Below are 72,089 nucleotides of genomic sequence, written 5' to 3' on the forward strand. Positions count from 1 at the left end.
CTTATAAATATATTGTGAGAATATCTTTTTGAGAAATAAAACATTGTCCTCATTTATATTATCCAAGAAATAGTGAAGTGCAAATCATCCATATCATTTTCTAATCATGTCATTTTATTCTTAAACTAATAATATTGCAAAACAAAAGAATAGATAAAAAAAACAATAAATATAGGATTTTTACCATATTTGATTCGTGACATAAATGTGTCTTAATAGTCTTTTACCCCCAATTTAATTTGTCTTGTAATTGGGAGTAGTACTCTTTTGTACCACAAATTTTGTCTAGTATTTTTACATCAAAACATCAAAATTTATCTTCATATTACAAGTCCACCTCAACCTAGCTATATATATATATTTTTCAGCCAACTCTCAAGTTTTATATTCCTCAATTTTCATTCTCTTCTTCCATTAATTTTTTTTTCGATTTTTGTCTTCATGGTTTAAAAAACACAAACATTGTATGCAGCATAATCGTCACTTAATTAAACGTATCATTCTTACCTATGGTGAGCTTGTAGAAGATAAGACCGATCAAAAATTTATTAAGAAGATTGTGTCTATTTGTTCTTATTCTTCATGATTAATTTTATTTCTAGCAAATCACACATATTTCACATTTTTTCTTACCGTTCACACTTGTATTATTTTATTAATAAATGCATCCCGATTTATTTACTATCACCTGGTTCAATTTAAAGAGCAGAACTAAATTATAACCCTTTAACTTAATATATTAACCCACAAATGCACTTTTCTCACATTTTCTTCAAGCTTTTATATCTCATCTCTGTTGTGGTGTGCGCGGTGCGTGTAACAAATAGAGTCAAAAATTTGCCGTTAATTTATCAATGACTTTCTACCTCCGGATCGCGACTACACATCAAACCACACATTGTTTTTAACTGCCTATGATCCATGAAATTGATTAGTAATTTCAAACAACTGTCAAAGAGAAAGAGAAATTAATTTCAAACTTAATTTTTACAACTCTTATATCTATGCAATTGATTAGTAATTGTTTTTAATATAGCCAAGATAGCGAATTTGATTGACTGTGAGAGAGTGAAAGTAAAGATGAAAGGTTTTATTTAGTAAAAAAAAAATTCAAAATTTACAATTACACTAAATCTATAAAAGTGAAATTGAAAATACCAACTAAAATTTTACAATTCAATTTCCAAATCTACATGGAAATGCTCTAACAAGTACGTAAACATTGTGTATTTCATCTCGATCCAAAGCTCATTGTTAGGTCTATCGATCTCATTCATCAGGGTCAGAGGCGTAACTAGAAATTCAAGATAGGGGGTGCTAAAATTTAAAATGAACATTATTTTGTTGGTGGTAATTAAATCAAACTTTCTACAATCACAAAGTAAGCTCTAACCGGTTATAAGTAGACATGTGGTATTTTATGAGATGGCTAGGCTATATAAAAAGTTCTAAAAAGATAAAATTCAATTAAATTATAATTAATATACATAATTAAATTTTAAAATCATAGAGTGGCTTAGCACCCGTATAGGTGAATGTATATCCGCCCCTGATCATAGTCACTCGACATCTCCACAATTATTTTATTTTTTTAACAATGCCATTTTATGCCGACTTCCAACCAACTGTCAGTTGTCGATCTTTCTAATCTATCATATATATATATCCACAAAATTTGTGAAACTACTTGAGTTGTACACCTCTATCACTTTCTAAATTTTAATTAAATGATCATTTTATCTTCCAACTATATTTAATTTGTAATATCAAGAAAACTAAAAATGCATTGTAATCTTAATTAACTCTTGAAATAAAATCGACATTTTCTTGAATAATTATTACTGGAATAATAAAATACCAATTTGCACTGGTATGTTGGATGCACATGAATTTACGTCACGTTTAATGTACTAGGTGAGTTAATTAATGTGGACGGGGTGCTGTCCCTGTAGATGCATGAGCTAATGTGCACGGGGTGGTGCAATATAATTAAGGATCTTGGTACCAAGAGCTAGTTCTAACGAAACGATAAAGAAATTAATACTAATTAATATGATGATATATATATATAGCTGATAGCCTCTATCAGTTTTTCAAAAAAAAAAAACTAATTAATATGATGAGACTATTTACTGGATGGTATAGACACGATCGAGTTCACTGGGTATATAGAGTTACGGACTTCAGGAAAATTAATTAAAATGGTCCCTTTGAAAGGAGAATTTTTTATTTACAGAAATAATTTAAAAATAATATAGAGTATTAGAGTGTTGCATGTGGATTTAGATGGTACCGTAATAGGAATCTTTTACAATTACTGGATGTGGACCGTTCTTTTTAACTTGGCACGAATCTCAAAGCCCAATAATATTGCTCCTGTGCTAGCTCAAATCCCAAAGCGACTGGAAGGTTAATCTTAAACCGTAAAATGAAGAGAATCATTTACAGTAATGGAGATGATACTTGTCCCTAGTAGTTCTTATAATAAACTGTCATATAATGTTTTGAAAAACTTGGAAGTTCGTTGTATTATTGTTGAGTTATTTGTCACATAAGATCTCAAACAATCAGATTGTGTGGACGGAGGTTTGACGTGGCACTAGTACTACCGAATTTTTTATTAATATCCAAATTTAATATTAAATTTCAAAAAATAACCGGATCAGTAACGTTTTTCGAAATCTACCCTTTCCGGAAAAAAATTTTCCGGAAACGGTAGCTACTTCAGGAAAAAAAATTTCCGGAAAAATTTTATCCGGAAATAGGATTTTTTTTTTTTTTAGGAAATTTTTTTTTCAGAAAATTTTTTTTATAGGAATTTTTTTTTTTCAGTTTTTATTTATAATTTATTTATTTTAAGTATTTAAGTATTACAAATATTTAATATAGTTTTTTAAAAAATAGATGGAATACTATATAATTTGATTTATTCGAAGGACTGCTACAAATAATCCAGATCAATATTTTTCATGCCGGATTTTTTACGGCTGTAAAAAAAAATAATATAATATAATATATGCATATGTATATGTATATATAATATAATATATTTATATGTATATATAATATAATATATTTATATGTATATATAATATAATATATGTATATATAATATAATATATGTATATATAATATAATATATGTATAGAGTACGGCTAACGCGCTTCCTCTAGCATATGGGCCGAAATGCTTCCGGTGGAAATTTGAAATTTCAAAATCCAAAAAGTCGATCTGAACCGTTCATCTTCTTCTCCATATTAATATCTGCTTGGAGACCAAATTTTACATTTTTCTGAAATTTTTTACTATTTATTAAGCCACTTTGAAAATTGTTGATCCAATGGTTTTACTGTTTTGTTAAGCCACCGTTGGATCAGCGATTTTCAAAGTGGCTTAATAAATAGTAAAAAAATTTCAGAAAAATGTAAAATTTGGTTTCCAAGCAGATATTAATATGGAGAAGGAGATGAACGGTTCAGATCGACTTTTTAGATTTTGAAATTTCAAATTTCCACCGGAAGTATTTCGGCCATATGCTAGAGGAAGCGCGTTAGCCGTACTCTATATGTATATATATGTATATATAATATAATATATGTATATATATGTACATATAATATTTTTTATACCTCATCATACCTCATATTTTATATCTTCATTTTCATATATATACATATATTATATTATATATACATATATATACATATATTATGAGTTAGGCTGGGGTGCTATGGATAGCATAGTGGCCTCTATGCTACGGCTCAATATTCGAGTTTTCAAAATTCAAACGGTCGATCCGAACCGTTCATCTTATTCTCCATATTAATATCTGCTTGGAGACCAAATTTTATAATTTTCTGAATTTTTTTACTATTTATTAAGCCACTTTGAAAATCGCTAATCCAACGGTTTTACTGTTTTGTGCAGCCACCGTTGGATCAACAATTTTGTAAAATACTTAATAAATAGTAAAAAAATTCAGAAAAATATAAAATTTGGTCTCCAAGCAGATATTAATATGGAGAATAAGATGAACGGTTCGGATCGACCGTTTGGATTTTGAAAACTCAAATATTGAGCCGTAGCATAGAGGCCACTATGCTATCCATAGCACCCTAGCCTAACTCCATATATTATATTATATATACATATATATACATATATTATATTAAATATACATATACATATATTATATTATATATACATATATTATATTATATATACATATACATATGCATATATTATATTATATTATTTTTTTTTACGGCCGTAAAAAATCCGGCATGAAAAATGTTGATCCTGATTATTTGTAGCAGTCCTTCGAATAAATCAAATTATATAGTATTCCATCTATTTTTTTAAAAACTATATTAAATATTTGTAATACTTAAATACAAAAAATAAATAAATCATAAATAAAAAATGAAAAAAAAATTCCTATAAAAAAAAATTTCGGAAAAAAAAATTTCCTAAAACAAAAAAAAAAAAATCCTATTTCCGGATAAAATTTTTCCGGATTTAGCCTATTTCCGGAAAATTTTTTTCCGGAAGTAGCTACCGTTTCCGGAAAAAAAATTTCCGGAAACAGAGGCTATTTCCGGAAAGGGTAGATTTCGAAAAACGTTACTGATCCGGTTATTTTTTGAAATTTAATATTAAATTTGGATATTAATAAAAAATTCGGCTAGTACTAGCTAGTACAGAAATGCTACTAATTACAGTCAAAAAATGAACTCATACACAGTTTTTCATACTTGTCTACGAAAATTGTATTTTTAGATTGTATACGGTTCTAAAATTGTGTATGAAAATACTAATTCTATATATTTTTTGGCAAAGGCTTCTATGGACATAAGGACCTATTTGTAAAATGAACATATTTTTATTTTCAAAGTTCAAACAGTCGATCCGAACCGTTCATCTTGTTCTCCATATTAATATGTGCTTGGAGACCAAATTTTATATTTTTCTGAATTTTTTTACTATTTATTAAGATGGGTACAAAATTCAATGGTCTGAATTTGATATTTTTTGTACCCATATTAATAAATAGTAAAAAAATTCAGAAAAATGTAAAATTTGGTCTCCAAGCACATATTAATATGGAGAACAAGATGAACGGTTCGGATCAACTATTTGAATTTTGAAAATAAAAATATGTTCATTTTACAAATAGGTCCTTATGTCCATAGAAGCATCACTCATATTTTTTTGTTAAAAATCACATAATTTATATTATTTTCACTAATTGTTTTGATCAAAACACAGTATACACGGTTTTTAAAATAAAACCGTGTATAAAAGTACACTTCCACACGGTTTTTAATAAAAAAAATGTGTATAATTCATATATTTTTGAAAATCAAATGAAACTCTAGATCGAAATTCAAATCAAGCTCTATATCTAATCAATTCAAATTAAATTCTAGATCTAAATATAAAAAACACTAAACTAAATTTCAAAAAACTATAAATTTAAACACAACACTTACCATACTAAAAACACTACAACACTATATTTACCAATATATAAACAACAATTACAAATACAATTACATTACATATTATTACTTACATAAAAATATAACAAACCCTAGATATGAGTCTTCATACATTTACATGAATAACGCATAAGAAAAAGGTATGGTAAAGGACAAGAAATCGAAAATTATAAATGAAAAACTTAATCGGAAACTTTAGCTCAAGTTTTGAGGCTTTTTTTCCTTTGTTTTTCTTTTATTTTTTGCAATTATGAAATTCCAATAAACGCTATTGGTCCAAAATCGATATCTTCTTCTTGCGAGCTTTCTAAAAAGTGGTCATATGCTGAAATGGGATGCTCGAGTTCCAAGATACGCATGTTTGTTTCTTCATCGGAGATCGCCTTTTTAGTGAAGATATCGTCTCTCTTGCCTTATCCCTCGCTCTAACTTCGCATGTTTAGATTTACATGTGTTATGATTTGGCTTAGGAAAAGCTGAGTAGCACTGGTGTGGTCGGATATTTTTGGTATTTTTTTGTATAAGTTGAAAGAAATAAAGAAAATCAAGATAGATAATAGTAAAGATAAATTTAAATAACATAAGTTTTCATTCATTCAAATCTTAGTCCCTAGATATAAGGGTCACATACTGAAATAGAAATGCAAAAAGCAAAGACACACAAACAATATGAGTAAAGACACACAAACAACATGAGTAGACACGCAAACAACATGAAAGAAAATGCAAATTACATGACCCTAACATGCCCTCGGCATGATTTGTATTTTGGGCTCCGCGGGCTAGAAGGCTTTAATGGGCCGAGCTTTGATGAGTTGTAACAACATGACTACGAAAAATACATGTACAACATACAAGGAGGAGATGCTATAGAAATGACTTAGAAAAAATAAATAGAGATGCGTTATAATAGGTTGACACGGACGAATCACGTGAAAATTTTTGTATTTCTTTCATCACACATGGATTATACAGTAAAAGCGTGTAAAATTGTCAGAGCATTTTATATACGTCCGTCCAAAAATATGCTCCAACAATCATACATAATTTTTAATAAAAAAATAAAATACAATTTGGTCAAATTGTACACGGTTTATTACTAAAACCGTGTATGAATGTTGGAGCACATTTATACACGGTTATAAACAGTAAAATCATGTATAATGTATATCAATTTTCGGAGAAATTTTCAAAACAGTATTTTCTTACTTTGAACATAGATTTAATGAAAAATTTAAGTACACGTGTATTATGCAGTGTTTAATTTCTGTTTTTGAAGTAGTGTGGTGCTATAGATGCGGAAACAAAATTCCGGATACATTGTTGAGTCTGGCTAGTATGACATCAGTGTCATTTTAGCCTATATAATACCAATTTCAAAACCTATTAAATCGACTTCAAACAGTTAATCCAAACCGTTCAAACCCATCTATTTCATTAGTTCCACGTTTACATGCAAAATTTATAACTTTTTGAATTATTTAGTATCAGGTCAAGTGGTCAAATGTGTGAGTTTTTAAGTTAATTTTAATGCATTCATTTTTCAACATTTTTGACCGCTTGATTTGATACTAAAATAACTAGAAAATATATAAAAAAAATATTTTGCATGTGAATGCATGACTCATAAAGTAAATCGGTTTGAACGGTTTGGATTAGTCGTTTGAAGTCTATCCAATTAATTTTGTAGTTGGTGTCATATGACACCAATGTCATACTAGCTGGACTCTACATTTAGGGATGTTCATCAGTTCAGTTCGGATGAAATCGAACCAAACTAGGTAAATCAAAGTTATAATTCGGTTTCAAAAATAGAATCGAACTGAACCGATTTAATATTGCAATCGAACCGAATCGAACTGAACCGAAGTTTTATTTCGGTTTGTTCAGTTCAAACCAAAATATATTATTATTTTTATTTAAAATAATTGATTTATAATAAACCGAAGTATATTAAGAAATAAACTGGGATTATAAGAAATAAACCAAAGTATTTAAAGCAATTAATTAAGAAATAAATTGGGGTATTAAGAAATAAACCGGGATGGTCCGGACCAAATTCATAATATATAAAAGTTTGGTCGGTTCGATTATTTCGGTTTTGAAAATTTACAAACCGAACCGAACCAAAGTTATAATTCGGTCTTAAAAATCAAACTAAACCGAACCATTAAACCGGAAAAACCAAACCATTTGATCCAAACTAATTTGGTTCGGTTCAAAACCGAATAAACCGGACCCAATGAACACCCCTATCTACATTGTTTGAAACCGAAAATTTTGTTTATGAGATAGGAGTAGGTCCGATGGGCATTGCACCTACTTTTAGGTTCAATTAGCTCTATCACCGTACGATTAGCATTAAGATATGTGCATACGGAAATTGATAAAAACTCATACGGATTTTAATACAGAGTACACGATTCTTGATGCAATTGGATGGCCAAATCACCTATCGAACCAAAGTAGGTCCAATGGGCATCGGAGCTACTCCGAAGTGTTTGTTTATGGTTCCGTCTTTGCATTAACGTTTCGAAACAATTATTCTATTAGCCTTTATTATTTTATATTATTTTTTATAAATAAAAAATTATCCTTTGAAAGCATATTCTGGGTTGGATACAATGGTACAGAATAAGAAAAAGGTACATATCCCAACACCATGGGTCGGCCGAAGCTAGGTCCAGCTTTCCTGTGTTATATATGTACAGACTCTAGTCCCTAGCTATTACAAAACTTTTAAGTACGTGTATCATGTATGAATGAATTTTTTTGATAAACCATAAATCCATAATTAAGAAAATAATTTTTACTAATACAGCATGATTTTTTTGTTTTTAAAACCATAAAGATCGGGAGGCTCCTCCGGTCTCAACAATTTTCTTTTCTCAAGACCGGAAGACCCCTCCGGTCTCACCTATTTTCATTCATTTTTATTCATTAGTGCGTATTTCGCCACAGAAGATCCACAATGTGCAAGACCGGAAGCATGGTCCGGTCTTAATATTTCCCTTCTTCAAGACCGGGAACACGGTCCGGTCTCTCCAAATTGAGTTAATGCAGAGGAAACGAATTCCAAAAGCTGTGCTCACTACCCAAATTTGGTCCATTAAAAGAGTGCCACGTGGAACTCTCTCATGGGAGATTGTTCAAATGGCAGTGAGCCTTTGGGAATTTTTTTTTCTTTAACATTCGTGTCTAGCATGTGTCAAGGCGCATTGTGGGGTAAATTTCGCAGTATGACACTTAACTTTGTCATTTGTCACAAATTGATTATCTAATTTTAATTTGTTTCTTATTAGTCACTTAATTTTATTATTTATTTTAATTAAGTCACTCTATTATTTTTCATTCAAAATTCTAATATAATATGTTAATTCTGTTAGTATTGTGGACGAAATATGTTTATTCCGTTAATATTTTAGAAGGAATAAGTATATTTTGTTAATATTTTGAATGGAACGTCTAATGTGTTGTGTTCTTAATTATGAGTATCGATATGTGCGTCCAATATAATTTATTATAGGTATGTTTGCAAGGGCGGATCTAGGATTTTCGTTGGGAGCAAAAAAATATCGAATTGGTTTTAAATAGCTAATTGGATTTGAATCCATTAATTAATTAAGTAATCGATAAAAAAATAATGCATTGACTTATACTTTCCAATGCTCTGACTTGTAAATTATAATGCTCTAACTTATAATTATAATTACCAATCATAATTTAAGAAAATTATTTTGATTTTAACACTAAATTTAACCTGAATTACAAATTAAACATTCAGATAAAGACAAAATAAAATTCAGTAGAAGGCAAAGTCAATCGAGGACCGGTAGATCATTACTAAAACTCAATATCCAAGAGGAATGGTTGCCCCCCCCCCCCCCCCCCCCCCCCCTTACGGGTGTAGGATTTTGGCAGAGTAACTGAACTTGGTTTTATAAATTGCTAAAATCAACCGTTGATATCATTTTTAATTTTACAACCTAAAATATGACCGTAATGAAAAAAAAAACTTACTACAATCTTTAGATGAAAGCTATCAACACAATGAAGAGGCCAATCTGTAAAAACAAAATATTTCGCTGGAGCTTGATTATCAGCTAAAAATGACGGAGAAGAAAAAATTTACAAGATTAAGTTTTCTGAGTTTATGTTAAACGTGGGGAGAGAGAAGAGGATTTATAGAAAAAAAAAAAAAAAACGTCGCTGCACAGTCGCCACCGACAAAGTATAAATATTGGTGAGACCGGAACCTCGGAGGAAAGAAAAAAAGTGAATCGCTACACACTGGACTGCACCGAAAAAAGAAAAAAAGGTGAAAAATAGGTGAGACCGGAGGGGCCTCCCGGTCTTGAGGAAAGAAAATTGTTGAGACCGGAGGAGCCTCCCGGTCCTTATGGTTTTTTAAATAAAAAAAACAATCATGCTGTATTAGTAAATATCATTTTCTTAATTATGGTTTATCAAAAAAATTCTGTATGAATCCCTAAGCCCTAGGACGTACGACCACAATTCATCAACCTCTAGTTTTATAGTTTATAAATATTCCGTATATTACCTTCAGGCTGGGGCACGATACCACTAAGCAATGCCGATACCTTAAATAAATGCTGGGAACTGGGCTTTACAATATTTGAACGGTCACCATATATAGTATCACAATTAATTGTGGTCGACAACAAGCACTACTGCTTGGCAGCTTGCATCTCTCTGTTAAAGGAATCATCGTGCCGCCTTTTAGATCGATAGATTTTAATATCATATATGCCCAATAGTCGAAGAGAATCTTCACATGCGATTCGTCGCTAGTTATGGAACTTTCATTAAATATATGAATAATTATACTAATTTCTCCATCATGGGATGTCACCTATTTATCCCCGCACTCTCTCTCTCCAAATTATCTTCCTTAACTGTCTTTTATTCTCCATTAATTCCGTTAAGAATTTTCATTTATTCCCGCATTAATTACTGTGAATTAATAACAATTCCCGCATTAATTATACTGTCTTTTTATCAACAATATCTACATTAATTATACTGTCATTTAATAACAATTCCCGCATTAATTATACTTTCCTTTAATAACAATCCCCGCTAACAATTATTTATTTGTTTATTAATATTCAAGAAAATATTTATCATTGTTCTGACAAATATTTATCCTTATGTCTGAGAAGTATTTATCATTGTCCCTGACATGTTAATACTTTGATTTGATTAAACATTACTTATTGATAAGTTTAAGAACAAAGTTCAAGAAAGTATTTATCATTGTTCTAACAAGTATTTACCATTATATCTGAGAAGTATTTATCATTGTCACAGATGTTTTACTGTAAGTTGCAATTATGTCTGAGACGTATTTATTCATATAACATAAAGTATTTATATGTCTGAGAAGTATTTTACTGTAAGTTGCAATTATGTCTGAGAAGTATTTAACCATGTAACATAAAGTATTTATCATTATGTCTGAAAAGTATTTATTATTGATGTTTTACTGAAAGTTGCAATTATGTCTGAGAAGTTTTTATCCATGTAACATAAAATATTTATTCATGTAGCATAAAGTATTTATCATTATGTCTGAGAAGAATTTATCATTGGGTGAGGGGATTGTTTATTTAATGGTCCCTAGTTGTGCGGGGACAATCCAAAAAAAAAAAAAATTGTGCGGGGATAACTGACAAGTATTTATGAGGGGATTGTTTATTTAATAGTCCCTAGTTGTGCGGGGACAATTCAAAAAAAAAATTATGCGGGGAAAATTGATGGATTGATTGGTTCAATCATAAATAGAGATCATTGCATAGGGATTAATACTTTGCAAATTCAGGATAAATACTTTGATGTTTCAAGTTAAATACTAACAGTTTCTGCGGAGTATTAATGATTGAGCGGTCCCCCCATGACTTTTTTGACAGTTTGTGCGGAGTTTTTTGCGGGATTGAGACTGCGGGAATTATTATCAGGATCCTAAATATATATGTTGTACTTGTATTATATACAATGAGTTCGGAAATTATGAAAATATTATGGCATTATGGGGTAGTCCTATTTACGGACTATTTCTATAGCGGGGATGATATATATATAACCGCTACCAGCTTTCATTAAATTCATATTGCTAGGGAAATTAACTGCAACCAATTGATGTGCATTTGTATTTCAAGTTTTCAACAACTACTATTAACCTAAAATGTTATATGTTAGAAAATATATTCTTAATTATTGTTAGGGTTTCAAAGTAGTCAGAAATTGAAATCTGGAATTTAACAATCACTAGTACCTGATTGTGCGGCTCAGAAAAAATATTCAAGACTTGGTGATGATGTATGCGTGATGCACACAAAAGTCGAAATCGCAGCTCATCAAGCAGCAACGAGATTCACGAATTGAATCCTGAAGAGTTGTTACACACCCCGTCTAGAAGCAAACTAATTAAAACCCCTCAAAAGACTACGGAATAGCCCTCAAATCACTGGACAATTGCCAACGATGAAGATAGGTCTGATATTAATTTGTTAGCTAGAATTTCTAAGAAGAGGCCAGAAACAAAAAACAGAATTTTATGACAAATATTAATTGTAATTTTACTTCATATTACATTACATAGAGTACAAATGATTTATTTATAACAACAAGAAATCTCTAAACGAGAAACTTACAAATAATTTCTCATAAAATAAAGAACTTGTATTTAGTCTAGTGACAAAGACACATGACTTCTATGTAAGAGATTATGGGTTTGAAATCCACAAAGTGAGAAAATCCTCTATATTAATACATACGAGTTTAAAATGTATCCTAAAATACCTTCCAATTATGCGCTAATTGATTATAATTTCTACATCTGATCGATTTCTTGACAACAAGACAGACCTTAATATGATTTAAACATAAATATTTATTTCCAAACCTAGCCATATATATTTTGTATTTTGTTCTCTTAACATTATGTACTATTTTATGAGATGTTATATTAAAATGCGCTAGTAATTAAACAGTGTAAAAGTAGTCTATATAACTATATATGGATATAGTTATATAGATTATTGAGTAATCTAAATGTTTGCATAGTAACTTCGAAAATATCTATCTTACAAATCCAATTGACATGATAAAGGTACAAAAATTTATGAATTTATTATTTTTGTTTAGTATCATGATGAACGGTCCAAATATTAAAATTTTCTGCTCGGGTTAAAAATTAAAAACTTGGATCCGAAGGGAAAATGATCTATTTATACTTTGCTAAAGGAGCAAAGCCATGGTCATACATGCACAAACAGAAATCATGATAGGCATGCTATTAATTTGAAATGTTTCTGTAGTTTTAATTAGTTGATTTTAAGATGCTGAGAACTATATATTTCTAGATCAGCCGACTGAAGCAATTAATGGTCTTTCGTATATGTAGAAGATACCCATGTTCAACCGATTAGATGTTTTTTGACGTAATATTAAACCAAGAAGATTAAATCCCTTTCGGTAACCCAACAAATTATAATAATGTACTTAATTTATTCCAAGAGGTCCTATACCTATATGTGGGAGACCCTAGAATAATTGAACACTTTTTCTAAGAAATCCTGTGTTTTGGCTACACAATCTCACCTAAATGATCAATTAATAAAAACAAGTCCTTTTGCTTCGTTTATATATATAATTGTAAATGGAGGTGCCACCCTGCTACCTACTTGATGCTTTAATTAATAAGTGCCAATATAATGCATGACTTCTAATTAATATATATAGGCATGTATAAAAAGTCATCATAACATTACATATATTACTATTAACATCTGAAATAATTGTCAACTTCTTACGTATCAATTAACACGGTAGTTATATATATGGCATGGCATGGCGAGCTGCTTTGTATCCTTGTAATGCCAACCTACTTAGACTGTGCTCTATAAAAGAGAAAGAGAAGGGAGGGGATTGACACCGTCCGGATCACTTCACAAGCTACGTCATCAACATATTCCTTGTTATCATGTCTAGTTCAACTTGATTGCTCCATAAAAGTTGTTAGTAATTTGGCCATAACTTCCTCCATAAAAGTTTCAATTAAAGTGATTCAAAGTTCTATGGAAAACTGACAACATGTTCTACAACTTCCAAATTTTTAGTTTTTCCAGAATCAAAACACAGCAAGGTCAAAATGACATGTTAGTAGAAAGGCAGTTTTTGGGAGATATCTGTCAAAGATACATATTTGAAGATTTTTGTTATTAATTAGTGATGGTTCAAAATTAGAGCTAATAATATTTATAACTCTACAATCAATTCACAAGCGCATGAATCTATCATAAAGTATAGATCGGGATGTCAATCTACATGGATAGTATATTAAGAGATATAAGCACTAATCAAGTCTAGGTTATTGGTTCTTAGGTTGTTTGGTTGTAATGTTCAATTACAATAGTGTAATAGATGTTTGGTTGTTTAGAAGATGGGCTTCCAAGGATTAGAATTCTATCATTCTTACTCGTTTAATCTAGTTTCTGGTCAGATGAGCAATCGCATGCGGTTTTGCTATTGCGCAAGCCTATCAATTATGGTTTCTACTACAATCGGAATCGCATGCGGTTTGTCTAGAACCGTGTGCGCCATGTACTAGTATCAAATGCAATCTGAGAGTTACTAATTATGTTCTAATGCTAATTACAAGTACGCTATAGCACCCTAATTGAAGAGGACTAGTATGAGGATGGTACCCTAGCCTCACCCTAATCAATCGCATAAAGATTAATGATAAGTCTCAATTACCAAGACTATAAGGATTCAAGTTCACAGTTACGTCCTTGTTTTATACCTTCCGTAGTTGAAATAACTGAGATTACCCCACTATCAGTTTATAGAACGCGACGTTCGTCTGTAGATCTATATTCCAATAGGTCTCTAACTGAGTTCAGGTCACAAGGGATTAACAGGTACGTCTATTTTCCTTATTGAATCTAATATAATTATACCATATTCCTATCGGTCAACCCTATACGCTTACCATGGAGTGCGCATCTCCATGATATCGAGGTTAAACGCAGCAGGTTAAGTAGTTATACAAAGAATAAAATGCATAAATAATTCAAATCAAATGCAAATGATAAATATTAATAAACCTCTAGATTAAACTCATAAGAATTCAAGGTTGCATGCCTTCGCCCTAGAAAATGGTTGCTTAGCCGCTCATGGCGGGTTCAATAACAAAAGATACAAAAGACATGAATAAAAGCGACAATAGAAAGAGATAGGAGTACACATAGATGGCCTTTTCTCTCATGCACGCCGTCTTCAATTCCTACACCTCCTTTCTCTTCTAGTGGAGACTACGTTATTCTACTTGTCTATTCTATTCTAAATTGCATTAGCCTCCCTTAGAGAATCCTAGATCTATTATATATATAATAAATGCTATATGTTGAGTTCTTTGGTTTGTTCTGATGAAGATGAGAGTTCCTATTCGTCCATATGCGTTAGTGGGCTTAGTGGAGCTTGGATGAATAAATCAGTCGAACGATCAGCTGGAAGATAAATTGATCTCTGTCTTTTGTGCGCGATTCTGTATGGTTGGCTCTCGGAGTCGCATGCGGATGGTGGCATCCACACGCCTGTGATATTCTCCTGTGTTTTCTGCCTGTTTTAGCCCGAATAACACTAAAAATTTGCAATTCTCCAAAATCAAGTAAACTAGCAAAATAAATCTGATTCTATAGAAAATAAACAATTGTGATTCAATATATGATAATATTTTAGGTTAAGTGATAGTGAAAAACGCTATATATTTCACCCCTATCAATTAGTTAGATGTAAATTTTGAAAAAAAAAAGTTAAAAATAAGATAGTATTTTGATGTATTCTATTTTATTTTGATGTATTTTGATTTCCTACTTAGAGTAGAAATTAAGCAAGGGTTTTTATATATGAGAAATCAAATTTTATTTGTAGGGAAAAAAAAAAGCTTTTAAAATATTATGAAATTTATCTATTGAGTTAAGTTTTATCTATTTTTCATCGTGAGAGTTGAGCTTGCTTCTCTTTCAGTGATTTATTAATAGTTGAACAACTTTATGTCTTTGTGAATCTCTCGTACTAGACAATATCAGTGATAAAATGAATAAGAAGAGCTACCCTTCAAATCGGGAGTAAAGATTGGAAAAAGAATAATGTTTATTTTTATGTCTTGATTCTCCTTCTCCTCCCTCTCCTCTCTTTGACGTAGGGGTGAAAACGGATCAAATACGGATCGGATAGTGATAAAATCATATTCGTATCCATTTTTATTTTTCGGATACGGATACGAATCGGATATTAGTCGGATACGAATACGGATCAGATATTAGTCAGATACGAATACGGATCGGATATTAGTCGAATACAAATACGAATACGGATATAAATCAAATTCTTGTTCGGATATTACAACAAAATTAACATATTATATAACAAATTATTTTTTTCTGTTAAAAATAGACCGAATCATACATACTGGTAGCACCTTAGCAGGTCTTGACACAAATTTAAAAGAGTACAAATTTAGCATATATCATGATATCAATTTACGGATGAATTCTAACTTTTTTATATGTGTAATGTATAATTTAAGCAACTTTGATAAAAATATTTTTTGTACTTCATTATAATTTTAGAATGTATATGCAAACAGTTATCCAATTTTCATGTTTTCGAAAAAGATATTTCCCTTGTAATGTTTTCTTATTAAAATATTTTCAAGGTTATACATGAAAATTGCCACAATAAACAAAGATGGAGAGAAAGAGGTGCATGCCATGGTCCCACTACTTGCAAGATGTATCAAGATTCAAGATATGCTCTTATTAACGGTGGGAAGAAATTGAGAGGAGCGGGAAACTAGAAATGGAGATTTGGAAAACAGAAACAAGAAACAAGAAACAATAAAATAATAAACTCAAAAAACGGATATCCGAAAAGACTAAATATCCGGATTCGGATAATTATCCGTATTCGTATCCGTATCCGATTCTGAAAGTGATACCAAATTCGTATTCGTATCCGAATAATAATATCCGTATTCGTATCTGTATCCGCAAACTATCCGTATCCGAATATCCGAATCCGTAAAAATTCGAATACGGATCCGAATACGGACGGATAATATCCGACCCGTTTTCACCCCTACTTTGACGTCACTTTAAAGTTTTACTTACATGAGCAAGTAAACTTGTTTGAACACAATCACCTCTCCCCTCCCCTCCTTTCTCCTATTTTTAGTTTGTAAAGCGAAGTCTTAGATTTAATCTACGTATTATTTAGGGGGAGATTTCATGAATCCTCCTCAAATAAATCTTTAATATTATGTATTTTTCCCTCATAAGTTGATAATATCGCATTTGTCCTTTAAAATTGTATAAATTCACGTATTTGTTCGATATAACTTTATAATATATTCAATATATCCATCAAACTCAGTAAAATAATGATATTTAATACTAAAAATTCATTCCACAATATTAATTATTTGAGTATGGACCATTATACCCTTGCCTCTCTTCTTTCTCTCTCCGTCTGATTTGTCTCTTTTCTCTCTGTTGAGTGTCCGCTCCAAAAAAACAAAAGCGTGCAAGTTTGGGTTTGGGTCCTCAAGACTGAATTATCCCTCTAAATTCTTTATGAATGCTTCGTCTTCATCTAATAGTAAGGTCACCTCTGCTGACCTCTTCACTTTTAAATTTGTTTCACCGTCTAAATTCATGATCTCTACATAGCATATATACCATCTTCATAACTAGAAGGTAACATAAGCAAATCAGCTGGAAATAAATGTTACCTTTCAACCTTGACCACATCCCCAATGAAAAGAAGTGGTAATTTCAGAAAATAAATTTATGAATTTGAGATGATCACAGTTTCCCCCAATGATTCAATAAGCGGGTATAAAAAGCAAATTAGGGGAATTATTCAGCTAAAGCAATTCAGAATTAGTTGTATTCCCAAATTTAAGCTAAATTACAAAAATACCAGCATCATTACAATCCTAGCAGATTGAAAACTTGCATGGTTTACCAATTTTTAAGCTCAATTACGAAATGTGGCAACTTTTGTTAGGGTTTGTTTATGGAACAGGTACGAAATTAACAGCAATCTAGCATTGTGTGCATGTCAGATAAGCAGAGCGCTGAATTGAAATAGTTGGATCAAGCAAGAAAATTTTAAAGGCTACATGTAAAGTTTAAAGTGCCTACAGACTTTCACCGTAAAAGAAAATTAATAAGCTACATATAAAGTTTAAAGGCTTAACATGAGTACTTTAAAGTATTGTAGACAGAGGTTTAAAGGCTTGAGGATTTAAAGTGTCTACAGGTTTTTGTGTTAAAAAAATAAACAACGATGCAAATGTAAATCAAAGGTATTTTATTATGGATCTCATTTGAAAAGAAAATCAAGTAGAAGACGTTGATAATTTACGATTCGAAAATTTATCACATATTATTTGAAAAATGAATTAGAATAGTCGGAGGAAAAAAATGAGTGAAAAAAAAATGTATAACTTGGAGACAAAAGTAATTAGCAATTAAACTAGTGAAATTGTAAGGGTTTAATGACTTGTAGATAAAAATTTGAAAGCTTGTTAGTAACACTTTAAAAGGATTGTAAATATATATTTTATAAGTTGAATATGGGAGCTGGACAGGACGCTGGACAGTACGCTAAACAGAGAATTGTTGAGGGTGCGCTTGGCAATTGGTCTTGGGGTAGTTTGCAGCTTACTTTTTTATAATCTATTGCTTTTTCTATAATAATAATAATTAAAATATATTAAAATATATGGAACAATTTTTTTTTCTTCAATATTTTGATAATAAATCGAATTGAGCAGCTCGGAACCCAAACAATGCTTGGCCAATCAACGCTATGCATAACATAATAATATAATTCTCATGTCTGAGACAGTAAATTGTCCTCTTTAGCATCGCTTATATTTAAATTCCAAAATAAATATCAAGATCAAGTACAATGACAGTTGTCGGTGGTGATTGATTTTTTGTTGTCTGAAAAACAATACTATTGTATAATAATAATAAAGTTGCATGATCAAAAACAAAAAATAAAGTTGCATGTAAACTGAAGTAGACGGTCCACTGTGGACCCCACACAGTAACCTAACCAACAAGGGGCACATTGGTCGTGGGATCTTGAAGAGATTTTGACTCTATTTGACAAGGATCTTCTGAAAAAAGTAAAGAATCCACCAATAAAATATGGAAGAATCCTCTTGTCTTTGTATAGTTGTATATATATTTCTAGTAAAAACTGCAATATGTATATATGTATAGATTACTTTGGAGCAAAGTTAAGCCCAGTCAGGAAGATTCTCTCAACTTGTAAGTCGTACAGAATCTCCACCTTATCAAACTATAAAAAAGAGGGATTATTCCGAGAATAACCTACCGAGATGCACATGCTGAGCAATAAATAAATTATCACCTCTTGGATGTTGGAACACAGCTCGCTCAAACACTCAAACTTAATTAACGAGATCTGAATTCAGGGAAACAATATATGGCTCTGATCGATCTTGATCGTTATTAAGCTGACGTCATGTGGTGATAGCGGAGCTTAGTTAGAAGTTGGGAGCATCAATGAAAAAAGGTTGGGGAGCAGATTCTGTGAATTTTCAGCTTTTTGGGAATAATAAATTATTCGCTGCATGTGCTCGGCCCTCTTCATGGCAAAAAAAAAAAAAAAGGAATGTTGACATCCTTCGAGGTAGCTAGGGATGTAAAAAAGTTACTGTATGATTGTGGTTCCGTCGTGACATAGCATGTGTACTGGTTATGTGTTGTAATTATTTACATGACGTGATTATTTTTTAGAAATTTGATACGTTACAGCACATTATGCGAAAAATCCGATTACGATATGTTAGGTGGTCACACGAGTCACGTGTAATTAAGACCAGTAAATCTTGATCGAATAACAAATTTTGAATAAACTAACTTATATTATAAAAAAAAAAATAGTTAAATATGATCAAACGTGACTAATTACGTACAGTTACGATGTGACTGACATAATGTGGTCATTCTTCTAAATTTGATTACGACATAACTAGCTAGTCATGACAGATCAGGTATTTAAATCCCTACTTCAAGGCTGCCTGCCTCTTGAGTTTTTCTATGTTAAAAGATGATTTATTTATTTTGCCGAGATTCCTATTTTTAGTTTAGTTTTCTCATTACACATGTATATATATGTTCAACACAATTCATTTACTTTTTAATGGAAATATTAGAACTTATGCCCTTAATTATGTAGAAAACAATAATTTATCAATATATGAAATTTAGTGTATTTTAGTATGTTAGAGGCACCAATATAGCACGGACATTTACAAAATATATAACATGACACAATATTAGTTGTCAGTATGCCATTTTCGATCCAGTTTCTATTGAGATACAAGCATCGGTTTGTGTCTATTACGGACCCAGTAAAGCCCACATGATTTAATTCATTAAGTTCGGTCTTAACAGAAGGGAAGGCCTGTAGTGAAATTTATTATAAGTTTTAAATTGTGGCGCCACGACAACAAGCCCACCAAATATTCAATTTTCCATTAATGTTCTTTTAAGCAGAGCCCGAAAGCTTTTTACAATGAAATTCCTCTGACAATGAGAAATTACATAGATCATATAAATTTGCAAGACAGGCGCCAAATTTGTGTAATTTCTAATATAGATTCTTGTTATCCATATGCGTGCAGGTACACAATGGTACCAGTGTCGAGACATGAATAATCAACTTTATTCAAATAAGTAAAAATGATCTCTACAACCTAGTTTGCTTCTGAATTTTGGTGGTCTGATTTAGCTAATTTGTCTTGACAGCACGAATTACCAGGAAATCTAAAATATGTACAGGATAGCTGAGAAAACACCCAGAAATCAGAAATACGGACTGAATGATAGGGAACTCCTGATGCAACCCTGGAAACATTGACTTGGATTGGCCCATGCGCACTTTTGTCTGTCAATTAACTACAATGGAAAGATGGACATGGCTATCAATCCACCTGTTTCAGCCACCGGTGGGGGATGTTAGGAAGAGAAAGTGATTTGAAGTAGTTGTCAAACAGCTAGAAGAGGAAAAAGAGTGGAAGGGCATATTGGTCAGAGCAAACAATCGGGTCTTATTAAAAAAAAAAAAAAAAAAAAAAAAGACCCAATTTGTTAGTTTCAATAAATGAACTGACCAACATAGACACAAAAAAAAAAAACAAAGGCTAGCAAACAGGATCAAGTATATAACAGAAGAAACAACAGAGAAGAAGATCGACGACTGCAAGATGGGGCTGCAATAGTCAAAAATGGACATCTGAAGATACTATCGACCTAAGACGAAGAAAAGAAGATAGTTAAAGAAGTTGTTAGCCTGGGTAAGCAGAGGATCAATGAACTAGCAGTTGATCGTGTTGCAATCTCATTGATTCACTCTTATTGTTTGATTAACATAGTTTGTTTTTCTTGTAATCAGATCATTATATATAGAAAGAAGCAGTGTGGAGAACCAATTCAGTAATTAATTAAATAATTTCTGAGTTCTTAGTTTATTGTCTTTCTATTGTTTCGTCATTACCGTTTCCACTGATGTTTCACCTCCCTTGCTCAACCACTCAATTTCTCAACTCTCTACCATTGTCTCGATCAAGATTATATTTAACATCAGAGATTCAAGATCGAAGCTGGGAAGAATCAGATTGAGTAGCCAACCCAGATCTGGTCAAGAAGATGTGGAAAACAAGAATCATCTCAACCCAAGCATGACACAACAAAAAGCAGGGTGTTTACTTTACAAATTACAATATAGCGAAACTTGTAAAAGTGCCATTCTAACACTGAAGAAAGAGAATTAGAGCAAAGCAGTATAAGCAAGGAAGCTAATTAATTGTTAACTTGAGGAGGTGTTGTGGTCTGAAGCAAGTACTTGTAACCAGTATAGAGTGCTAACACGGTCAATACAGCAATGAGGAGATAGGTGATGATAGCAGCGAGGCTAAATTGTGAAGGCCTTTTCTTTTGTTTGCTCTGAGCAAGCAATGCCTTGGGGTTCATCCTTGCCATTTCAACAATCTCTGTTATGTTATCATTCATTTAGACACATCAATTATCATATATCAACCATTCTCCTAATGAAGCATCAAGTATGCCACAAATAACAAATTTTAGTATTTTCAGTTATGTCACATAATTTTCAAATCTCTCATTTAGACTGTTTTGGTACCTGCATGAGTAAATCATGGAAACTATGGACCAGAGTTTAAGTTAACAGTATAGGGAATCAGCCATGTCAGTAGAAAATCTGAAATATCTTTCAATAGAAAATTACTTGTTCAGAAAATGTATTGGTAGGAATTTCACTTCATTTGACTAAAAGATGGAGCAAGGATTGATATGGTTAAATTAACCTTTTCAGGGACCAGAATAAGAACCATAAACATTAGCCTTGAATTCAAATTTTATCACACTATCTGTTTTGTGTGAAGCAATCACAGCTTTCAGTGTCAGTTACAATTTCAAGTACTATTCGTATGCCAAGACACAATTGCTATCTTATGTATATCAACTAAGGAAGACAATCTGTGATTTGATCCAGTATCAGTTGTGCTTCGTACCAGCTTGTACCGAGCAATACAGGCAGAGACAGTTGCAAAATTAAATTAAATCACAGCTTAAATGCACAATTGAGGGGCTCAATAAGCATAGTAGAGTATAATTAATCTGCCAAATAAGCAAACTGGGAGTTCCACGTTACCAAGATATCAAACCATGGTTTGGAAAATCTATCCCACGATCCGATTATTGGGCGAATGAATCGAAAGGGACTCACCGTGCGAATGGAGTTTACGCCGATTCTGACTGATCTTCAGATTGATTTACTACCACTGATTCGGTTCTTCGGAGATATAGCCGCCAACGGCCAAGCTAAGGTGCATATGAATATTTGATTGATTGGTGTTTGCCTGTTTGGTGACCATGGTTAATAATATATGGGATGGATCTGTCGGATGGGGCCCATGGTTAATAAATAATCTGCTGCGACGAAAAAAGTTTATCTGGGCCTTATATTTAGGCCTGCTACAGAAGATAGTGGAGGGGGAGAGAATAGAAGAGCGATGATTGATTGATTGGCTTGTCCAACTTAAATTTATTTATTTTACATATTTAATTTTTTTTTAAAAAGTGAAAGAAAGGAGACTTCTTTTTTTAATTTACTTATTAAATTTCAACAGTACTTCTCTCTAATCATTACTTAGAGACTAGACTTCATTTTTCCTTACATTATTGTGATGATGATCGAAGGTGTTCATCTATTTATGACTTCATTTTATCTGGGGACTGCCGTTTTATTTTTTCCTATTACCCTCAAAAATCAGAATTAAATGAATACCACCCGAATAATTATATTTTAGATTCTGCCACGTATGCACAGTGGATCTGCAGACGGATCGCCAACCCGTTCGCAGAATGAATTTGCGGACTAATTCGCTCGCGCCCTGACCCGCTCGCGTGACCTGTTCGGACCGTGGATCTGCGCACTGACACGCTCACTTTGACCCGCTCGCGCCATGACCCGCTCGAGTGACCCGTTCGCATCGTGGATCTGCGCACCGATCCGTTCGCACCGTGAATCTGCGCACCGACCCGTTCGCAGGTGGAATCTGAATTTTTATTTTCCAAATGGTATTCATTTAATTCTGATTTTTGAGAGTGTTAGAGAAAAAAAAAAAAAAAAAAAAAAAAACGGTGGGGACTGGGAGGAGAGACGACGAGAAATCCTTCCTTCAGATCAAGGATTAATATATAAGATAGATAATAGATTTGTCTTGACATCAGGAAATGTAAAATATGGATCCAGTGATTCGGATAGAACCCAAAAAAAAATCAGAAATATGGACCGAATGGTCGGGATACAACTCTGGAAAAACTGGGCTCAGCCCATGAGCTCTTTCGTCATTAATTAGCTAACTATTCCATCAAATTTAACAATTTATTACCCAACCTTCAACGAGTCAACGATCTCTTCGTTAACGCACCGCTTGAGTTTATCTACAGACCGTCCGATCAGAATCCGGGTCAACGCAGCCCATGCCTAATTGCTTACAATGCCATGGTTTCTTTAACATTCGTGCTACTATGTAACGAACGATTTGGATCTAAGCTCAAACGGGGCGTTAATGCAGAGGACTGATGATTGATTATCCGGATTAGTCGATTGATGATTGATTAATTAAAACCAAAGATAGACTTGATTAGAAGGAAGACAAAGGTTCAATCGGTCGGACCGATTGAGAGAGATTATAGTGCGGCAGATTGGCAATTAATTCAATCGGGGGTAAGTACACCGAAAAGAGATGGACATGGTGATCGATCCGCCTGTTGCGGCCGCCGAGGGCGGCGCTTCTGTGACATCTTCTAATAACAACGGCGGCGGAGAGGAGCAGAGGAAGAAGAAAAAGACTCCGGTGACGGAGATTTTGAAACTGGAGTTGCAGCTTCTGAGGGTTCCGGTGGAGCACCTGAAGAAGTCGCTGAGGTCCTCACAGCGCACTGCAGAGAAGGATCTCTCCGCCGTGCTCGCTGACATCTCTTCTGTTACTGCCTCGCCGACTGTAGCTGCTGTTCCACCTGTGAGCTCTCTGACCTCCTTGGTATGCCGTCTCCATGGCATCAAGCGTAAGCTTGAGGAAAGCAGTAGTGCCGAGGCAGCGCAGGTGCAGCGGTGCCGTGCTCGGATCGAACACTTGGAGGAGTTTGTGCCCCATCCCTATTGCGAGTGCAACAGCAACTGGAACAACACCAGGTTGAACAGAGTCATTCTTGATTACATGCTGCGCATGTCGTACTACGACTCAGCAACCCTTCTTGCTGATTCTGCTAATATTCAGGTATATATGTCAGAAGAAATGGAAAGACCTAGGTTATGATAAACAGAAGTGATTGCACTTGTATCTTTGGATGATAGTTTTATATCAAGGTCTTGTTATTTATAATCGTGGTTGGATATTTGGATTGTTTGAACTGCAAAATACATAGGTAGGTAATTGTAAGAACCAGCGGTTTCAATTTAGGTGTCATTCCTTGCAGTTTGATTTTGATTGGATCGGTCCTTTTTCTATAGCATGGTCCTGCTAATTGCTAAAGTTTGCAGCATATATGGATTTGGTATATATTTATTGCAAGAATCTGCCGCACAAGCTGCTTATATTATTTGTTAATATCCTTATTTATGACTAGTAGTTAAAATACATGGATTTGTCTTTTGGGTCCTGAACCTGTTTGAAGTTCTTTGGACTGGACTCCTTGTCCGAAGCTTTTTTACACGGTACGATTAAAATGTATCAACATTAGATTAATTGATTATAATGTCTATTAACCCTCTCTGTTAAACCAAAAGGGAAAGAATTCTCCTCGTCTCTCTTCCCAAATCAAATCGCTTCAAGAAAAATAAACCCCCCCCCCCCCCCCCTCTCCCCCCCAAGCCCCCTACTAAAAAAGAATGGAGGTAAGAGATCTTGTTTTCCTTCTCAGTCCTGGAAACCATGTGGAGAGGATTTTTTGTTCAGTTCACATCCTTTATCATGTTTTCTTCTCTTCTAATGAGATTAATTTTCTTGATTTTACATTATTTCATTCATAATTTGAGGTACAATCTGACAAATTTTCTTTTAAAAGCACTTTTCGGTGCACTGTTAATCTTGCTGGCTTAATAAAGATGTATATTTGTATATTTATCCTCTCGTTCTCTTGTAATTTTGTGGTCCTTTATATTTGATAGTAATTTCTAAATAAAATGGGGTGGCTGGTACTCTAGAGGACGCATCTTGTTTGGATTAAGAAAAAAATAATGGATGAATTGATCAATAAACACAAGCATTACTTCTTTTTAGGTATAAAGGAAAAAAATCAATTGGACTGTGGTTTAGACTCTGGCATTGTATCAGTTTCATATCTAACCAGCAGAGTTGTTTCAAAAACAGGTGAAAAGCAATGTCGTTTGGTCTAAAGAAAAACTGTTGAATTAGTTATATTGTTATTGCATTTTTTTTTTTCTTTTCGATAATTAATCCTTGATGTTTTGATCCCAGCCAAACAGTTGTATCAATGTGAAAAAATATTAAGAACCAGCCTTTCGTCTAGTGGCAAAGGCACACGTCCTCTTATGTGGGAGATCATGGGTTCAAAACCCACATGGGGGAAATTATTTGTTGTAATAACAGGGCTTTGAAAAGAGTGTTGGGTGGCTTGACCCCCAACCCTCTCATTGAAAAAAAATGGAAAAAATATTGTTTATCTAATTTTTATTTATCAATTTGGGAAGAGACGAAGAGAACTTTTCTTTTTTTGTTTAACAGAGAGGGGTTAACAGATGTTATAATCAATTAATGCAATTTTGATTGAAGTTTAATTGTACGATGTTATATCAATTAATGCAATTTTGATTAAAGTTTAATTGTATGGTGTAATTTGTTTAGAACAATGTCCAGTCCACAAGGCATTCGGATAGGCTCTGAACCCTTGTTTTTTTTTCACCTTACTTTATCATTTGGTTGTGCATTCATGTCGACTGTTAGGAATTTACAAAAGGTTATTAGCTTAAGAGCTAAAAAATTTCTACGGTTGGTTTGTATATCAATGCCAGGAACTAGTGGATATTGATGTGTTCGTAGAAGCAAGAGAAGTTGTTGAATCTCTGCAAAATAAGAAGGTGGCTCCTGCTCTGACCTGGTGTGCTGAAAACAAGTCTAGATTGAAGAAAACTAAGGTTGGGCACTTGGATCTGATTTAGATATTTACTCTCTGTTGGTTTGGTTTATTCTTGGTGGAAAAAGGAAAATTTTGGTTCTGGTTTGATTTTCTCATTTGCAAAAAACATGCAGAGTAAGCTTGAGTTTCTTCTAAGGCTTCAAGAATTCATTGAGATGGTAAAAGCAAATGACTACTTGAGAGCGATTGCATATGCTCGCAAGTACCTTGCTCCATGGGGTCCAACCTACACAAAAGAACTGCAACGCGTCACTGCAACTTTGGCTTTTAAGAGTGGTACCAACTGCAGCACTTACAAGGTCCGTCCATCATTTGCATCATTTATTTGCTCTTTCTAAGTTCTTTTACTATTTGAATCGTGGGTCGGGATCCCTTCATAGACATGTTGTTAGCCTAATGGATTGATTGTGTATCAAATTTCATATAATTTGAGTGTTATTTGATATGCCATCAAAGATTGTTAAATTTAGACAGTTGTAAATTTTTTTTTTGTTTGATAAACGGTCAAAATTACATCATTTTTCATGTGCATGGTATAAATATAGCAGAGATCACATTTCAAAAGTCTGATCTCAATTTTTTTAGATATTTCTTACCATTGTTAAAATTGTCAAATTAAATACATTATCAATAGATCTCAGGCCTTTTATTGTTTGTTGACTTGGGCTCTTCCTTATTTACTTCCATGCAGGTATTGTTTGATGTGTGCCGATGGGACTTCCTAGTGGAGGAGTTCAAGCAAGAATTCTGTAAGTTGTTTGGCATGACTCTTGTGCCTTTGCTGCAAATCTACCTCCAAGCAGGCTTATCTGCTCTCAAGACCCCGTATGCTTCCTCCTTACTTACCTTTAATATGCTTTGCTTATTCTTGGGTCTTAACCTGGTGATTATAATTAAAATTTAGATCTTGCCCTCAAGGATCGTGTCCAAAAGAAGACCCTTTATCTCAGGCTGGGTTCATGAGACTAGCAGAGCCACTGCCATTTTCAAAGCAACATCATTCCAAGCTTGTTTGCTTCATAACCAAAGAGCTTATGGACACCGAAAACCCACCTCTTGTTTTGCCTAATGGCTATGTTTATAGCACTAAGGTTCTTTTTTTTTGTCTACTGATTTCAAAAAAGACAAGAAGAAAAGATAGTAGTGTGGATTTATTGCAAGTTTCGAATTTGTTTTTGACAGGCTTTAGAAGAAATGGCAAAGAACAATGACGGCAAAATTACTTGCCCCAGAACTGGCATTGAGTGCAACTTCTCTGACCTTGTCAAGGCTTTCATCTCCTAACATGCTCAGCTCAGTTGGTTAATATGCTTCTTATTAGCTTTGTACATATCATCAAGACAAAACCTTTGTTGTCTACCAGCTCAGTTGAGATTTCTTTGTACTGCTTAGTATCTCTATCTGTTTACTCTTGTTGGTTTATGGACATACCTGGGGATGCACATTCCCTGACATTCAGTTGCTGTTTCCGTAACTGTATGTTTAATTCTGTTGACGTCCAAAGTAAAAAACAAAAAAAAAAGGAATTCTTACTTAAATCATGTTGCTCCTAATAGCAGCTGATCCCTTTAGTATTGGTGGAAATTTCATATAGTTGTGATTATTGTTAGTTATTTCTTTAAAAAAAAAAGAAGATTAGTGTTAGTTATATTTCTTTAAAAACTGTGTTAGACAATATAAATTGACCCAACAGATTTCATGCATGTCAAATTTGCATCTATCACCATCCATTCGATTTGATCTATTGCACCTTTAGTATCAATTCTAGTATTCATTGGTGTACCAGAGCAAAATTCATATAGTTTCTTTATTAGGGGTCTAATGAAATATACATAATATTTGGGATCGATTGACTATGTCAGACTGGGAATGTTTTAAAAGAAAAATTAGTTTTTAGTTTTATCTACTTGGACCAGAGATTTTCAATGTCATAAACTATTTTTTTTTTAGATTTCGTAATCTTTCAAAATTGTCTAACTAGTTTTCTCGGTTGGAAGTCCTGATAGTTTTTCATGATATTTGAGTATAATTGAATTTTCATTATCATAAAAGCACGAAATTTGAGAAGTTAATTTTTTATTCGTTGTGTTCTCTCTACAACGGCTAAAAATTTCGAAGATTTTGAACTTTATGAATATTTAGATTTGCAAAAATTTTATGCCATTATGAATTGACTCACTTTATTGACCTAAAATTGCTTCCTAGAAGCTAGCAAATTTAAAAAATTATAGAAAATATTTTAGATCACCAATGGAGAAACTAATTGGATAGTTTGAAATCATCAAGTCAATATCCATAAACCATAAAGTAATGCCTTCACTATTTGTAGTTTGATGAAAAAAAATAATAATAAGCTAAGAGCATCTACATCCCTGAAAACTATTAGAGTTTCTAATCTGACGTGACAATTTCTAATTCAGTTTCAGGGATGTGGGAGAGTTTCTTATTTAGAAACTATGCAGGAAAGTTTCTTATTAAGAAACTGTTTATAAACTCTATGTTGGTCAAATTATTGGCTCAAATTGTTTCTTCTTTTTAATTTGTTGCTGACGTGGCTTAATAAAAACTCTAAAATGAGTTTCAGGGATGTGAGAGTTAGAAACTTTAAAGACCATAATTTCTAAAAAGTAGTTAACAGTTATTTAGAAATTTTTTTGAGTTTTAGGGATGTATATGCTCTAAGCTACTGTCCGTACCGTGAATTCATATCTTAATTTTTAAAATTCAGGCAATCAATCTGAATCGTTTAATACGATCTTTGTATGAAAATATATTTAGATGTCAAAATTTATATTTCTTGTATTTTGTTTCTTTTACTATTTTTTAAGTAGTAGAAAATTACTTGACCTAAAAATTCTAGACTATATAAAAGTAATGATTTTCTATCCATTCAAAAAAAAAAAAAGGGATTTTGAAAGCTCTAAAAGTTGGCCTCCAAGTACATTTACATACGGAGATCGTGTTGAACAGATTCGGATCGACTATTTGTATTTTGAAATTATAGATATGGATATGTAGTACGAACCGTTTCTGCATTATGCATAGTATCACAGCCTAACTCAAAACTAACAATTAATCACTTTTTGCAATATATTTGAAGTATTTATAGTGGAGTGAGGCTATGGAAATATGCATATTACAAATCAATTCTTGCTATGAATCTATATACCTATTAAGTTCAAACAGTTGATTCGAACTATTAAACATGGTTTCCCATATGGAAATGTACTCAGAATCCGAATTTTACAATTTTGTAGAATTTTTTTATTATTTATAAAATAGGTAGAATATTACTTTGTTTAAAAATTCTGCACAATCCAAAAATAACAATTTTCTATCTATATAAAACAATAGTAAAAATGTTCTAAAAATATAAAATTTAGTCTCTGAGTATATTCATAACGAGATCACATTAAGTTGTAAATAATCTATGAAAATCCAATTGAGAAATATTTTCAATCAAGAAAAAGCTTATAAGGTTTAACTCTTAAGAATAGATTAGCACCTAAATCAAAATGCTGAAAAAAAAATTATGAATCCAGACAAGTAATATTGTACATAAAAGAAGAAATTGAATACCAAACTTTAAAAAAAATTGAACATTGACATTACCACAGTCTCTCGTTAAACTAAGACGTCGGTGATGCAACGTGATACATATACTAATTAAAGAAACTTTATAAAATTTTCATACATATACTAAATTAATTATAAACTTTATAAAATTTGCATGTAAATTGTAAATACATCTAGATCAGTTTTGATAAAATTTGTTTTTCGAAGTCTCCGATAAATTTTTAAATTAAATTTATTCAAATATTGATGAGCTTAAACATACTAATTATATTCATATGTGTATCTAATACCTTTTTTTTTTTTGAAACTTTGGTAATGTGTATATCTTATTTTTGACAAAACCGATAAAAATGGGGCGCTTCACCGGTTGATGACCGAGTTGTAAGTCTTTTAACACACATCGTTTCGGTGGGTGGACGTTTGCAATGGTCAGACCTGGATCCTGGTCAAGGAAATTTGGTTTATTTTATTGATCTGGTCTTTTCTTTTTCTATTTTCTTTGAGAAAATTAGCATCGGGCGATCAGTATTCCTCTAATTGGATGAATTAAGGATGCCGCATCAGTTCTCTAGACACGCTTGTCGCGGTCGCGGGGAATGTCTCTGTAGTTTTATCAATCTTTCCCGCCTAGAGCCCGAACTCTCACACAGACAGAGTCCCACTACAATTTATATTAGAAATTGGGGAAGAAAAAAGAGGATTGATTGATCGATTGATTGAAGCTGGAGGATGGGTAAGAAGGCGAGGGAAGAGCAGATAGAGATCGTACGGTCGGTGGTGGGCCCACAATTCAGGGAAATGGACATCATCCGCGCACTACACTTGGCCAACGACGACCCCGCCGCCGCCATCAACCTCATCTTCGATACTCCTCCTACTTCTTCTCCGCCACCTCCACCTCTAACTTCTTCTCCGCCACCACCACCTCCACCGCCACCTCCATGTCCTCTTCCTAAAGACGATAATAAGAGTAAGAAGGAGACTGGGGAAGATAAAAAGGATTGGTGGTTGATTGGAAGAGCTGACATATCAGGCCTCTCTACTTGCAAGGGTAGCCGCATCCAGGCGGGTGACACAGTGACCTTCTCTTTCCCTCCTGCTGCTTCTCTCAAGTCGCCGGCAGCCCGAGGAAGAGGAGGATCTAGCTCTGAGATCGTTCGTTTCTCGACTAGCCAACATGGAGAGATTGGTCGAATACCTAATGAGTGGGCTCGCTGCTTGGTGCCACTTATCAGAGATGGCAAGGTTATGCTACAAGGTTTCTGTAAATCTGCTCCTCAAGTTCTTTCGATTATGGACAGCATTACTCTAACTATAAGGTTCCATTTCCTCTCGAATTGCAATGAATTCAATCCTTTATGTTTCAGTAAGGGTTTTAGTAAAAGGCGTTTATATTGTTCCTTGCTGATTGGGCTATAGTAATGATTGCTAGTGTGTATATCAATATCAAGATGCTTCAACCAACAAATCAACCACAGTATAAAGCTGGGAAAAATGCAAGTGAGGAGTCGACCTTCCATCCAGTCCCTTCACTCTTTAGATTGCTCGGACTTGTACCTTTTAAGAAGGTAGATATAGCTTTCTTGACATTATTAATTAGTCTTATCTAATTCAGCATTTGCTTTTTTGTCCCCGGTTTATACATTCTTGTCCACTTGTCAATTGAAGAGTCCGTCAATAATGTTTTTCTTTCTTCTGCCATCAGGCACAGTTTACTCCTGACGACCTTTATTCAAGGAAGAGGCCTGCTGACACACTGGTATATTTCAATCTAGTAGCAATCTTGTGCATTATTCTCCTATTGTGAGATCACATCTTTTTACAACTAGCAGTGCTTGTGCAGGGAATCGGTGAAGGCCCTGTGACAGGACTATTATGCCTGGAGAAATGCAGGAAAACATCTTTTGGTAAAACTAAAGATGAAGCTGGGGAAGAAGAGGCAGAGGAGTCGATCTCAGACTCCGATGTAGATAAAATAATAGGAACCTCAGAAAACTCTGAGCTACAAGTATGCACTGGAACCATTAACTAGTAATTAAGAACAAAAATGTTATCCCCATGTCTATTACGTCGTATTTCTGTTTAATAGTACGTGTGTTAATAGGAAAGAGATGCACCGGAAACATTGCAGTGTGAATTGAGACCATATCAAAAACAGGCACTTCATTGGATGCATCAGCTAGAGAATTATAAAGGTGCATCGTTGTCTTCATCTGAGGATGCCGCCACTAGTCTGCATCCCTGTTGGGATGCATACCGCCTGGCTGATGAGTATGATTACCACTTGCGTACCTTAATTTATACTACTTTGGCCATTTTCATTTCCTTTGTTTTCTTCTTGTGGCTTGCAAATGCTTGACAGTTTCATTCTTTTGCATCTCCCCGGTATAGGAGAGGACTTGTTGTTTATTTGAATTCTTTCTCAGGAGATGCAACTGTCGAGTTCCCCAGCATGCTTCAAATTGCTCGAGGCGGGGTAATAATCTATTCTCTGCTTCTCAAAGCTGTTTCTATTTGCTTGCCTCTCCTTAGGTTTTTTTGCACACCATTGATCGATATTGAAATAAAACAGTACAAAGAACAGTTCTGTTTGACCGGTCCTTTTTTAAGCTCTTCTGCAAACAACTAGTTTGATCAATTCACAATTTTGATTGACTAAACTAATATGGATATAAATGCCAGATACTGGCAGATGCGATGGGGCTTGGAAAAACAATAATGACAATATCTCTTATCGTTTCCGAGTCTGGCAAGGGTTGCTGCTTATCTACTACCTCACTGTCTTCTTCTAAGGCCTTTGAAGAATCTCTTTCACTTTCTTCACCTTCTTCAAAGAAACCAACTAGTCCTTCAATCTTTACTAAGCTACTAAGAAAACCTAAGGCTGTTGCCTATGTTGGAGGCGGCAACCTCATAGTGTGTCCCATGACACTGCTGGGTCAATGGAAGGTTGCTGTCTGATTCATTACTTTTTAAAGCTCTTTTATGCATATTTATCTGAAGTGACTTTGATTTTGTTTGCGATTATTTTCGTGACCGTTGATATTAATTTTGTAAAATGACAGGCAGAGATAGAAACCCATGTGAAGCCTGGGACTGTGACCCTTTACACACATTATGGACAGAGCAGAGCAAAGGATGCGTCCTTTTTAGCTCAGAGTGACATTGTTCTCACTACATATGGTGTTTTAGCATCTGAATTTTCAGCAGAGGTAGGCCTTCAGGTCTAGTGATATTCTGTTGTTGTTCTTGATATTTTTATGAGTATGAACAGACAACAAGTTAACAATGAACCAAGGAGTTTTTTGCAAATTGTAGGCAATCTTCTATTGTATATTTTATTAATTTGCATCACATTTAACAAATAACTCCAAACTCGTTGAATATTTGTGACATGTTGTTCTTTTTTTGTGGTTATTTCCAGATAATAGGACTTACTGATAATAAAGTTTAGGTAAGTCAACAATGATTGAAGTGTCTTACATTTATTGTGTGAATTTAAACAAACAGCCTGTGTTAGAAAGAACTTTATTTTTGCTTAGTAGAAATGAGTCATAATTTCAAAGGTTAAGAAAGTATATTAACAACTAACTTTCTTTTTACAACCATATGACAGCTGTGGGTAATAGTATACTCAGATGGAATTATGAGAAGTGTCAATCTTGCAAAAAGAATCCTGTTAATCATTGAATACACAAACAATTGAATTAATGACTGAATGAGTTGTTATAGGATGCAGCTGAAAATGGAGGGCTGTACTCGGTACACTGGTTCAGAGTGGTGCTAGACGAAGCCCATGTCATCAAATCTACAAAAAGCCAGATGTCTCTTGCTGCCTCAGCTCTCTCTGCTGATCGGCGCTGGTGTCTATCTGGTACCCCTATTCAGGTTACTTTGCTATGTTTTTGTTATAATACCAAATTTGTTCAATCAAGGGCCTTTTCGGGGGCAAAAATGCACCCAATCTATTATATTTGCCAAAGCACCCCAATGAATCTCAAATTTGCTTCTCACATCCAATATTTTCTGGGTCTATGTGCAAATGACACTGTACACGTAAGCAAGTATTTAAGTTGACAAAGAATTACTATATTATCCCTCAATTATTTTTTGGTCTCAACCATAGTGCAACCATATTGCTTTCAGACCCATGCAGATGAACTCGACACCTATAAATCATCTTTCTTTGATTTTTTTATCATGAATCATTTTAGAAAAAAGTAATTTGTCATTAATCCTGCAATATATAAACTTCAACGTCATGTTTGGTTGTGGAGTAAAGTTACTCTGGATTAAATTGCTTACTCGGAGCGGTAGATTGAATCAATCATGTTTGGTTGGAGCTTGTAAGAGTAAGCTAATGAAAAGAGAGAATTGTAAGATAGATGTTACTCTAACACAGGGACTCACAGGTGGAGTAACTTATTCCGGGTTAACTCATATGTTACTCCATGTTACTCCTTCAAATTTACTCCTCATTTGGCTTCTTAAAGGTGGAGTAAAGAGTTTACTCCACCACTTACTTCACAACCAAACATGACCTTGTACCTTTTACATCATGCTAAAGGCATTCTAATTTAATGTTTTTTGTTGTCAAGGATGATTACAATATATAATTACTTAGGTTTCAGATGCAAATTTTAAAAATACTGGGTATGTCTGGGCATGAGTTGAGAAATATTAGGTGTTACATGCAAAGAAACTTCTAATGGTCTACTTAAGTGCCATGATACATGACAAAATTTCAGCTAGTTGATTGCATAGTTTAGTCAAATGATTGAATTTTTGTAGTATCCTAGAAGAGACAATTCAAGCAACAGAAAGAATGATAGATTTGATCTAGATTGCCCATTGGATTGTCATATGACTTGGCAATTATGCTAATTACTGCATGATATGTCATAGTAATATCACCCTTAATTACTTGGACCTTTTTCTGTGTATGAACTAACAAAGGTTTCACTTGTTTTGCAGAACAAGCTGGACGATATATACAGCCTTCTGCGCTTTTTGAGAATTGAGCCATGGAGGAACTGGGGATTGTAAGTTTGCTAATTTTCTGGTCCTAGCTTTTGTTACAGGGACGGACCCAGGAATTGAGCCAGAGGTAGGCAAGAAAGTGAGTTGGGATGGAAAGAAAATGAATTTGGCCCAAGGGTAGGTAATAGCCCAAAAATGCATGGGCTAATTTTTTTTTTTTTTTTTTTTCCAAAATCCAGTTGCCTACCCTGAGCCTTACTGGGTCTGCCCCTGAAGAACCCGTTAGATCATTTTACTAGTAGGTCATTACCAAAGCGAACCTGATAAATAGTTTTCTAACTTTTCATAATACTTGTTATCAGACGATCAAGGCTCAATCTTTGGAGCTCAGATTGCTTCCTTAAAGTTTCTTATTGGGTTCCTTATATAATAGCAGTATAGATTTGATATAACTCCTACTAGAGTTGAAATATTATATCTTGTAGTACCTCAATTATTTACTATGTCGTAACTATGACTTGGTAAATATCACTATCATGAAGTTGTAAGTGTCACCCTGACTGTCTTTTGTAAATTTAGCCAGACTCACATGATCCGCATTGAAACAATATCAGTCTTACACTCTCTTACTATCCATTCATGTAATAAACTATAGGTGGAACAAACTTATACAAAAGCCTTATGACGAAGGAGATGAGCGTGGATTGCAGCTGGTTCAGTCTATTTTAAAACCCATCATGTTACGGAGAACTAAATCAAGTACCGATAAGGCAGGCAGGTATGGTTACTATTACGAGACGCTCTTTATTTGTCCGTATGTTTCCTTTATTATTTGAAAATAAAAATGAAACTAAGTGCAATTGCTTTATATATGGATTCTTTTAAATGTTACAGGCCAATTCTGGACCTTCCTCCTGCAAATACAGAAGTTGTTTATTGTGAGTTGTCAAAAGCTGAGAAGGACTTCTATGAGGCTCTTTTCCATAGATCTAAGGTGCAACCTTTAGTTTGAACATAATTAGCATTTTTTTTGTATGATTCAAGCACTAATGGTCTTATGGGCTATGGATGACTTGGCTGAGTTTTGGATGATTTTATAGGTAAAGTTCGATCAGTTCGTCGAGCAAGGCAAGGTTCTTCACAACTATGCATCTATTCTAGAATTGCTTTTAAGGCTTCGACAATGTTGCGATCACCCATTTCTTGTCATGAGGTTTGTTCTTGTGCACTTGTATGGAAATTGGGCTCTAATAAAATTGGTATCAATAATATATATATTTCTGTATGCATAGCACGTGTTATTTTTGGTGTGCAGTCGTGGAGACACACAAGAGTACTCAGACCTAAACAAGCTCACAAAAAGGTTGCTCAAAGCGGAGGAAGGTGTGTCCAAGGCATACATAAAGGAGGCGGTAGAGGAGTTGGAGAAAGGGGAAGGTGGAGAGTGTCCCATCTGCCTTGAAGCCTTAGAGGATGCGGTTCTCACTCCGTGTGCTCACCGCATGTGCCGGGAGTGCCTCTTCTCCAGCTGGCGCTCCGGTTCCTCCTCCATTTCAGCTGGTCTTTGCCCTATTTGCCGAAATACCATAAGCAAGCAGGATCTGATCACCGCACCAACCAGTAGCCGTTTCAGGATTGATGTGGAGAGTAATTGGGTAGAGTCGTCCAAAGTCTCTTTTCTCCTGAGAGAACTAGAGCTGCTTCGTGACTCCAAATCCCAGTCTACTGACGGTGGGGCCAAGAGCATTGTGTTTAGCCAATGGACTGCTTTTCTTGATCTTCTTGAGATCCCCCTTTCGCGGTAAATTGATCTTTATTTTGTAGATAATTTCTATATTTTTTAGGGAAAAATACTTACTTTTTTGTTTGTTTGTTTCAGACGTCATATAGCATACTTGAGATTGGATGGGACCTTGAATCAGCAGCAGAGGGAGAGAGTAATCAAGGAGTTCCGAGAAGATAGGACTATTCTTGTCAGTGTTTATTCTCTTTATGTTTACATGTGTTCTATGTTCTCTTTTTCATATCTATTACATGTATCGTGGTTTCTGAATAACTGTGTAACTTGGTAGGTATTGCTAATGTCACTAAAGGCTGGTGGTGTTGGAATAAATCTAACAGCAGCATCCAATGCCTTTCTTATGGTATGATATGATTGATTCTGAGGTTTCTATAACGAAAACTTGAGATACAATTAATCTTTCATGGAGATCACATTGTATAGAGGAACAAGTTCGAAGAATAGACAGTGTTGATAATTATTGGGATAAATGGTTGCAGGATCCATGGTGGAATCCAGCAGTCGAGGAACAAGCTCTGATGCGGATACATCGTATTGGTCAGACAAAACCCGTTTCTATCAAGAGGTTTATTGTCAAGGTTATCTTTCTTTTATATTTACTTCATTATTTTCTTCTGTAGTATAGGTCATTTATAGGAATTTCCTTTTATATTAGTGACTTAAAAGATATATATGTCAATTGGGGAAGTTTGTTAAGGGATGAATCCTGTCTCTAATGCTGAATAAATCTGGTTCTTGATTTGGTTAATTTTACAAGATAGAATATAACATTCAAATCTAGATTTTCCTTTTTATATAGAACTAAAAAAATCATTTAAACGGGACAAGCACAAAGCAGTTGGGGTGGAGAAAAGGCATTACAGTGCTTCGGTGCGGTGGAGAAAAGGTTTTCCCCCCTCCTACGGTGGAGCTGTTTTTTGTAAATTCCAACTGCTTTGTGCTTTGTTCTGTTTAAATGATTTTTTTTAGTTTTAAAAAAAAAATCTCAAATCTATGGTCACTGGTCAGTGGAGATGCTACTTCAAGTTTTTGCTAAATGTGAGGAGAGTTGGATTGCAAAACAACGCTCTGAAATTTATTTGATTGGTTTGTTGGGTTGCAGGGCACGGTGGAAGAGAGCATGGAAGCAATACAGGCAAGAAAGCAGAGAATGATATGCGGAGCACTAACTGATCAAGAAGTACGTACAGCACGTATACAAGAACTCAAAATGCTCTTTTCCTAAACTTTCTTTTTGCTTTCCACTAAGAATTTTCTTTTTAAGTTCATATCTGACACTATTTTGTTTGTATCTTAGAATAACATTTCCAGAAATGGCCCAAATGAGTTTTTGTAGAATTTATAATAGCCAGGATCAATTAAATTTGTTCCAGAAAATACTTGTAAATTAGTTTAGGCACGGTTTTGTTGCTGGAGCATAGTTTCAAACAAATTATGAAGGAAGAAACCCTTCCTTTCTCAACGATAATGTAAACTTGTCTCCTTCCAAAAAAAGAAAAAATGGTTACTGGTTGGATATCTCTGGCACCGAATTGAATATGCTAGTTGTTTAATGGCATGACTTGCAGCAGTGTAACTTTTTTTCTGATAGACTAAAATGATATTTTTTTAAACTATTAAGAACTGAAATAAAAACCATAGATATTTAAAATACCATTTGTATAATATACTCCTTTTCAATATATATTTCTAAAGACATCGGCAAATAAACGTGTAGGACTAAATAAGAACTCTTTGTTTGGGCTATATAGCCATTTATCAATGCAACATGATTTAAAATAATTACATAAGACATAGTGAGAGTTTTGCTTTTCTGTGTATCTCAATTTTGAAATGTTTTTTCACGACTATCCCGACTTTCAAATTTTAACAAATACTTGCAAAGTTTTTGAACATGTGTTCAATAATTTTGACTGGACTAAAAAATGTTGCAAAGATTTTAAATACAGAACAAAAAAGCAAGCTGCACCAGCCTGAGTACAAATAAAAACATATGGATGTCGAGTACTTAAAAAGAAAATTCTTTTTATCATTTGTAACCGTCTAACATTTCAAAACAAAAATATGGATGCGAAAAATTTGAAAAACCAGGATGGGCAAAATACAAGTCCATAGGGGAAGGAGCAGAACTCTGGATATCTTACCTGTCAAACCTAAAACAATATTTGACCAAAAGGACTAATCTGCAAATTTCTCAATTAAAATATACATGATAAAGCAAAGCAAACAATTAATATCATCTCAACTCAAGCATTATACAATAAAAGATGTTCTAAAAAGCAATAACATGGGTGCTTAAAGTTGCAAATAAATACAGAAAAGCTAGCAAAAGTGTCATTCTAACACTGAAAATAGAGCATTAAAGCAGAATAAAAATCTAATTGTTCACTTGAGGAGGTATTGTGTTCTGAAATAAGTATTTGTATCCAGCATAGAGTGCTGACACAGTCAATGCGCCAACGATGACATAGGTGACAATAGATGTGAGGCTGAGTTGTGCGGGCCCCTTCTTTTGTTTGCTCTGAGCAAGCAATGCCTTGGGCTTGATTCTTGCCATTTCAACAATATCTGTTATGTTATCACTTAGGCACATCAATTATCATATTTCAACCATGTCTCTAATGAGGCATGGAATGTGCCAAAAATAACATAAAAGAGTAAATTATACAACTGTTCCTTAAAAGTATCACCCATTTTTCAGTTGTCCCATAAATTTAAAATCTCTCAATTAGTCCAGAACAACCCTCTTGCGTACTGTTCTGGTACCTGAATTCATTTTCCGATGAAACCATGGACCGAGGTTTAAATTGACAGAAATATGGAATTATCCATTTCAGTAGAAAATCATAAATACCTTCCACCAAAAAAAATGTATTGGTAGGAATTTCCATTCATTTGACTAAAATATGGAGTAAGGATTAATATGATTAAAAAATATATATTCAAGGACCAGAACAAGAACCTAGTATATTAGGGTTGAATGGAAAAAAAATGACGAAACTCGGAGGACCATTAGTTCAATTACATAAGAAAATTTATTCTGATATCCGTTTAGAGTGCACTAATCACAGGTTCCGATGCCAAGTTACAGTTTCAAATATAATTTCTAACCCAAGATACAGTTGCTATTTATGTACAATCAACCCAAGAAAACAATCTCTGATTTAAATCCTGTATCAATTGTGCTTCGTACCAACTTGTACCCAGCCATACAGCAGAGACGGTTGCAAAATCAAATTAAACCGTCGCTTAATTGCACAACTAAAGTCTACTGGGAGCTTAATCAAGGCTTAGTAGAGTCAATTAAATCTGTCAAATAAGCTATTTTAGCAAACAGCGAGTTGTCTAGATGGATCGTACGGCCAAGATCCGAGTATTGGGCGATTTTGCAAGGAGAAAAAAAAACGATTGAATGGAAAGAGACTCACCGTACGAGTTACTACGCCGATTCTGACTGATTCTTGAAAAGCAAAGCGGCGAAGGAGGATATGATTGATTGATGGATGGATGATCGGAAGAGAGATCTGGGGAGCAGCGCCAAGAACCAAGAATGTTTTGTTAATTAAAAAAAACAACGGGGAAGATGGCCAGATGGATCTGTACTCTGGAATTCGGGTGCACCCGCTGGTTAGTTTTTATACAGACAGACTGCTTTGTGGAAAAAAAATATTCTTTCGTTGGGCCAGCTGTTAATACTTTTTTTTTTTTTTTTCCTTCCTTCCATTATTTCGGACTATTATTTCATTGGACTTTTTATTCTTAAAAGTATACCAGGTAAATCAGGACGGTTCAAATACCTCTATTTTATGTGTTTTTATTATTTTTAAAAAGTTAATAAATTTAAATTATAAATATCAAAATAAAACCAGATTTATGTTATTTCTTTATGTGCTCATAAAATAAATATCACATTTCAATTTTGTTTTCATATTAATTAATCATTTGAAAAATCAACGTCTACAAATTATTCACATTAGTACGTTTTTACAAGCTCTTGATGACAACTAAAATAAAGTTGAAATGTCACAATTTTTTACACGTGCATAGATAAAATGATGTAGATCATATCCAACGGTTTTAGTTTGACTTTTAAGTTATTAAAGTTCTTAAAAAGAGAGGCATGATAGAGGTACAAAAAATGAAGACATTTGAACCCTTCTCCAAGTAAGCAAATGATAATCGGGATCTTAGTTAATTATGATTGATTAATTTAAATATATATTTTTTATCACTTGATATAAATCATAAAATGTTATGTACACACATTTCTGATTAATATAAGCAAGATTCATAATTTAATTTAATATTTGAAAATTTGAAAAAATATATAAAATATTATTTTGTATTCATCACAAGCAACTCTGAAGCTGATTTTTTATCCAATGACGTCTTCCTCGCGAACAACTCTTGAAGCACAAAAGAATAAAAAATTGTGTCGTCCTTAAACGATAAGAGTAAACATTTATTTCTAATAATCTGACCATAATTAGTTTTTAATTAATATTTTTAAGACTCTTACCACCTATTAAGACAAATATAGTGTTCATTATTACAAGAGACGTTTCTGAGTTGTACAAAGGAATTAAAACTTCAGCAACTGTCTTTTAGTATATTTTACTAGATCTAAATCCTTAAGGAAAATATTGATAGAGATATAAGGATAAAAATTTTAATTACTAAAGAGGGGTGTTTCGTGTTTGGCATGGCGGATTAAGGAGGCAACACATGATTAAGGCTGAAAGGAGAACATATATACATAATTCAGCCATAGTTCTTTGGTTTTGTAGTGGGCTTTTTAGGCCTTTTTCAGTATGCCTTAAATCTTTGGTTATGTAGTTCTTTGGACTGTGAATAAATGTAGTGGGCTAAATTGTTAATTGGAAACATTTCAGCGGGTTCTTTTGTTTAATTAACTAAGCCTTGTTTTGTTGTAATTTCCATGAGAATATGAAAAGGTATATTACGGATGCAGAAATCAATTGATTAATCCAAGTAAACTGGAACGATTCAAATATCGTTTTATAAAGTATATATTGTTATAAAGCAAAAATAAACAAACACAAACAAGATGAAGAGAATGTAAATAATGGCTATCTCTTATTCATATATTTCTCACGTGTACAATACAAGATTACAATGCCTCTATTTATAGGCTACCAATTGTAAATGAAAAACCATTACAATAATAAATACAAAATGAATTCTAAATAGTAGTGGGATATAAATTCCAATGGTAGTGGGGTAGTGGAGATTAATATTGGGAGTTATAAATGAATGGACCATCCATTATATTCATAACACTCCCTCTTGGATGTCCATTATATAAGAATATGCCTTATTAAAACCTTACTAGGAAAAACCCTATGGGATAAAAACCTAGTGAAGGAAAAATAGTACATTATTCTTTTAATGCGTATTAACTCTCCCTCATGACAAGATCTTTAAGTCGGCGAACTCCAATATTATGAACTAGTTTTTCAAATATTGTAGTAGGAAGCGCCTTAATGAATAAATCTGCTAGATTTTCACTTGAACGGATTTGCTGAACATTAATAGTATTTTCCTTTTGGAGATCATGTGTGAAAAAGAATTTTGGTGAAATATGTTTCGTTCTATCTCCTTTAATGTATCATTCCTTTAATTGAGCAATACATGCAGTATTATCTTCATATATGATCGTCGGGATCATTTTTTCAGAAGACAAGCCACATGTTTGATGAATGTGCTGAATCACGGATCTTAACCAAACACATTCTTGGCTTGCTTCATGTATTGCTAAAATTTCTGCATGATTAGAAGATGTGGCTATTATAGTTTGTTTCACAGATCGCCATGATATAGCTGTTCCACCACATGTAAATAAATAGCCCGTTTGAGATCGGCCATTATGGGGATCAGATAAATATCCAGCATCCGCATAACCAATTAATTCTTATTTAGATACATTTGAAAAGAACAAACCCATATCCATTGTACCTCGGAGGTAGCGAAGTATATGTTTAATTCCATTCCAATGCCTTCGCGTAGGAGAAGAACTATACATTGCTAATAAATTTACAGCAAATGATATATCTGGTCTTGTATGCCCAGCAAGATACATAAGTGCTCCTATAGCACTTAGATATGGTACTTCGGGACCAAGTAGTTCTTCTTCATTTTCTCGAGGTCTAAAAGGATCTTTATTCACATCTAATGATCTTACAACCATTGGAGTGCTCAACGGATGTGATTTATCCATATAAAACATTTTTAGCACTCTTTCAACATAAGTTTCTTGATGAATAAAAATATCATTTTTTAAATGTTCAATTTGCAATCCTAGACAAAATTTTGTCTTTCCAAGATCTTTCATTTCAAATTCTTCCTTTAAACAAATTACTGCTTTTTGAAGCTCTTCAGGAGTTCCAATGATATTTAGATCATCAACATAAACTGCAATTATAACAAACTTATTTCCAGTTCTTTTCATTAAAATACATGGACAAATTGTATCATTTTTATATCCATGTTTCAATAAATATTCACTGAGACGGTTATACCACATGCGTCCAGATTGCTTTAATCCATATAAAGATTTATTCAATTTAATTGAATAATGTTCTCGAGAACCCAAATTACATGCTTCAGGCATCTTAAATCCTTCAGGGATTTTCATATATATATCATTATCAAGTGAGCCATATAAATAGGCTGTAACAACATCCATTAGGCGCAAATCGAGCCCTTCATGTACTGCCAGACTAATTAAGTACCGAAAAATTGTTGCATCCACCACAGGTGAGTATGTTTGTTCATAATCAATTCCAGGTCTTTGCGAAAATCCTTGAGCTACAAGTCACGCTTTATATCTTACAATTTCACCTTTTTCATTTCTTTTTCGCGTAAATACCCATTTGTATCCTACTGGTTTTACGCCTTCGGGTATTGGAACTACGGGTCCAAAAACGTTTCGTTTTTCAAGGGAGTTTAATTCTGTCTCGATTGCGCTTTTCCATTTTGGCCAATCATTTCTTTGTCGACATTCATTAATAGATTTTGGTTCATGATCCTCATTATTCATTACATCTAGCGCTATATTATATGCAAAAATATCATTAATATCAACTTTATCTCGGTTCCATCTTATTCTGTTCATGATATAGTTTATCGAGATCTCTTCATTTTCACCAATTTTAGATTCTTGAGTTTCTGCTGGAACTCCAATATTAGTTATAATTTGATTTTCTTCTGGAATTTTTTTCTATCATATCCTCGACTTGGCCATTTTCATTCTTTGCTCCTTTTCTTTTTCGAGGATTTTTATCTTTGGAACCGATTGGTCTTCCACGCTTCATGCGTGTCATAATTTCATTAGTTTGTCCAACAGGGACATCAACTTTTATTGGAGCATTAGCAGCTGGTACATGTGATTTGGTCACTTTCTTTGAGTCTGCGTCTGGCAATTGGTTAGCTAATCTTTGCAAATGAATTATCTTTTGAACATTTAGTTCACTTTCTTTAGTACGAGGATCAAAATGTGATAATGATAATTCATTCCAACTAATGTCTTTTCCCAGCTAATTATTTTCTCCCCCTAATGTTGGAAATTTTGATTCATCAAAATGACAATCGGCAAACCTAGCCGTGAATAAATCTCCTGTCATTGGTTCCAAATATTTTATTATAGATGGAGATTCAAATCCAACATAAATTCCCAACCTCCTTTGAGGTCCCATTTTAGTGCGTTGTGGTGGAGCAATTGGAACATATACCGCACATCCAAAAATTCTTAAATGGGAAATATTAGGTATGTGACCAAAAACTAATTGTAAAGGGGAAGTTTCATTATAGCTAGTTGGCCTAATGCGAATTAGTGCTGCTGCATGCAAAATAGCATGTCCCCAACAAGATATTGGAAGTTTAGATTTCATAAGTAATGGTCTTGCAATTAATTGTAATCTTTTTATAAATGATTCTGCAAGTCCATTTTGTGTATGAACATGAGCTACAGGATGTTCAACATCAATTCCAATAGACATACAATAATCATTAAATGTCTGAGAAGTAAATTCACCAGCATTATCTAGACGTATTTTTTTAATTGGATAATCAGGAAAATGTGCTCTTAATCGAATTAATTGAGCAAGTAATCTCGCAAACGCCAGGTTGCGAGTTGATAATAAACTTACATGTGACCATCTTGTTGATGCATCAATTAAAACCATAAAATATCTAAATGGTCCACATGATGGGTGTATTGGTCCACAAATATCACCATGTATACGTTCTAGAAATGTAAGAGATTCATTTTGTATTTTCGCTGGTGATGGTCGAATAATCAACTTTCCTTGAGAACATGCAGCGCATGACAATTCATTAGATTGAAAAATCTTCTGGTTTTTCAATAAATGTCCACATGAATTGTCTATTATTTTTCGCATCATTATTGATCCGGGATGGCCTAACCGGTCATGCCAAACTATAAACATATTCTTATCTGTAAACTTCTGGTTTACAATAACATGTGATTCAATTGCACTAATATATGTGTAGTATAAACCAGAGGAAAATATAGATAATTTTTCCAATATGCATTTTTTATTTGAGATTTTGCTAGTTATATAAAGATATTCAACATTTTCTTCATTAGTTGTCTCAATATGGTATCCATTTCGGCGGATATCCTTAAAACTTAATAAATTTCTTTGAGACTTAGAAGAATATAGTGCATCATCAATATAAAGTTGAGTTCCTCCATGTAACAACAATATAGCTCTTCCGGAGCCTTCTATTAAATTTGTACTACCCGAAATAGTACTAACATTGGCTTCTTGCATTACTAAATAAGAAAAATATTTTTTATCTTTAAGAATGGTATGAGTTGTTGCACTGTCGACAAGACATATCTCTTCATTATTGATGTCGCTGTTAACCAAAGAAATATTCATTCTTGAAAGAAACAAAAAAAAACTAATCAATATAAAAAAAATGGAATCAAGGATACAATAAATGACTAAATAAAATTTTATTTCCTTAAAAAAAATTACAACAGAGATACTCCAACAACAAACAATAAAAAATAAAATTTTATTATTATTATTTTTTTTTTCATCACTAATCCAACAACAAAACAAAAATTTATTAATCTATTTATTTTTTATATCCTATCAACACTAATCAAGTGATTAGTTTTTATTGTCTTTGGTAAAGAAATCAGCAACATCCAAATGAGTGACATCAAGTTGGCTAATATCGAAATTGTCATCACAAACAAAATTTGTTTCGATATTTTTCTCCTTATTCTTTAGTGATGCTTGATATAGGTCAACAAGATGCTTTGGTGTACGACAGGTACGTGACCAATGACCTTTACCACCACAACGATAGCATGAATTCTCTTGTTCTTTATTATGCCCACTTTTTTCTTTCTCAGTTTTTTCTTCATTATTTTTCCACTTCTGGTGGAGAGATATGTTCTTAGAATGATCACCACGATAATAACCTCGGCCGCGGCCATTGCCACGTTCTTGAAATTGTCCAGAATTGTTATGCATTGCTACATTCACTTCAGGGAATGAAGCAAAACCAGTTGGATGGGATTCATGATTTTTCATCAAAAGCTCGTTATTTTGTTCAGCCACCAGAAGGCAAGAAATCAATTCAGAATATTTCGTGAAACCTTTTTCACGATATTGTTGTTGTAAGAGTATATTGAATGCATGAAAAATGGAGAATCTTTTTTCTAACATATCTTGATCAGTAATATTTTCTCCACATAATTTTAGTTGAGGACTAATTCTAAACATTGCTGAGTTAAACTCACTTACAGTTTTAAAATCTTGTAATCTCAAATGCATCCATTTATAACGAGCTTTTGGGAGAATAACAGTTTTCTGGTGATCATATCTTTCTTTTAAATTTTTCCATAAAGTAAGTGGGTCTTTTACCGTAAGATATTAAGCTTTCAATCCTTCATGAAGGTGGTGACGAAGAAATATCATTGCTTTGGCCTTATCTTGTTTAGAGGCGCTATTACTTTCTTTGATTGTTTCTCCAAGGCCATTTGCATCTAAATGAATTTCAGCATCTAACACCCATGATAAGTAATTTTTTCCCGTAATGTCAAGAGCCACAAATTCAAGTTTGGCAAGATTCGACATATTGATACTATCACAAAAATATTAATCCAGTTAAATAATATTCAACAAAATTAAAAAAATAATAATAAGGAATGGATCTAATTTTTTTTTTTTTAAATGTTGCGCACAAATATTAGTTAACTCAAATATATAACCTGCAACGCAATGTAAACTTTGTTATTTTTTTTTTTTTGTGTAATCATGAAAGAATTATAAACTTTATTATTTTTCCAGAGAGCAATTCATTCGTACATATACAGAGAGCAAAACAAATGAAATGAAAGTTTATAGATCTTGAAACCTTTAATCATTATAATAAAGCTTTGTTAACTATATATTTTGAAAAAAAAATTTGAAAATTATAAATTTATGATTAACATGTAGCTTCAATAATTTAATCCTATAATTGAACTTCGGGTCAATTGATAAAATTGATAAAATGGCTTCGGGCCAATTTCATTAACATAATTTATATTCATATGGCTTCGGGACATTAAATTCATATAATAATATAACATATGGCTTCGAGCCATATCTTTAACATAATCTATGTTTAACACAAAATAATGTAAAAAGAAAACATAATATTATCATAATATAATATAAAAAGGTAACATAATTAAATATTAAAAATATTACCTTAAACCTTCAAATAGTAGAGCTCTCGTGCTGATAACGTGTTATAAAGCAAAAATAAACAAACACAAACAAGATGGAGAGAATGTAAATAATGACTATCTCTTATTCATATATTTCTCATGTGTACAATACAAGATTATAATGTTTCTATTTATAGGCTACCAATTGTAAATGAAAAGTCATTACAATAATAAATACAAAATGAATTCTAAATAGTAGTGGGATATAAATTCCAATGGTAATGGGGTAGTGGAGATTAATATTGGGAGTTATAAATGAATGGACCGTCCATTATATTCATAACATATATAAACAATTAATGTTTAAAGTATGAAAATTATGTCCTTCATCATATATGTCTGTGTACTTTGTATGAGACTATCAAGTTATCTGTTTAATTTTGTATGCTGCATTGTATTATATTAGTACATTATTGGGGTCAATTTTTCGTCTTAATATAATTTTCAAGAATCATTTTTAGTATATTTTTTTTTATTCTTAAGCATAATACACTTTTATTTTTGGAAAAATCCGAGTCCACTGAAGAACTTGTCGATTGTAATTCTGATTCGATTTTCAGAGCCATGATTTAAGGATGTTCTTGTATCATAATCAAATTGCAAATCAAAACAACACATGAGAAATACAAATAGTTATGAACTCCTCCAGCTTTAATTTTGCACAACATTTATTCTTTCCTTTTGCCTTTAAAAGAACCCTTAAAACAAATACACTTGATTAAAACAAACAACAGGAGGGGACCTCCATTTCACACAACAATCTCCAGTGTACTAACAAGTAACAACTATCTACCTGTGCTGCTGCTTACAAAAAACTGCTCACTAGTTCATAACTGTTGATTTTACACATATTTTTTAACATAGTTAAAATCCTAAGAGCTAACAAGCACTTGTGCTTCATTCAATTCATTTGAGAAGCCAAGCATATCACCTATTTGATTTCTGCACCGGCGCAATATCGAGCTGACAGTGCTTTACACAACACATATATATACCCCCACATCAAACGAGGGCTGCACAAACTTCCACTATTATTATTTGCGAGGAAAAAAAATGACACCCTTCTAAGGCTGTGTACAAGATCGATGCATGCATTAATCCCACAAAGGTTGGCTAAGTGTGCGGTACGATTGTGCCAACATAACCGATGCCTACTGTGAAGAAAGCAAATGCTTGAAGGAAGAGATATATGAAGTAATGGTTATTCCCAAATGCCATATCGTAGCATCCGCAGAAGAAGAGGTATGCTCCGGTTCCCAGCTCCAATAGGTGCAGCCTAGTTATATTTGGTAGCAATAGGTCACATAAAATTTATTCATTGCAAGAAAAGAAGATATATATTATAAGTACACTGCTATATATGATTATGCATTAAATATGTGCATACCTCTCGCCTATACGGAAGCGAGGTTTCTTGGTAGATTTGGCAGCTGTTTTAGTTTTGAGACCATCTCCAAGCTTTTCAGTGACAACCCATTCATTCACTCGTCCTGCTTCGAGCAAGCCTATAAAAGTAGCTTTTGTTCTGTGCAACGACATTACATTCTCAAAACAGATCCAAAATACCAGCAAATGAAGTGACCTACAAAGATAGCAAGATGTTAGTATAAAATCGCTTAATGTTGTTGTTACTCTTTATGAATTAATTAATGTGGATTTGAGAATTATTAATTAATTATACCTAGGAGTGCCGACGGCATTGAGGAGGGTGATCATGGAAGGAATATAAACAGCACCCCATTTTGGTATTTGTACCTCAGGAACCAGAACAGATGTAGGAATTACCACACAGTAAAAAACAAATGTTACAATATGTGCCACTACCTTCCTCACAAAAAAGAAACTGTAGATGACATGAATCTTTTTCCAGAGATTTACTTTCTGCGTGTTAAAAATCAAATGATCATGTTACTAAAGCAAAAAATAAAGTGTTAATAAAAATTATGCCATGTTGTTTTGTTGTAAAGGACTGACCTTGTTTTTGGCAATCTCCTTGAACATTTTTCTGAACAAATTGGCGGGTCCACAAGACCACCTGTGTTGTTGATATCTGTATGCTTTGAGTGTGCTTGGCAACTCATTCTTAACCTGAAACGGCACACAAGTATATAAGAATTAATTATTATTAATTTATAACATCTAAAACACAATCAACTTATTTGTATTTTTATCAGATAATATGGGGATTGACTCTAGTATATGTGCAAATTAATATGAAATCATAACTCATATATAAAATAAACTCTAGTGAGTCGAACTGGTACCTTGATATCACCAAGGAAAACAAATTTCCAACCCTTAAGGCTAGCACGAACCGCCAAATCCATATCTTCGACAGTAGTTCTGTCCTTCCAACCCCCTGCTTCATTCAAAGCAGATATTCGCCACACTCCCGCTGTCCCTGCACATGCAAAACACATACATTGTTGTTCAATCTAATAGGAGTTGTGGGAGATGAGACGTGTGGGGGCTTGATTATTTATCATTTACATACCATTGAATCCAAAAAAGGCGTAAGTGGAGGATCCAACTTCCTGTTCCACTGTGAAATGGTAATCCAGAGACATCTCTTGCATCCTTGTCATCAAGCATTCATCCGCATTCACTGCATCCAATTGATTCACAATTACATTTTATATTTTCGAATACCAAAGCTTAATTAAATCTGAGCAATTTCAATTGTTATTTTCCCCTTTGTTTACAAGAAGAAGAAAAATTCAATTTTCCTCATTATAGTGCTGTGAAATTACAGAAATGGTGAAGGCACATTTTATGGCAACTTGTACATATAATTTAAGCCCCTTAGGGCCTGTTCGGCAGTTTAAAGGGAGCGGGAATGAGAACGGGAATGGAAATTTTTAAATGACTGACATATTGTGCGTGTGGGCTGATTTTTGTGAATATGAGTGAATTATTTTTTTCCCACACGCACATTAAACGACCGAACAGGCCCTTATTGTGGCACTGTATAGGAGCATTAATGCATTATATTTTAATAAACAGATCAAGTTGTTGCTCTATTAAACTTGTACATCCCATCGGACCCATCATTCAAAGTTAAGGAGACCAATAAGCATGTCAAATCCATTGCATTAATTGTTCCTAGATTTGTTTTCATCTACCAAAATATTATAAAAAATCCTTGTGTCTGGCGCTGGTCGTTTTCGCTTATATTGCAAATGGAGGTTTTGTATGTTGAATGAACTAGTGTAAACCGAAAAGAAATTTATATTTATTTTAAAACAATGTGCTATATATTACTTGGTTAATTAATGAATTATTTCTGGGTAACCACATATGACTGACTGACTATTTTATTTTCTCTTTACTTTCGTAAAAATAAATAAGCATAGCTGGGAAATTAATAGGTAAACCTAGTGTCGGTGGAAATTATCCAATAAACCAAGAATAATTAATATTAAAGCAGAAGAAAAATATCAAGGAAAAGGAGGGAGATAGTGAGAAGAAGTGTCGGTGGGAAGAGGGAGACAGATAGGTCCCCTGCTTTAAAAGCTACTAGAGTGGCAAGTGGCAACTTCAACACCAACAAAGCATATAATTGAAAAAAAAAATATATATATATAGAAGTGGAGAGACTATAGATAGCAGCATAAAGTGCACATGGGTTCCGAGAGATTTGTCAGGCTTTCTGCTCCTTGCTCCTTATTGCTCCACGTATATCTTCTTATTATGTCCTTTTCTAATTAATAATTTACTAATAACCTCATCTTCTCAGAAAAAAGGATAAAGTGTAACAACTGCTTCTAGCTTGTGCCAATGCAGCTATTTTTTTTTGGCTGTTACTTGTTCTAGTCTTCATGAAAGGAGTGGGAAGTAGTTCATATGGGCATCTTTTAAAATAAAAATAAAAGGTAGAAAATGCATGCAGAATTTAAATTAAAGCTTGACCAAGTTGGGTAGAGATTAGAGAAGCAGTGGAATAAAGGCAATGATAACAAAGCATCAAATCGAGATACGTACCCCACAAATTGCTCTAAGCACTATGCTAGTATAGTTAACCCAGCCATGAGAGTAGTTACCATAACAAAAGGGGATATGACCCCACATATCTTGTTCTCTAACAATCTCAATTGCAGATATTAAAAAAAAAGTATAGGAATGCTATTGCTAGAACCTCCTGTGTTCTTTAATTTTGTGGTTTGTATTAACCATTACATACCTAACTACTAAAACTTAGGTGCAGTATAGGTCGAACCGTCGAAAGCGACCACGTCCCATCCGCATGACTCACATGAAACCAACTCTTATTCTTTTAATGCAGTCCCTAATTAAGAACATGATCAAACTGCTAGCTAGCTCACCGACTCCACAGTTGATAGATGCATTTGTTTTGTTCTGTTTTGTTATTCATTTTTTTTTTGTCTTATCAGTAATTTTGTTATATATATATATATTTATGAATTGTGAATTTGTGATGGATACTATTAGAACAGTAAGGTGAAAGGCAGGTTCGCTGTTGCCACAACTGCCCTCCAAATCTTAGCACGTGACTTTGTTCCTGTCTAATTTGCTGGTCCCTCTCAACCTTTTCATCCAACAAAGTGATAAACACTTGTGAATTAATCTTCCTAGCAAATATGTCTCTAGGACCAAACTACAACTCTTAGCATTCAATGTAAATATTGCTGTCAATTTCCAGTAATATATTTACTGTGGTGGTGCATTCATGAATTTATTTACTCCCATTTAGGAAACTTCTCTTGTTGACTTTGAATATTCTGTAATGTTGACCTGACCGACCCCAAAACAACATGATTTTTTTTTTCTTCTTATTTTTCTTTTGTCAATGAAGACAACATTTGAAACTCAGTCGACAGTAGTGGATTGATTTTACCCCAGTCGGGTATACCCGCCCGTACCCGCCGTCCGGGGTACCCGTGCCCGAGCTCGGGTATGGGTCGGGTACTCGGGTACGCGGGTACGGGCAAAAACCGGACCGGATCCGTTATTTTGGACCAATACCCGACCATACCCTACCCGAGTTTACCCGTACCCGACTAAATCCGTACCCGACTACCCGAGTACCCGTACCCGTATACCCGACCACTGTTCATCCCATTTCAAAATTCAAAAAATCTGATTTTTTTTCCCCCCAAACCAACAAAAAAAACCAGAAAAAAACCAACAAAAAAACAAAAACAAAAAAACCAGAAAAAAAAAAGCAAAAAGAATAAATAAATAAAAAATACCCGTACCCGCCCTACCCGTATCCGTACCCGCCTTACCCGTCAAGGGTACACGGGTAAGGGTATAGGACGGGTAGGGTATGGGTTTTAAAAATTATACCCGCCATACCCGTACCCGAATACCCTTGTACCCGAGACGGGTATACCCGGGGTACCCGTACCCGCCCGAGTTGCAAACCACTAGTCGACAGTAATTATAATTATAATTGTCCGTAAAATACACGTCTAGAAGCTTAATTTTTGTCTTTTAAGAGAATTCTAACAGGGAATCTAAAATTACCAATGATGATATTTTGTCCTTTATTGTGGCAACTCTCATTAGGAATCCCAAGTCCCGAAATGGATCTTTCAGCACCAAAAGTCGGAAAATGATTATTCTACACAAGTTAAATTATATTTATTCCAAATTGAATTGGTAAAAATTTCAAATTTTTTTGAACTTAATGTAAATTATTAAAACTGGGATCTGCAAAACAGGTGTATGTAAACAAGTAGATGAATTGGATGGATTTACTGGGGAGTCAAATTGAACAACTTCAAATTTACGAGAATCGAATTGAGTTTAAATTTTTTATAAAACCCATTGTAACTCCCAATTCTAAAAATTCTGATAACTCATAACTACAATGGAAAAATCAATGAATTATCAAGAATTTAGAATAGGCATGAAGGATTAATATAGCATAAATGAGGTGATCATTTAGTCAATTTTTTTAATTAAAGAATTTATATAGCTCAATAGAACAAATTAACCAAATGAGGTGAATCAAGGAATGCTCCTATTATATATTTTGTCCTAACGAAATGAGTTTAAAAAAACTTAATATAAATTAGAAATTGGTAACTTAAATCATAAAGGGTAGTGATATTATATATCATTCATCTTAAATGTAATGTTTCTAATATAAAATTTACAATGAATTCTATTAGCTGACAAAATAGGTTTTAGTTGAGTTCAAAATAAGAGTAGCAGATTTTAAGGAACGCCTTGTAGCTAGACACCAGACCAGAGCCATGCATGAAGCATGTCATTGAATAATTTTCTTGGTTACCAAAACACATGCATTACGTTTCCTCATAAGGCTTTATAAAAACATAATCAAGTCCATAGGAGGGAGTATGATTGAAGTAATTCCAGTGAAACTGGGTTGGAGCTTGTAAAAAGGAAAAATAATGATAATGTAAAGGAAAACTAGCATGCATAGCATAGGTTATAGGTGGGTTCCCTGAGAAAGAAATGCATGCCTAGGAGCCTCTTTTGAGTTTCTTGTCGGTGGGATTGGTTTACTGGGCCCCACAGTACTACTACTAAAACGTGGATCTACGAGAAGCTCGCGCCGGCTTCCACGCCGCGCTTCTCTAATCTCTCTGTCAATGTGGACCCACATCCCGCCATTTCGCAAATTAAATGGTTTCACCGAACTCTATATTATTTAATATAATATGATGTAGACATGTTGTTTATTTCCTCCAATAACATGAATGAAACACGATTACACGACACTGGTTTACTGGTTTATCATGTTAGAAAAACGGTGGACGAGAACATGCACATACCATTATATAAAATAAAAAATAACAAACGCATTATTGACTAGATTTAAAGACTATGACTAAGTCATTAGCATTGGCTGTCACTAAAAAAAAATTAGATTGACATTTTAATCCAGCATGTTCAAATGTAATCAGATCGGATCATAAAATACTCGTTATTTGGTGTGAATAAAAATAATAATGGACTGTAAATCCAGAGCTTTGATTTTAATAGGATAATTTAGATTAAATTGTAGCACAAAAAATGGACCAAATGCAAGCTGATGGAATTGCACCCTGGACCCTACCATGTTCTGAATTAAATTGTAAAAAGCGAGATAAAAAAAAAAAATTGCTCGGAGAAAATGTGGCAAAAAGAAACGAAGAAACCAGTCCACCGACACTTTTCCCCAAATATAATGAAACAAAAACAAAACAGCTTCCTGTCATAAAGTGTGCCAGAAACAAGGTATAGTTACAAAACTCTCCTTCTCAGGATCACTGTATTGTAACAACATATGTCATGTTGAAAAATCCCAAAATAGGCAAATTTCATTACAACTGCCCCTTTTACCATATATGCCCCAAATAACCAAATTTCACTCCAACTCAACTGCCCATATTACCTATATTTAATTTAGAGGAATATATAATTAAAAGATAGGTTGGTAGGAGCATGGATCTTGGTTATGTCATCTACCCAATAAAGACCTAGAAAGTCCCTTCTAGGCATCATTAAATTGTTTGTTTGACAAAGTGGGGTTTCATTAATAACGGTGATATGAGCGTAATTACTTAGTTGGTACTAAATAATGTTACATTAAGGGTCAAGCGTGCATGAACTATATTTATTGATTGAAGATACACTTGATTTTACGTGGCAATCTTCATATGATGGGTCCAGCATGCAAAGATAATCATAATTAAAAAATAAGAAGAAAAAAAAAACAGAGAGAAACACATGAAGCAGAGAGGTTCGTACCGAATTTCCAGCGGGTTTGGACGAGGCCGATTTCAGGGTTATGTACCAGGAATGGGATGGTACGCCACAAGAAGTCGGGTTCGGGTTGAAAATCTGCGTCGAAAATCACAACATAATCGCAGTCCTTGACATATCCATGCTTCATCCCCTCTTTCAGAGCACCCGCTTTGTACCCGTGTCTGTTATCACGTATCTCGTACTTTATATCGATCCCCTTGCTTGCCCATCGATCACATTCCAACTGTACCAGGTCCTGCACTGTGCAATTCACACTCAATTTGTTACCTTGTCATAACTTCTTTTATATATATTTAGCTCATTTTAGTTCTAAGGTCACTACATTGTAGGAAAGGCAATTGATTAAAAAAACTGTAAGTTTATTTGTATATGATTTTAACCTATGATACATTGTAAACTGGTGTTGATCCGGACCGTTTATTAGTTTGATAGAACGGATCAGATTACATGATAGACTCAAGCAGAAAATGTCACTATCTCCCCCAACGGCTGGAAATGAAGCAATTGGGTTACTATGTTTTGTCCAAATAAAGGTTTGTGTTTTAGTATGTTACAGTTACACACAAAAACATATTTGCTTTATATAATCTATGATTTTGATGCCACGAGTAAGATTTCTGTCTCGAGATACGGTAAGGCAAGGCAACAGGACAAAAGTCCAGATCAATTATCAGAAAGCACCGTTGGTTTTGTAATTGTACCGTACCAATACCAACAAATGCGGGGGTTAAAAAAATATTAACCCAAATTCACTCCCCAAGGCAAGAAATTAACCTGATCGCTTGGCTCCAAAAGAATTTAACAATGTTAAAAAAAAATCAAAAAAAATCTCTGACTGATTAAAAGTTACCTTAATGACTGGGTCGGTTGAGTCGTCGAGTACTTGGATGATGATGCGATCGGACGGCCAGGACAGCCCACATGCTGCTCCTATTGACAACTGGTACACCTGCACATGTGTATCATTTCTCAAAATTATGAAAACAACAAGTAATTAAAATGAAAAAAAAAAAAAAAACAATGAGGCATTCCTCAGATGTTTGTTAGTTGTTACCTCTCTTTCATTGTACATGGGGATCTGAATCAGAACCATGGGATACGCCGAATTGCCGAGCTCCAGATCATCGCGAATGGGCTCGAAACGGTACCGCTTGTGCGGGCCCCTGCCAAAGAGCTTGACGAGTACAATGACAATGGCCATGTACACTTTCTCGGCTAACAGCATTACCGACATTACAAGACATAGAAAAACCGATAGCTGAAGAAGCGGCACTATGACCGGCGCCTTTATTTGCTGCCATATCACACCTATTTGGTCTGTAATGTCGTCCCTCGTACCTTGAAATGTCTCCGGTAGAAGTGTTGTTGTTGAAAGCCGGTCCATTGTAAATTCGTTAATGCTCTGTTTCTGTCTGTCTATGAAGAGGGGGGAGATGGGGAGGAGGTGGTGATACTGGGTTTGTATAGGTACCTGTTTTTGTTTGATAAAGGTCCTTGAGGAAACTAAAAATTGGAAAGGATGGTTTTATAAAGGTGGGGTGGCAGGGGTTTGATGTTGATATATGGGTTAATTGATTTTTACCTTTGTTATTGTACGAGGAAAAAGGTCACTACAGAGGGAGTAGAAGCACACACAACGCAGCTTGATTAATTCTCCTTTTCTTCTATTTTATTTTTGCGGGTGTGCTGTGAAATCGAAATTGCTGGAAAACTCCGCAATTTGTGAACAAATTTGCAGAGGAAGAGAAACAGAGTGAAAGAAAGAAAGTGAGATTGCCCCCTTTACAAAAACCCTCACTCCAACTCCAGCTCCAACCTCCAGCAAGAAAATGAAATTAGGAGGGAGGGGAAGAAGGGTTATGTACTTGGTGTGTCCGATTTGTATATATAGATAGATACAGCAATTCCCTACGGGGCCAAAAAAAAAAAAAAAAAAGATAGTTACAGCAATGAATGAATAGATAAATGGGGGTTAATCTGTGTTGTCCTTTTATCACGGCTATGCTGTCCAAGTGGTCTCTCTCTCTCTCTCGTTTTTTTTTTCATTTTTACGGCTGGGGGGTTATTTCACTCGTTTTTTTGGGGTTTTCTGTTGAGCCTGTTCTTTTTCATAAACAATAAAACCAACCATCATTTGATGCGGTGATATTAGAAGAGACATTATTGTAATTGGCTTACATGTACATGCTCATTATTATTAATTTTGCGCATGAGGAGCTTTTTGTTCTTCGTTAGGTAATTTAGTGTTTATATTTCAAATTATAATTTTGTCACAAATTTTAAAGTAAATTGAAACTTACAAATCGAGATATATTTAACCTGGTGCATCCATAGAGATATGTGATTTATGGTGGTTAAATTGTACAATGTATCAATTAATCACCAATTACATAATTTGCTTAATTAGCAGTAAATCATAAAAATGTAGAACATAGTCAATTTATTGACATTAATAACATGTCTCCAAAATAAGAAACACAATTAAAATTTAAAGATACACCAGCATATCAAATACAGTCATACAGATAATTATTCAAACTTCATCATTAAATTCAACCTAAGCAATTAATTAATTATTAGGAGCATTACCTTCAAATAATAATTGTTTCTGGACAATTAAGAGTAATAGATGGAAATAGAAAGAAATAAGATTAATTAATCCACTTATACAATGACATAAAATTTCAATAAAATTTACTAAGGATTTTCATACCTTTTTCATAATTTTAAAATTGAGATTTAAATATTGGTAAGAATTGAAGTAAAAGTGTACATAAAGAGATGGTACAGTCGGAGCGGTTGCTTTATTTTTGCAATTCTTTTTGTCATCATCTAGTTTGAAATACTCAAACATGACAAAATAAAAGCATAGTATTTTGTAATTATTGCCATTTTATTTAAAGTTCACAACAATCGTAAAAAAATAATTTATCATGTAGTTGCCGTCATTAAATTGTCTATCATTAAATTAAATGTTTGAATAATCAATTTGAACCGTTAAAATTTATCTCCATATGAAAATGTATTTGCGAATCAAATTTTATAGTTTTTAGAATATTTTATACTATTTTTTTAGATAGGTAGAAAACCATTACTTTTGGATAGTTGAGAATTTTCAAAACATGTGATTTTTTATCTTTTTAAAAAAAATTACAAAATTCTAAAAAATATAAAATTTGATCTACAAGTATATTTTCATACAAAAATTGTATTGAACGATATTGATCAACTGTTTGAACTTTGAAAACAAAAATATATATAAAATCAAAAGTGCAAACATTTGTATAATATGCATATTACCATAGCCTCATAACAAAAATGTAGAATATTTCTATACTGCTAGAATTTCATTTATCATATGGACCAATAAATCAGACACTGTGCCGGTGCATGAACAAATGAGTATAGAATGTGTTTATCTAAAAATTAACTGTAGAAAGGACAGCGCAGAGGAAATCTAGGGAGGAGAAGAAACCGTGACGCGGGGTTAAAAAAACGAGAATAGCATATTAGCATATAGAGGCTGTGGCGCTGTGTAGTGTCAAAAATCGAATACTGCGGGTACTTTTACTAACGGAAAACCAGCTCCTGCTTTATTTAAATGCTTTCAATTAAAGTATCTCAGATAACAAAACGAAATAAAAAAAGAAGGAACACGTCGGACGGGAAGAACGGAGCCTCCACGTGGGGTCTCATGCGTTTGTTTGCATTGCATCTCCATGTTAATTAATTATAGAGGCTACATTAATAATATGCACGACGCATCCGTATTTTAGATTAAATTTTTGGTGCAAGTCAAAACAGTTAATATGAACTATTTAACATGATGCCTATATAAAATTTATTTGCAAACTAAAATTTGTATTAAAAATATGAAGCGTCTAATTGTCCACAGCTTTTTGTCCATCATATTTGTCCGCAGCTTTGACTTGCACGAATACTGTAAAATTACTTCTACATGCTATATAATTATACAATATATCACATAAAATATATCAGTTAATCACAAAACATCCAACAACTATTTGAAGTGGTCCTATGATAGTTAGAAAAAGATTGCAACGAGAAAAAAAATGTACTTTCAAACTGTACTTTCAGAAATTGCAGTTATAGGAAGTTATTGGCAGTTAGAGTTAGTTATTAGCAGTTATTAGCGGTTATTGGCAGTTAGAGTTAGTTATTAGCGTTTGCACTGGGTTGAATCTTGTATACTGTAAAATTGAATCTTGTATACAGTAAAATTTTCGATTGAATCTTGTATACTGTAAAATTGAATCTTGTATACAGTAAAATTTTCAATTGAATCTTGTATACTGTAAAATTTTCAAATAATACTGTAAATTTTCAATTGAATCTTGTATACTGTAAAATTTTCAAATAATACTGTAAATTTTCAATTGAATCTTGTATACTGTAAAATTTCTAAATCTAAATCATAAAATAATACCATGTATACTGTAAGATAAAATGTAAAAACTGCTACATTACAGCTTAAACTACAACCTACAAAGAATCATGTATACTGTAAAATTTCAAAATATAAACCATAAAATAATACCATGTATACTGTAAAATTTCTAAATCTATACATACATCCATCATATGTTCAACAAAAATCTGCTCACCACACAAAAAATCTGTTCACCACAAACAAAATCTGTTCACCACACACAAAATCTGTTCACCACAATGTTTGACTCTGCTGATTCTTCAATTTCTACATCTCCCACAATATCGGGTTCGGCATTTAAATCGATTTCTACAACCCTAATTTCTGCAACACTATTCACGCTTGAATTTTCACTTGCCAAATCTTCATTCAAATCAAAAGCCATTGGGGCAAAACTGTAAAAATTAATACTAAAGAATGTTAGACACAAAAAAAAAATATAATGATGTACATCAAAATGTATTCATAACACTGTATTTGTATATCTTATATACTGTAAATTACTTAATATAAAATGTAATATACACATATCATAAAAAATAATACAAAGTGCATATCAAAACATTACTTATATACTGTAAAATTTGTCACCTATACCGTAAACCAAACCCATTTGTAACATAAAATGATATATATAACATTTAAAAAATAACAATATATATCATGTAAAACTGACTTGCGCCAATCCTGTAAAATTCCTAATTCAAAACTGTAACTTATGTAAAACAATATAATAACAATTTTCAAACATAAAGAAAAAATGTCATTTCACTTGCACCAATTCTGTAAAATTCATAATTCAATGCTGTAACTTAAATAACAAATCTTATAAAAAATGTCATTCAAATTTTCAAACATCCAGAAACTTTCATAACATATTGCAAAATGCACAATTTCACAAAACTAATAGTACAATATGAAAATATTACAATGTGCACCAATACTGTAAAATTCATCATTCAATGCTGTAACTTAAATAACAAATCATACAAAAAATGTACTTCACATTTTCAAATATCCAGAAACTTTCATAACAGTTCGATATCCTGTAAAATGAGACATATATATTGTAATTCATATATATGTGTACTGTAAAAAACAGACAATACAAAATCATACGAAATTACAACATACGAATAATATTTAGATAAAAATTCAGTCAAAATGATAAATCTGTTACTGCATACAATGAAAAAAATAAATTCATCATAAAAACTTACTAGATTTGAATATCGCCGTCTTCTATCCGATCAAAATACACTATTCCGTCGCGATCATGTTTAAACAACGAGATCGAGTCAGTAATCTAAAAAAAATCGTCATTGCGAACGAAAAATGAATGACAGAAGCAAAATACTATAAAACTACAAGATGCATATTGTAAAACTACAAAGTGAATACTGTAAAATAACCCGATTATGCTCTAGATCGCCTCGTTCTCATCTCTCTCCACTAGATCGCTCCTCCAGATCGCCTCGTTCTCATCTCTCTCGACTAGATCGCCTCTCTTAGATCGTCTCTCTCCATTTGAATCTAAGAGAGATACCAGAGAATTTCGTCGGAGAGAAGAAAGCGCCAACGAGCGGTAATGGGAATTCAAGGAGGAACAGAAGCCGGAGGCTTAGGTGTGGTTGAGAACGGGACAGAGATGGGGATGGTGGCGCGAGGAGGCGAAGGGGGACGGGCGGGAAGAACAGTGGCGGAGGGAGCGGCGTAGATGAGAGACTCGATCGGGTGATTAGTTTTGAGAATTCTAATTTGAGGGATCGGGTGTTTAAATAGCAAGACGAAGTCGTTAGAAGAAGGTGGGGACCGACAGTTAGAACGGGAGTTGGATAAGGTTGTGGACAGATGGTGGACAAAACCCAGTGGACAGAAACATTTTCTCTTAAAAAAATTACTATTTTTAAAAACAGATATAAAAGCACTACTTTTGAATGATTTAAAAATTTTAGATTAAGTGACATTTTATGTATCTAAACAAATAGTAAAAATATTAAATTTAAAGACATTGGTCCAAAAATACAGACTAATATGTGATATACATAGTATATAGCCTCATTCAATTAAAAGATATACACTATGTCAGTTTTACAACTTCTAAGATCAACAATGCCATATAATTAGTCAATCGTATTTTAGCGTAAGAGTGAAAATAATCTATCTTTTAACAAATTAATATTATTCAATGTGTGGTGTTTATCTCATTCAACACTTGAAACTAATTTATATATTATGTGATCCATTGTTGAAATTTATGTATAACATTTGGTATTATAATCTATTTGATAGCTTTCCTCTGACTTGAAAAAAAAAAATCACCTCTTTCTCCAATCTAGATGCAAATAAAATAATAAGAATACAAATTAGGAGGGATTTAATTACAATAACTTTGATAATAACTTTGATTCCTCGTCATGACCAGAATTATATATTCTTCGTTAATAATTCAAAATCTACTTCTAAACAAGAAATGTGAACCATTAATCTTGTTTTATTTCTAAAATAATTCATTCACGTCAAAAAGTTAAAAAAGAAAAAGAAAAAAAAGTTGGAGTTTGTCAATACAAGATCGAGAGGCCAACAAATCAAGAGTCAATATATCATTAATTTGTACCGTTGATTTTTCTACCTTCTGAATAAAATAAACTCAAAATTTACGATTAGAATAAAACAAAATATAACAACAATTCAGAATTTATCATTTGAAGTTTAAGTTTTTAACTATTAGCCAAGGTTATAAGTTTTTAACTATTAGCCAAGGTTATTTGGCAGCCGCTGCCAAGATTTAAAAAAAAAACTATTAGACAAATAACTACAAATGCATATCGAGTATAGAATCTTCGACACTAAGAAATACGAGAATGTTTTTCTTTGAAATGTAGAAGTACGAGAATGTTGTGGTAATTAATATATTCGATATGAGAATAGAACAGTTCCACAGTTGATTAGAAATAGGTCTTAAAATTGTTTAATACTCAAAAGTCATGAGATCGAGTGTCACTCACTGCTTGCAGCTTCTACAAAGCTTTTAAGAAAAAACACCAAGTAGAAACAACTTTTTTGCTTTTAGCATTTTTATGTGATGTAAAGAGATTTGCAATCCATATATCACAATTTGTTGGCGGTGCATTATCCACGAATCAACAAATTTATAATTCCCTGAAAAAATTCTCATCTTAATTAGCAATCAATCTTCTGCAAATGCACGGCATTTATTTTGGAAGTCTTATATCCTCATCCTCACCAGATTAGTGATAATAACAGTCCATTTTATCTGAAAAAAATATTATGAGTTTCAAAATATTAAATAAAAATAATGTTCATATTACGGCTAAAAATATAAATGGTCTAATTTATCATTTTTCATGCCTAGATGGTTAATGAATCCAACCCATTCAATCACTAGTGGAAAAACTGGAATCAGGATCGGCCTATCTGGATCAGCTATATGAAACAACCGATACTAATACCTATCTGGATTGGTTTTCTTAAAATCACCGATCCTAAAAACTATTTAGATCGGTACTTTTGGTCAACCGATCCTAATTTATGAACTATTAGGATCGGGTTTTTGTTAGAACTGATCCTGATATTATCAGGATCGATTTTTTGAAACAACTGATCCTAATAGTTCATAAATTAGGATCAGTTGTTTGTCAAAACCGATCCTGATATTATCAGGATCGGTTTTTTGATTTGAAACAACCGATCCTATTAGTTAATAAATTAGGATTAGTTGTTTGTCAAAATCGATTCTGATACTATCATGATCGATTTTTTGAAACAACCGATCATAATAGTTCATAAATTAGGATCAGTTGTTTGTCAAAACTGATCCTGATACTATCAGGATCGGTTCTAACAATAAACCGATCCTAATAGTTCATAAATTACGATCGGTTGTTTATAACAACCGATCCTAATAGTGCATATTAAAAATGAAAAATTGGAGTATAACATGAAAATGAAAATGAAAATGAAAATGAAAATGAAAAATTGGAGACCGGTAGATCAGCAAGTCTGGACTGATACAGGGACTAAACTAAAAAAGTGATTACACCAGCATGTAGAGCATTAAAAAATACACAGAATTGACACAAATTTCAATTTATTTGGATTTTTCTACAGTTAGTTGTGAATTTCCAAAGTTGCAGCTTTAGAAAAAACTTTAAACGTCCATAACTTTGGCTAGGAAAGTCGGATTTGGGCGTATGACCATTTTTCGAAAAGGGGAGAACGAGACGGATCCAATTTTTCCCTAATGATACACCAAGCATTGTCACATCGGAAGCATCATAATTAAAAAAAAAACGTCGTTTAGTGCCTCAAAAATTCAGTTTAAGTTTTCGTTCAACGGTAGGCATACAACGATCGGCATACTATTTTGTTTATAAATGTCGTTTGATTTTTTTTTATAAACTCATTTTTTTATAATATTTGTATATGTATATGTATATATAATATAATATAATACATGTATAGGACTTGGCTACGGTACTATGGGTAGCTAAGAGATCTCCCGTGCTACGGCTCAATATTATACTTTTCAAAATTCTAACGGTCGATCTGAACCGTTCATCTTGTTCTCCATATTAATATGTACTTGGAGACCAAATTTTACATTTTTTGGAAATTTTTTACTATTTTTTTAGATTTATTGAAAATCGCTGTTTTTCAGACAAATCTGGACCATAAAAAACAGCGATATTCAATAAATCTAAAAAAATAGTAAAAAATTTCCAAAAAATGTAAAATTTGGTCTCCAAATACATATTAATATGGAGAACAAGATGAACGGTTCGGATCGACCGTTAGGATTTTGAAAAGTCGAATATTGAGCCGTAGCACGGGAGGCCTCTTAGCTACCCATAGCATATTAGCCAAATCCTACATGTATATATAATATATGTATATATAAAATGATATTGATAATTATTAAAATGACAATAATTTAAAATGATATTGATAAAATTTATACTAAAATATAATGCTAGAACATTTTTATTGTATTATTAAATAATTTTGACAAATTAAATTGTATAGTTGAACATGTTTGTTGCATCAATGACTTATGTCAAACATGCATGACCATAGAACATCAACTCTTGTTGGGTGAGTTAATGAAGGAACAAAGACAAACGTCATTCGTTGGTCGATCGAAACCGTTTAAATTAAATAGCATTGCATTTATTGTCTTGCATCCAATTTTGATCAAAATTTGTTTTTAGTAACCCATCCATCTAATTGACCAAAAATTGAAGCATCGTATGGCCATAAACACTTCGTGTTGGATCGAATATCATACATAATAAAATTTCCAAACTTTTAGGTTGGTTACGTTCAATGTTCTCTCATGATCATTTTAAAACAGATTTAGAATGATTTCACTGCAGATCGACCGTTAATTTCTCGCGTGAAAATGAACCAACATTAAAAAAGAATTATGATCGGTTATTTGAAACAACCGATCCTAATTTTTTTTTTTGCAGAACCAACACTAAAAAAAAGAATTAGGATCGATTTTTTAAAATAACTGATCCTAAAAACAATCAAGATCGGTTATTTCGAAATAACCGATCCTGATAACTCTCTATATACCCTGCTTAGGGTTCTTATTTTCATTTCGCGCCTCTCATTTTCAACTTAGCGTCTCTCTCTATGTCTCCGTCTCTCCCTCTCAAATCCTTAGACCTCCGTGTCTCTCTCTCTCTGTCTCTCCCTCTCCTCTGTGTCTCTCTCTCTCTCTTTGTCTCCGTCTCTCCCTCTCAAAGTCGAGCCTCTCTCACCTCCGGCTCAATTGTGTTAGTTTTTAATTTTTTGTATTGTTTCAAAAATTAATTAATTGTATTTGTATATTGTTTTACAGTCTTGAGGACATCTCGCTCAAGTTACTTAATCATCCGGCCGATCAACTATCACGATATTAGCTTTATCTAATTGTCTCATTATTATACTTTTAAAACACTTTTTTTTCATTGGAAAATGTTTTTCTATCTAATTGTTTCCTTTGTTTTTGTTTTTGTTTTTCAGGTCTTTTCTAATCTCAAGTGATGTGATTGCAAAAGAGGTAATATTTTTTTTATTGTTGTGCTTTACATTAATTGCATAAATGTGTGTTAATTGAAGAAATATCTCAATCAGTCACTTGTATGTTTGTTAATAAAAATTTTTGGATTTAAATTTTTTGTTATAATATGTAATGCATTATATCTGGATTCACAAAATGTTGGTTCTGGAAAAAAAAATTAGGATAAGTTGTTTCAAAAAATCGATCCTAATTCTGGGAAAAAAAACTTGGTCTGCAAAAAAAAAAAAAATAGGATCGGTTGTTTCAAAAAACCGATCCTAATTGTTTTTTTTTTTTGCAGAACCAACATTAAAAAAAAAGAATTAGGTTCAGTTGTTTCAAATAACTGATCCTACTATATATTAATTTGGATCAGTTATTCTGTATTAATAGTAACTATTTGGATCGGTTGTTTAAACAACCGATCCTGATAGTTTCTATTTGGATCGGTTATTTAACCGATCCAGATTATTGTAGTATCAGTATCGATTGTATTATGATATTAATATGCGTATATAATCGATCCTGATTCCATATTTTCCACTAGTGAATGTGTTTTACTTGTTAAAAATACATTCAATGTATTTTATTAATTATACCATATGATGTGTTTATTATAAAAAATTACACCATATGATGTGTCAGTATTTTTATTATTTTTATTATTTTTGGTCGAATTTTAACAAATCTAAAAAACCGTAAAAATGTTTCTAAAATAATAAAATTTAATAACCAACGAGATTTTGTTATGTAGTGAGTTAGATCGATCATTCGGACAGGAAAATCATACTTATTTTCAACTCGAGACGTAATTACGACAGTGGTAGATATAAGTGAGACAAATGGAAGTCAATTAACCATCATTTATTTTTAAAATTTAATTACCAAAACATTATTTGACTATATAATTAGAGTAAAATACTATGAGTATTGTTAAATTGACTTCCATATTGTTTGTGAAAATTATATATAATTAACCACCATACATTTGTATATGTATTTGATCTCTATAACTTAAAAATCTGTACGTCGCTGAGTTAGGAGAATTTGTGGGGTCGCAGTCCCATATCAAAATTTGACACTAATACAGTAAAATAAAATTATTTCTTTGTACTTATTGAGAAAAAAAATACATTAATTTTCCTGTTCATATATTTGGGCTCTTTAACATGAGCTTTGGTACTAATTCAAAACCATTTGTAGTTTGATCGGAATGCAAACACAGTATAACTAGCATTTGAGTAGAACTAGGGTTCTTAAGCTCATCAAATTCCTTGGTGACTTTTAAGTCTAAAACTCATCGAATCAATTTTAAATAACGAATCTGAATCATTAAAACCCGTATACTTTATGAGTGATACGTCTACATGTAAAAAATTTAGTTTTAAAATTAATTTTACATAAAGTCAAGTGGTAAAAATACATTCAAAAAATGAATGCATTAAAATTAATTTATTAACCTTCTAATTTTGACCGCTTGACTTTATACTAATTTAATTTGAATGTTTAAAATTTTCACATGTAGACGCATCACTCGTAAGGTAGGTGGGTTTCAACGGTTCAGATTCGTTATTTGAAGCCGATTTGACGGGTTTTAGACTTGAGTTCACCAAGAAACTTGGTGAGCTTAAGAACACCCTAGTTCTACTCCTAGTTTTTAGTATCTGGTTGTCATTTATTTTGTATTTTTTTATAAATTTTGTGGTGTTCAACTTAAAATTAGCACTTTGTTATTTTTGTGATTTATATTTGCATAATAATATTGTGTGCCTAGTAATAAATATTAAAATTTATACGATTGTCGAATAATTATATCAAAATTGATTTATTAAAGAAAAAATAATAATTTCTTTTTTTGGTTCTAATTAATCCATATATACTTCTTTTGTCTCTGGGAGATAAAAGCCGGTGATTTTATAACAGCCCTAAAAAAATTAAAAAAACAAGGTTTATCTCCATGTGGCATAGATCGATCTAGGTGCTGATAAGGTTAAAATTCTATATGCGAGTGCATTTAATACAATGGGCGATAGTTTGCAATTAGCATTAGGTCAGCTCTTCCCAGATGTCGCCGTGCCCCGCTGGCGCACAGCCAGCTCCGAGCATAATGTTTCCTAATTTTTTTATAGAGCGGCAAACGGGTATATTAATTTTTATCGGATCGAATTGTGTTCGGCTGGTTTTAGTTTCTAGACATTCGGATTAGGTCTAGGGGTGAAAACGGATCGATGGATCGGATAGTGGTAAAATCATATTGATATTTGTTTTTATTTTTTCAGATACGAATGTGAATCAGATATTAGATAAATACGAATAAAAATTAGATCATTGTCACACCCCGCAGCCCAACGAGGCGCGACAGGTGCTCCTGCCGTAGACATACGGTTGCCCGTATGCCTACAAGGCAATTACGATATAATAGGAAATAAAAACACAAACAAACAACCAAACAAACAAATAACATAAATCCCAGCTGGTCAGGTAATATCATACAAACCCGTATCTCGATGGATACGCATCACAAAATGACATAGAGACTATATATATACACAATCAAAACATAACTATATACATAATCTCTAGTGTCAAAATACCAGACAGTCTAAGCAGCGGTGAAACCAGGCCTACCGACCTCGTGCCCCTCTCGGATCTGCCGAACCGGAACCTGGAAAATTAACCCAAAAAGGGGATGAGAAATAAATTCTCAGTGCGATAAATTTGCCACATTTCGTCCCTGGACTTGCAATCACAGATTATATTCAAAATGAAACACAAATAAAGCTCAGATCAGTTTATAATAATATATAAACATGAACGCATAAACCCGACATCAATAAGCCAAATGAAATCACAAATCGGATTTTTCAAGCTGAAATTCAATCACACAATATTTGGTTTAACTCAAGCTCAATATATATGGTAGTAATTACAGAAGTTACAGGCTTAACCGTTTACTTAAAAGTCTGGTTCCATTTCATATCCGGAAAATCCATTTAAATCCAATCGACCGTCCAAACGCAATACCCCCTGGGTAATGCCTCCGATACACAAGTCACCCAAAAATCATAATACAGAGTCACTTACCCCTCGTCCCAACCGGTACTGGGAACTGCCGAGGGCCAGACGATTTAAAGCTTTAAAACACTGGGCGTCAAACATCCATGCATAGACTTTGACAAATCCGAATTTACCCCCTGGGTAACGTCGCCACGATGGGAGACAATAATACCATATCCACCAACCGAGGGTGATATAAATCACGGTGACTTTTAATTCCAAATCAGATCATTCAGATCCATACACAATAATAACCATACCAGCATGCATATCAATCAGCTAAAACAATTCGAGTTCCAATTATTTGGGCAATGCAATGCAATGCATATGCAACACAATTCGATAATGCAATTTAATGAATAATCAACATGTCAATTGACACACAGTTTAATTATGAATATAAACTATCAAACAAGTCCAGAAACCCCGCACCTAGATACGCAGAATACGCAAAATGTATACGTCACTAAGGTCTGGAGGTCCCTGAAGGTCCTGCAAAATCTCGCTCAACAGAATCTACACCTATTCCAACATAACATAACTGAATTAATATCTATCAAGTAATTAACGGATTTCATTATTTAATCCAATCTCATGTTTATTTCAAAGCAACATCTCAATTAATTTAAGTTCAATTCATTTCTCTTAAGTTGAGCTCAAATTGAGCCACTTACTAATCTTTTTAAATTCCCAGTTTTCTGGTATAACTTCAAATGTCAAGTATAGAGATAAAAATAATAATTTATATATCTTTCACTAGGCCCAGAAATTATAGTTTGAATCTGTACATTTAAGTGTACAGCAGAACTACACATGTAATTTTTGCTCAAAAGACCTTAGGACATATTTAAATTACCAATTAATCAAAGTTTACATAATATATCATAAAATAGTCTCTTCATAATAACTCTTAACACAATTTAGCAATGATATACCAGTAACTAGATTATACTGGTAGGAATAGATACTAATGATCTATTTACCATAATAACCCTGAACTTTCTTATAAATACATTGGAAATAAATTATCAACAAGGAATGTACTAATACACTAATATAAGGTTGTTTTGTGTGCAATACTAAAATATACAACCAAGGTTTGATCTTTGAACCAGAAATTTGGAACAGAGAGAAAAAGAAAGCAAAAGGGTACTATCAAAAGTAATCGGGTTTAAACCCGTTAAGGAATAGAGTTAAAAATAAAGATATATCAAACTAGTTTCTACTTTTAATCAAGCCTTATAATCCAATTAAGCAGTAAAAATAACATCATAGCATAATTTAAACTCAATCTCTTAAAATAGTAAAATACTGTATCAATTACAACTAAGAGCAAAATAGAAAAGGGATGAAGAAAAATACCCAACAGCCGCCCATATTCTGAGAGAAAGCAAAGTACACCTCCAACTAATCACAACTATAAACCCTAAGAGTGCTTAACCCACAAGAGAGAATATTATCTTAGTTTCTTAATTTACGAAGAGAGAGAAAGCGAAATAGAGGACAGAGAGAAAGAAGATTCATGAAAATTAAGAAGCGGTGAATGAAAAGACACATATAATAAAATATTAAAGTTTAACAAAATGAAGGTTTATATTTGACCCCACGTGTCAGCATACCTAATTTCATATATATATTAAGTCCTTTTTTATTTATTAATATATAATTCCCTAAGTTTCAATATTAAATAAAAATATCCTACTGTTTCAATATTTCTCTGATTAGTACCATACGATTTACTTTTATTTTCTTTTCTCAATTTTTGACTTACAGTAAATAATAAAAAAAAAAAAAATCCTCAATTATTATTATTTATTTATTTTCTAATTTTCTTAGCGTAACATTTCTCCCTCCCTTTAAAACGTTCAGTCCTCTGAACGCAACTACGCACCTGAATTGTCGAATAACTCTGGATATTTTTCTCGGATGCTCTCTTCGAGCTCCCACGTCGCTTCCTTATCGGAATGACGTCCCCATTTTACCAACACGAGCCGGATCACTTTGCTTCGTAGCCGTTGCTCTTTTCGATCCAATATCCGCATCGGTTCCTCTTGATAGATCAGATCGTCTTGCATGTGTAAATCAGAATGGTCAATACAATGTGACGGATCTCGCACATATCTGCGCAACTGTGATACATGAAACACCGGATGAACCCGGTCCAGCGCTGGTGGTAACGCAAGCTCGTATGCTACCGGCCCAACTCGTCGCAAAATCTGAAACGGCCCAATATAACGAGGACTTAGTTTACCCGAAACACCAAATCTGTGTACGCCTCTGACAGGCGAAACTCGAAGCCATACGTGATCACTTTCTTGGAATTCCAACGGTCTTCGATGAATATCCGCGTATTTCCTTTGTCTTTCTTGAGCCGACTTGAGCCGACTCAGAACCATTTTCGTTTTCTCAGCAATTTCTTCTAACATTTGCGGCCCTGTAGGTGGATATGTACCCGCTGGTCCCCACCACAGCGGAGTACGGCACTGCTGCCCTGTCAGCGCCTCTTGCGGTGACATACCAATACTGGAGTGATAACTGTTGTTATATGCGAACTCCACCAGATACAAGTGATCAACCCACGAACCTTGTAAACTTAGCGCGCAGGAGCGCAACATGTCTTCTAATGTTTGGATAGTGCGCTCGGATTGACCGTCAGTCTGAGGATGATGTGCTGTACTAAATCGCAGCTTAGTACCCATTGTCTCTTGAAAGCTCTCCCAGAAATGAGAAGTAAATCGAGGATCTCGGTCAGAAATGATATTGCGCGAGCAACCATGGTATTTAAACTGATATTTCAGAAATAATTCCGCTAATTCTTGCCCAGATGTCTCAATTCGAAGCGGAATGAAATGCGTTATCTTCGTCAGCCGATCCACAATTACCCAAACGGTATTATACCTTCCAACCGTTCTCGGAAATCCACTTACGAAATCCATTGTGATTGATTCAAATTTCCTTGTAGGTATCTCCAGAGGTCTTAGCAATCCTGCTTTTCTCTGCCGATCCGCTTTAACTTGCTGACATATTTGACATTTTTCAACGTACCTTTGCACTTCTTGCTTCATTTTAGGCCACCAAAAATACTTCTTTAGATCTTGATACATTTTTACTTCTCCCGGATGGATAGCGTATCCCGAATCGTGCGCCTCTGACAAAATCAGATCTTTCAATTCTGAATCACTTGGTACACAGATGCGATCGTGAAACCGCAGGATGTCATCTCCTTGAACTTTAAACGGGGAATCAGCATTTGACTCGTAGTGCAGTTTATATTTCTGACATCTTGGATCATTCTGTTGCGCTGCACGAATCTGTTCGTGT

General features: G+C 33.4%; 3 protein-coding genes and 2 long non-coding RNA genes across 7 annotated transcripts; 2 read left to right on the forward strand and 3 right to left on the reverse strand.

Annotated features, from left to right (window-relative positions):
• Positions 1 to 21,281: 21,281 nt before the first annotated feature.
• Positions 21,282 to 22,503, reverse strand: LOC144553029 (uncharacterized). The gene is made up of 2 exons (XR_013511304.1): positions 22,380 to 22,503; positions 21,282 to 21,624 (listed from the first exon to the last, which is right to left on the reverse strand). It is a non-coding gene; the product is annotated as an uncharacterized LOC144553029 (long non-coding RNA).
• Positions 22,504 to 23,773: 1,270 nt separating this feature from the next.
• On the forward strand, positions 23,774 to 27,708 carry LOC144553024 (LisH/CRA/RING-U-box domains-containing protein). The gene is made up of 6 exons (XM_078301094.1): positions 23,774 to 24,438; positions 26,193 to 26,315; positions 26,431 to 26,616; positions 27,009 to 27,142; positions 27,222 to 27,408; positions 27,500 to 27,708. Exons 1-6 carry the CDS (start codon positions 23,905 to 23,907, stop codon positions 27,599 to 27,601), a joined length of 1,266 nt encoding a protein of 421 aa, XP_078157220.1. The 5' UTR covers positions 23,774 to 23,904; the 3' UTR covers positions 27,602 to 27,708.
• A 2,711-nt stretch (positions 27,709 to 30,419) lies between these two features.
• RAD5 (DNA/RNA helicase protein) lies at positions 30,420 to 38,106 on the forward strand. Of its 3 annotated transcripts, none has more exons than XM_078301096.1 (18): positions 30,420 to 31,212; positions 31,326 to 31,461; positions 31,599 to 31,652; positions 31,737 to 31,901; positions 31,998 to 32,164; positions 32,285 to 32,369; positions 32,576 to 32,842; positions 32,959 to 33,105; positions 33,626 to 33,781; positions 34,868 to 34,935; positions 35,529 to 35,651; positions 35,768 to 35,867; positions 35,974 to 36,086; positions 36,189 to 36,674; positions 36,753 to 36,846; positions 36,946 to 37,017; positions 37,154 to 37,252; positions 37,777 to 38,106. In XM_078301096.1, the coding sequence occupies exons 1-18, from the start codon at positions 30,623 to 30,625 to the stop codon at positions 37,897 to 37,899; spliced, it is 3,045 nt and encodes a 1,014-aa protein (XP_078157222.1). In that variant the 5' UTR covers positions 30,420 to 30,622; the 3' UTR covers positions 37,900 to 38,106. The 3 variants fall into 3 exon arrangements, with proteins under 3 accessions (XP_078157222.1, XP_078157223.1, XP_078157224.1); XM_078301097.1 differs by having other exon boundaries at positions 30,433 to 31,212; positions 37,154 to 37,239; XM_078301098.1 differs by having other exon boundaries at positions 31,074 to 31,212; positions 31,313 to 31,461.
• A 781-nt stretch (positions 38,107 to 38,887) lies between these two features.
• On the reverse strand, positions 38,888 to 40,353 carry LOC144553028 (uncharacterized). Its single transcript, XR_013511303.1, has 2 exons — positions 40,130 to 40,353; positions 38,888 to 39,242 (listed from the first exon to the last, which is right to left on the reverse strand). It is a non-coding gene; the product is annotated as an uncharacterized LOC144553028 (long non-coding RNA).
• A 7,748-nt stretch (positions 40,354 to 48,101) lies between these two features.
• On the reverse strand, positions 48,102 to 57,217 carry LOC144553030 (glucomannan 4-beta-mannosyltransferase 9-like). The gene is made up of 9 exons (XM_078301100.1): positions 56,246 to 57,217; positions 56,042 to 56,140; positions 55,174 to 55,426; positions 49,946 to 50,056; positions 49,716 to 49,852; positions 49,426 to 49,539; positions 49,133 to 49,332; positions 48,839 to 49,033; positions 48,102 to 48,727 (listed from the first exon to the last, which is right to left on the reverse strand). Exons 1-9 carry the CDS (start codon positions 56,573 to 56,575, stop codon positions 48,565 to 48,567), a joined length of 1,602 nt encoding a protein of 533 aa, XP_078157226.1. The 5' UTR covers positions 56,576 to 57,217; the 3' UTR covers positions 48,102 to 48,564.
• Positions 57,218 to 72,089: the final 14,872 nt, after the last annotated feature.

This window comes from Carex rostrata, chromosome 4 (assembly GCF_964058835.1).
Source record: "Carex rostrata chromosome 4, lpCarRost1.2, whole genome shotgun sequence".
NCBI classification, from domain to species: Eukaryota; Viridiplantae; Streptophyta; class Magnoliopsida; order Poales; family Cyperaceae; genus Carex; species Carex rostrata.

Bases quoted from the DNA above. Each gene is read 5' to 3' on its own strand.
- RAD5 (XM_078301096.1), top strand. From the start codon at position 30,623: ATGGGTAAGAAGGCGAGGGAAGAGCAGATAGAGATCGTACGGTCGGTG. The intron at 31,462-31,598 runs GTAGATATAGCT...TTCTGCCATCAG, and splicing joins GACTTGTACCTTTTAAGAAG to GCACAGTTTACTCCTGACGA. The intron at 32,370-32,575 runs GTAATAATCTAT...TATAAATGCCAG, and splicing joins TTCAAATTGCTCGAGGCGGG to ATACTGGCAGATGCGATGGG.
- LOC144553030 (XM_078301100.1), bottom strand. From the start codon at position 56,575: ATGGACCGGCTTTCAACAACAACACTTCTACCGGAGACATTTCAAGGT. The intron at 49,333-49,425 runs GTCAGTCCTTTA...TTTAACACGCAG, and splicing joins AGGAGATTGCCAAAAACAAG to AAAGTAAATCTCTGGAAAAA. The intron at 48,728-48,838 runs GTATGCACATAT...AAATATAACTAG, and splicing joins CGCTTCCGTATAGGCGAGAG to GCTGCACCTATTGGAGCTGG.
- LOC144553024 (XM_078301094.1), top strand. From the start codon at position 23,905: ATGGACATGGTGATCGATCCGCCTGTTGCGGCCGCCGAGGGCGGCGCT. The intron at 24,439-26,192 runs GTATATATGTCA...TATCAATGCCAG, and splicing joins CTGATTCTGCTAATATTCAG to GAACTAGTGGATATTGATGT. The intron at 26,617-27,008 runs GTCCGTCCATCA...ACTTCCATGCAG, and splicing joins CCAACTGCAGCACTTACAAG to GTATTGTTTGATGTGTGCCG.